The sequence below is a fragment of the Oncorhynchus mykiss genome, chromosome 28 (genome assembly GCF_057628025.1).
Source record: "Oncorhynchus mykiss isolate SJ-2025 chromosome 28, ASM5762802v1, whole genome shotgun sequence".
NCBI lineage: Eukaryota > Metazoa > Chordata > Actinopteri > Salmoniformes > Salmonidae > Oncorhynchus > Oncorhynchus mykiss.
The window spans coordinates 14,652,689-14,707,784 of NC_143049.1; the positions used below are offsets into that span (position 1 = coordinate 14,652,689).

Consider the following 55,096-nt stretch of genomic DNA (forward strand, 5'->3'; position numbering starts at 1 on the left):
AGTTTTTGCATGTCTACTATTTACTTTTCGAAGTATTGTTTTGTTTAGCAGTTTTATTCGGGCAATGCTGCTCTACTCTCAACACACATGGATGCAAAATGTCAAGCAAAGAAACCATGTCCAAGCGCTCTGAAATAAAAATACGTCAGGGCAATCAGCACATTTTCTGGAAAGAGAATGCTTATGCACACAATGCCCTAATTCTCTTTTACTTTGGGCTTTGGGAAAGATGAGCACAGGTTTATTGAGAGCCAGAAAAGAGGGCAGATGGCTCACAAGCGGGATAAACCTGGGAAGTCATGCTGTAAATGTGTTTTTACAGGAAACAATGAAAGGAGCGGACAAAGCGATTGTGGCAAAGTCCTTTGGAAAATGGAAAAGCAGCTCTCAAAGGTCCAGGACCATGGAGAAGCCGGATGAGCCGCCTGAAGAAAGCAAGGAGGAGAACCTTTGCAGCTGCACCTGTGAGTCCCCGCGAAAAGGCAAGGAACCAACAACCTATGGAGGAAAAGTACCTCATTTCCTTATTTCAAATAGTCATATGACTTATTTCTCTCAGCTTCTTTTTCTTGTGGCCATTTGAATTATTACGAGCAGCATTGTTTTCAATTTGACACTCTCTAGCTAGCCTGCTCTATCCAGCCAGTGAACAAACAAGCCACATTGTTGGGCAGGAGAATTCCTTTTGAGGGAAAGTGTGTCTCCAATGATACCGCCTTGCCAGGAAAAAGACAAAGCAAAAAATAGCAAACACAAAAACAGTCACAGGTGCATGGGACTGAGAGAGAACCCAGTGAATGGTCACCGCAGTCCCTAGGAGGTCTTTCAGTGTAAGCCAGTGCGGTGGGTGGACTTCTGACAAGGACATTGGTGAGCAGCCAGGTGGGAGTGTGTAACTGAGAATGCTCCTGTTTATTCTTTTCACATGCTAATGTAGCTCCAATCTGACTTCTCTCTCTATGCGGCAGAAACTTTACTTTGAGTCTACATTCAATTCTCTCCTTTCAATGCCAACAGAAGCATTTTGATACCTTGCATGCATTCAACGTGATCATTTATGATATGCGTTGAACATGAATTAATATACGGTATTAAACTGCTGCAGGTGGTGAAAGAACGACGATCCAGTGTGAGGTGGAGATTAACAGGCCTTTTAGTGGTACTCTCTCAAAGTAAGGTCTGACTTTCCACTCCTATTTGATGTACCCCTATTTACTTCCACACTTACATTAACACGTGTTTGTCTTATCAGCATACGCAGTTTGCATCAAATATCCGGAAAGGCCAGATACACTCCACGTTCTGTACACATGCACCAATATGAGGACAGAGGAAAAACCTCATAACACCAACCTTACAGTAAATAGCTACCTTTAAAATGTATCTTAAGCTATCATCATACGCTGAACAAAAATATGAACTCAACATGCAACAATTTCAAAGATTTAACAGAGTTACAGTTCATAAAAGGAAATCAGTTAATTGAAATAAATTCCTTAGGCCCTAATCTATGGATTTCACATGACTGGGAATACAGATGTGCATCTGTTGGTCAAAGATACAGTACCTTATAAAAGGTAGGGGTGTGGATCAGAAGCCAGTCAGTATCTAGTGTGTCCACGATTTGCCTCATGCAGCGTGACGTCTCCTTCGTAAAAAGTTGATCAGACTGTTGATTGTGGCCTGTGGAATGTTGCCCCACTCCTCTTCAATGGCTGTGCAAAGTTGCTGGATATTGGCGGGAACTGGAACACGCTGTCGTACATGTTGATCCAGAGCATCCCAAACATACTCAATGGGTGACATGTCTGGTGACTATGCAGGTCATGGAAGAACCGGGACATTTTCAGCTTCCAGGAATTGTGTACTGATCCTTGCGGCATGGAGCCGTGCATTATCATGCTGAAACATGAGGTGATGGCGGTGGAAGAATGGCACGACAATGGGCCTCAGGATCTCGTTACGCATGTGCATTCAAATTGTCATCGATAAAATGCAATTGTGTTTGTTTATCATAGCTTATGCCTGCCCATACCATAACCCCACCGCCATCATGGGGCACACGTTGACATCAGCAAACTGCTTGCCCACACGAGGCCATCTGCCTGGTACAGTTGAAACCGGGATTCATCCGGGAAGAGCATACTTCTCCAGCGTACCAGTGGCCATCAAAGGTAAACATTTGCCCACTGATATCGGTTACGATGTCAAGCTGCAGTCAGGTCAAGACCCTGGTGTGCAAACCCCCAGTTTCATCAGCTGTCCGGGTGGCTGGTCACAGACAATCCCGCATGTGAAGAAGCCGGATGTGGAGGTCCTGGGCTGGCGTGGTTAAATGTGGTCTGCTGTTGTGAGCCCGGTTGGATATACTGCCAAATTCTCTAAAACGACATTGAAGGCGTCTAATGGTAGTGAAATGAACATTCAGTTATCTGGCAACAGCTCTGGTGGACATTCCTGCAGTCAGCATGCCAATTGCCCGCTCCCTGAAAACTTGAGACATCTGTGGCATTATGTTGTGTGACATAACTGCACATTTTAGATTGACCTTTTATTGTCCCCAGCACAAGGTGCACCTGTGTAATGGTCATGCTGTTTAATCAACTTCTTGGATCATCTAGGCAAAAAGAAATGCTCACTAACAGAGATGTAAACAAATGTATGCATACAATTTGAGAGAAATAAGCTTTTTGTGCGTATGGAGCATTTCTGGGATCTTTTATTTTCGATTCATGAAACATTGGACCAACACTTTACATGTTTCGTTTATATTTTTGTTTAATGTAGTTCAATCGTTTACGTATCTGTGCATGTCTGTCTTTTCCAAGTTCAGTTCCTGAAAAGGGCAATATGGCTCCACTGTACTACAAAAATATTCATCCCTTCTAGTGTAAACTCCGTAAATAGCATCAAAGGCAGCATTGTCACTTGCACCTCTAGCATCTTTTCTGCATAACCGACCACTACAACAGGCAGTCTCAGGGGACATACAGTTTTCCTATTCCAGCCCCAACCCTGAATTACTGTGTGTTCAGTGTAATTATAAAGGAGGGTTGTTGCCAGGCTATAATGCAGAATGCCAGGTGCACACTAGCAGTGTCTCCCATTCCCACTAACTCACAGAACCGTATCTACACAGCCTACAGGAAGTACCCTAACCTCTAAGGGATTGTGCTGCTACTTCATTCAGCAGTAATCAGTTTAGATTTCGCTCTCTATTCCTTGTTGAAATGTTGAAACCTGAAATCAGCCATATGTCTGCCGATAAACATACATCATAAAGAGGGAAAGGGAGAAAGTGCAACACTTGGTGGTGCTCTATTTTCCTAAGCCTGCTTAGGTTATGTGACTGAGCCACAGTTGCTCTGTGAAATTGTATCCCAATACTGGCACTGCATCCTTGTGAGGGAGTCTTGTAAAATGGGTTTACTTAGCGCCTTTGCTGGCATTTTCCGAAGATAGCAAATGCACAAACACTGCCCATGATCGGATTAACTGTACAACAAAATGATGTAACTCTTTGTCTTTCTTGTGTGGCATAGGTTTTCCTCTGCATGAGTTTAGTGGTCAGCTCAAAATGTAGACAGGGATGTTACAGAGCCAACATGCAGTTCAGCCACAAGACAAGTAGCACTATATAATATACAGTGTATGAAAAGATTATGTCTCTTCTGTAGTTTACCATTGGACATGAATTGATTGTAAAGCGACTGTCTCCAAAACACGCCATTTTAAACGACCGGGTCATAGAGACCTGCTGAGAGTGAGATACCCTTGCCCTTGGGCAACCGTCCATGGAAGCAATCTCCCATAGTAACACACACTCCATCCATCTCAATCAAAGTACACACCTACTGAATAACACTTATTAGTTATTATTAATGCCGTTGCCCTTTTTTGCAAGCCCACACGTCTTGTTGATGTTCTTCTCCAAGGCCTTCCTATGGACGCACGGTAGTTTGTCACCATGTATACACATATTATACTGTATGACACTGAAATAAACCAAAGAATGCAGTATCTTGTACAAAGTACACATGGCCCACACATGTACTGTACACCTAGTACTCTACAGAGACTAGAATACAAAGATGTATCAAGACCTTTCTTTAAACACTCAATTACAAATCAGCTGAAATATCTCCACGTATCCTACTAATTTACATTTTAATTACTACTATTACTTATTTTTCATTTTTTTTGGGGGGGGGGTGTAACCATAGAAAGCTCAATTCCTCCCCTACACTAGAAAGAAGCAAAATGACTGTTTTTCACTGGAGGTTTAGATGCTTGTTTATCACTTTTAAATACCATCATCTTTGCTGAAATCCCCTCTCAAAAGAACCTTTCACTTGCTGGAATAAATTCAAATTAAAATTTAAATCCCTCTTTGCATTTCTTCAGCCTCTTTTAAAATAGCTGCCTCCTTTTAGAAAGCTGTTTATGTAGTGATCTGTTCATAATCCAGTTTGTTTCTCAACAGCGAAAAACACAGAAATCGTATTATCACTATCTTGGAGAGATGATGCGAGAAATCAGGAAGTATAAATGTCTGGATCTGTGGAAGTTTTCAAAGTGCTAAATCTGAAAGAATAAGGCGAAAGCCCTTTGATGAAGTACTCTGAACAGTAGCATTTGACTTGCAAATATTGATAGTACATTGTACTGAGAGAACTCGGAAGGTATCAAATACCCTTTGTGATGTTATTTAGAAAAACTAGACAATGGCTGTCCCTTGAACAAATATACAGAAATCTTTCTCTCATTCACAGCAATCTGAAATATGTGCTAGGTAGATAACTCATCAGAAATGTTCTACCATGTGATATAGTTTTTTTGTACTGAGCGTATGAAGATTTAACCATTGGCACAATGGGGGAACCTTACATGTCAAGTATTCCATCATTCTATAAACAACAACCCTTCCCAATCTCACAAGGCTCACGTCTAATATTTTGTAGAAATCAAAATGTAATCAAGAATTTAATTAATAAAAACTGAAAAGTGCCTTGTGATAATAACTATCCCGTTGAAAATATGTAAAATAACTGGGAAGAGCCTGTTGGAAGATTTAATTTGCTCCAGCTAGATTGGGTTTATTGTTGGAAACAAATTATAATTGTGCCTCTAGAAAGTTAACAAAGATCTAAACAAAAGGAAATCAATGGCCGAGTCCATTAATCACTCAAAGCAAGCTACTTGTGCTGAAGAAACTTACTTGATAATCAATTTCTTTGTTTTGCTCAAAAGGGCATTTGCATTCTGATTCACGTCAGCAAGCTTCCTGTATTGGGCGCAATCAAAACATTGTAAACCACATTAATGGGAGTATTTTTGTATTTTCAAGTGTATCTCTCTCTGTGTAGGCATCATGAAAAGCTGTGGCTGTCTTACAAACTGCTGTAAACGGCTGTTATTAACACGGACCCCTGCACTACTAATAAGGGTCAGTGTTGATTTGTCAACAGCAATTATCAAGGTGAAACATTGTGCCAGAGTCTTGTGTTTAATTAATTAAGACTTATGATTTTGGCATTGATAATACTGACCTTCGGAGCACAAGTACAAGCAATCCAACTATGTCTGCAGAGGTTCTGCTAAAGATCATAGGTTATAAAATGGAGGCGAATTTGTGAGCTATGCATTGCCGGATGCTACTTATTATTACTCATATCAAGACAGTCTACCGCTCATCAGCGTCATCGCTACAGAAGCCATTAGACACACCTGTTGCCATTGTTTGTCATCCTTTCGCCCGGCCATCCCAGGGGAACCACTGCTCCCCTGGCCTTTTGTAGGCGGGTCTGTTTGTCTGCTTATCAGACATGGAGTTAAGATCTGTTGAAGACCCGTTGAGACTCAGACCAAGGCCCAACCTCTTTATACTCAGACCCAGAACAAGACCCAACCTCTTTATACTCAGACCCAGAACAAGGCCCAACCTCTTTATACTCAGACCCAGAACAAGACCCAACCTCTTTATACTCAGACCCAGAACAAGACCCGACCTCTTTATACTCAGACCCAGAACAATACCCAGTGTTTTAAAACTATGGCAAGCTCAAGACCATTTAAAATGTTGAAATGCGATCCAGACCAAGACCATTGTAAAAAGTCAGCAAGAAAAGGCATATTATTCCTCACACATTAGGGAAGCAAGGCGTCCTGGTACTTGTGTGTTTAATCATTCCTTCTTGGCCACATAACTCTGGCAACAGGAGGTATTGGGCGATATATCTTAACCATTAACTTAGATACTACTACTACCATCTTGTCCAGAACCATTAGTCCAGACCCACAGCAGAACATTGGGTGCCGAGTCACAGATCCAGACATTTTGGTCACTGACACCCAGACCAATGTGGTCCTTAGTGGTCTCAATATCAGGACCACGAGATTGAGACTCTAACTCTCACTATCTTAGTCTGATGAGGAATCGGTCCATTTTAGTGTCAGTTAGCCCATAGCCCTTGTTACAGAGCTTCTACAGGCCATGGTACACCAACTTAAAGAAAGACATGAAAAGTACGGGAAAAGTCTGCAATCAGACTTTTTCCACCATCGCAGCAGATCCCTCAGTTGTGCTATGTGGCTTTTGCAGTACTGCAGTAACTTCGACACAATATAACGAGGCTTCGATTAAGCATTGGGTGTGCGTCTTTAAAATATAGCGTGAGGTCGCCCACAGTTGCACACGAGTTCTCCCCAAGGGTGCTGTCGGGTAGTACTAATCGTTTCTTTAACTGCGATGTAGTGACATGTAGTGAAGATAATGATGCCCGTGGAAAATGTCGTTTATTTTCAAAGAAACCTTCCCTGCCTGTTGACATCAACATAAAGATAGTTACACATCCTGGAGCTATGTCAACAACATGCACTTATGTTTTGTTGCTCCATATTTGCATATGCAAATTTTATTTTTTTAATGTAACAGTCTTTTCATGTGACTCTTTCTGTGATGAACAAGGCATCAAGTGGTTGCACAATGGCAGACGGATGAGTTTAAAGGGTTCACACTATAAACCAGGAGGTGGTGATTGACTATTCATCTTATTTGAGGACAATTATGAAGCATTTTATCTTAAATTAACCTCACTTTATTTTAGAATATAATGATGTTAACATATCTGGTTAATGACTGGAGAATATTAATGCCTACTTCGTTGTATTGAGTGAAAACTAGAGCTCTGTTTTGCCATGTAGTTGTCTGTATTTGAAGTGAGATAAAAAAAATGATATGGTTGGTTGACCTCATAAAGGCAATTTATGGTTCTTACCATGAATAAAAGAAGTCATGGAAAACATTATATAATACATGACCAAAAGTATGGGGACACCTGCTCGTCATTCCAAAATCATGGGCATTAATATGGAGTTGGTCCACCCTTTGCTGCTATAACTGCCTTTGGGCAGGTAGCGTTCTTCTGGTATCTGCCAAACCCAGATTCGTCCGTTGGACTGCCAGATGGTGAAGCGTGATTCATCCCTCCAGAGAACGAGTTTCCACTGCTCCAGAGTCCAATGGCAGCGAGCTTTACACCACTCCAGCCGAGGCTTGGCCTTGCGCATGGTGATCTTAGGCTTGTGTGTGGCTGCTCAAGCCATGGAAACCCATTTCATGAAGCTTCTGACGAACAGTTCTTGTAATGACGTTGCTTCCAGAGGCAGTTTGGAACTTGGTAGTGAGTGTTGCGGTACGCGCTTCAGCACACGGCGTCACCGTTCTGTGAGCTTGTGTGGCCTACCACTTCGCGGCTAAGCCGGGCAGAAATTTGCCAAACTGACTTGTTGGAAAGGTGGCATCCTAAGACGGTGTCACATCGAAAGTCACTGAGCTCTCCAGTAAAGGCCATTCTACTGCCAGTGTTTGTCTATGGAGATTGCATGGATGTTTGCTCGATTTTACACACCTGTCAGCAACTGGTGTGGCTGAAATAGCCGAATCCACTCATTTGAAGAGGTGTCCACATACTTTTGTATATATAGTGTATTTGTAGGTTCTACACAACATTATGGGGTATGGTGCAGTATGGTGCTCAAAAACAATAGGGTGCTTTGACATTTCACTTCTTTGCGAACATAATTTGCAGCAGAATGCAAAAAAGCTTTTAGACCCAGACGTGACCAATTGTAATACTTTTCTGAATGCAATCAAACACTTTCTATAAACACGAACAGGACTTTTGAAATGTGAACCCTTGTCTGACATGTAATTTCCTCCAACCCACTCCTCTTTTCATTTCTCCACTAACTCGCCCCCCAGTTTTGTGCATATTTCCTGTTGATGAAATAGTTTTGAAAACACTATAGGCTGGTTAACGGGTCATGTTGTAGGCTTTTGGGATAAACCTTTTTGCAGATTAATCAGGGACAAAGCATATTTTTTGCGTGTTTACGTTATACTTCCACTGAATTTGTGAAAAACCGAACTGCCGGTCTTACTGCACTGTCCTCTGTAATGCTTTTCATTTTGTCAGGATTGTTGTTGACAAGTTGATCCTTTTTAGGGTTTTATGTGGTCGATGTGTTGTTCTCACATTACAACAGTCTTACAGTAGTTCAGGACATGAAGTAATCAGTACTTTCTTGGACAAATGCTTATGATGTTCTTTCACTATGATTGTCTGCATCAGGGCTAAAGAAAGAAAAGAACATGCTTTTATTAGTTGAAATTATTTTTAAACTGATGGCTCTATGCTTTCATATTTTTTTAAACCACCATCTCACAGGAGTGATGCAAAAGAAAGATCAAGAGGAACAAGACTGTACTCTGGCAGTCCCTCTTTTCAGCATGTACCAATGGCTCTTGAAATACAGTTACAAAATTAGACTTTCAAATGAGGTATTAAACAAGTTGATGATCAACTGCCAAACCTTAAGTAATGATATACCCCAGCCATCCTCAAGTCCCCAGCCTTGCATAACCAAAATTCGCAGATGACAAAAAAGCACAGAAAATTCATTATTATTACACATGGTGTTCACACGTCTCTCCCCAGAGACTGGAGCGGCACAACCTAGAGATAAGCGTGTTTGGGTGGCCCCTGTTGTCAGCTGGGGAAGGGGATGCTTGCATCTCTAAGAGGCCCCTTACGGGTATCACTTATTTGAAAGGCTAAGCTACGGCCCCGTACCCCCATACTACCCCCCCCCCCCCCACCGCCCTTCTTCCTGCCCCTCCCCTCCTGCCCCAGGCTCCACCCAGAAGTGTGGCTTCCTTTTGTCATTGTAATCTGGCCCTGTTTGCTAAACGCTTCCACTGTTTACTCTCTGCTACGGGGGCTTGTATTAACAGGAGTCAGCAGGATGCGGGTGACATCACTGGCGCTGGGGCTGGGGGGCTTTTGTAGGAACTGCGTTTGTTCTCTCTCTTTATTCCCCCTTCTCTCTCTCTCTCTATCCATGCCTGTCTAATGCATGAGCTAACTCAGGAGGCTGACATGGCCTACAGGGAGGAATTACACCGAATTACTTAAATATCTGCTATGCAGCAGCTAGCCTTCCTTCCTTAGTCACCAAACATCACTTCCAGGTCCCTGCCTTTTACTGATAGCTAGTCCTCTCCGGTAACAGAAAAGGTCTAGGACAAAAGGGGTATTCATTCATTCAAATAGGAGAAGAAAAAAAAGACAGACAGGTACTAAGATACAGACGGGGGGGGGAAAAAATCAAATTAACAGACAAGGCTTTCATGACATACTTTGGTTGTTGTTGCCGTAGCGATAAAGTCGCAGACATTGAAACTCGTCTGTTGAGCCATTGTTATCATCCCTGGCCATCTGCTGCTGAGGAGTGACATTCCCGCTCATTTGCATGATGAGTGATATATGGGAAGCTTGGGTGAGCATATGCCCCACTCAGTCCTATGACAAAGCAAGTGAAAGTTTTAGAAGCATTAATATAAGGGGTGGAAATTAAAAAGGAGGGGAAAAAAATATGAAGATAAATCAGTGTGTGTGCATGTGTGCGCGTATGTGTGTAGTGTGTAATTGTGTGTAGTGTACCGTGTGTGTGGAGGGCTAACGCATGCATCTGCCTCCTTGTGCGCCTGTTTGTGTGTTTTGCGGATGTGGGAGTAGAATGAGGAGGGGGATGTCTGCTGTTGATGTGCAAATGTGCATCATATTGAAGGGCTGTGAATGGGGAGGTGTGACGTAAAAAGGGACCCGAACGCAGGTGCTTATCTCCAGGCTGTCAAAGGCACAGTATGTCATATTCCTGGGGACTACCTTTCAAAGACACAGCACCAGCTCGGCCATCAAGCGACTGGGGGGAAATCAAACTTTCTGGATCATAGAAGTAGGTTTGTGTCAAATTATTTCCGTTAACAACAATGTAGTGGTTATGCTGGTGTTGGTGGTCAGTTGTTTTTGTCGTTGACATCAATCGTAGACTGTGAGTGCATGTGAAAAGACGAGCGTTTTTTACCCTCTTGATGTTTGACACTGTCATATGACTTCATCAAAAGCGGTTAGGGCTATATACCGTCTATGACTGTTTTACAGTTAATGCACATGCTTAAAGCTATTTGACAGATGACTACTGATGTGTTAAAAATGAGTTTGCTATGACTAGTTTTACGATATGAATTCACAAATATTATAAATTGTGCCCTTCAGGAAAGTATTTTTCTGCCAAACACAGGATGGTTCTGTGTTCTTAGAAAACCTAGTGGAAAACAGCTTTTGCTCAGGTCTCCGACTGTTAGAGAGGAGATTATATGGCTCAAACTGGTTTTTAAGAAGCATGACCTATTTTTTTAATCATCCAGATAACATTAGACGCTGTCTACACGAATGCTGTGTGTTTAATTTAGCTAGAGTATAAGCTACGGTCTTAGAAGAACGCATGTTAGTATTGTGTGTAGAGACAAAGCATTGTCAGGTTGTGCTGGACGGCTTTCGCAGTGACAGCTGTACACACGACTATCGAGCCGTAATGCACTTAAACTTTGACTTAGCTTTCCGGTAACATGGGAGTTTGTTGTTGAAACCGTTTCTTCCTTTATTTATTTTTTGGGGGCTTTCGACTCAGTTTATGTACAGTAGGACTTTATACGACGGAAACCTAAGACAAAAGTTGAATGAATGTTTGTTGGAATCCTGTTGTATTCTGAATGTTGTATTATAGTCGGGGATAAGTGTTCATTGAGACTTTGCGGTGGCATACATGGTCCATACCTTACACTTGAACAAACTCTGGAGAGACACAGTAATCCAAGGTCTCCAGGGAAACTGTTGATTTAGTGGGAAGGATGGATGTTGCAAAGTTGATCATTGACTGGTAACTATCAATAGACTTAGGACTGTGCCTTGGAAGGGCAAAGCTCTGAGAATATTTTAAGGGATCATTTGGAAGACGATTAATGCATTTTTCATAACATACTGTAGGTAGGGATTTTATCAAGACAAGTGGTGGGTTGATAAGTGAGTTGTGTCTTGAGAAACACACAACTAGTGTAGCTCAGGATTTTTTTCCAGGCCTTTGCTTAGTACACATGATTAAATTAACATACAGGCGTAACATGTTGTGCGGGTTAGAAGACTTTAATTGGATTAAAATCCTTAAAGTAGTCGGTAAATTCGCATTAGCTTCTTTTTTAAGATGTAAAAATGTGTATATTTGTTTGTGTAGTTTTCTATTTGCACCTTACGATGTTTTGTTAAGCATAAGTAAGCATGCAGAATAAATAAAACATTCCGGCTTGTCATTTAAACAGCAAGTTTAGAACAGACCTCTCAAATATTACATTTTGTATCCTGTGATTGAAAAACCATACTGAATAAAAACAAACAACAAAATGATCTATTTATCAACTCCCAAATCCCTGAATCCCATTTTGACCTGTGATATTTTAAAAGGGCAACGAGGTATTCTTCAGACCATTACGCCATGTCATACATAATAATTATTTTCAAGTTCGGGATGTCCAACAAAACAAGTTACAGACATGTAATAACTGAGAAAAACCACTGAGACCATGATCATATAGTCACTTTACATGCTCTTGTAATACCACAGCTACAACAACACAAAGATTCCGGATGATATGGTATTATAGTGTAAACAGTCATCTCCCCTCTACACTCTTGCTGTACTTTATGAAGCGCCCTTCCTGCTCCAAGCAAGTCAGTTGCTACATAACAGGGTAATGTTAGATCTGCCTGCACTCCTGTATGACAACAGGAGCTGTCCATGGTACCTAGAGAGTAACGACTTTGTTGTCCAGAGGGGGGAGGTGAAATGACAAACTCTTCTTTGTGAAAAGCTTGCTAAGTTGAGTTCTATGACCAATACATTGGATTGTTCTATGGGATATCAAGTGCCCTCCTGTGACTTGTTAACTTTGTCACTTTGCTCTTGACAAATCTCTCCATAACTCAACAAATAGATTCAAATAGTTATTCAAGACAAGAGCACACTTTACTTTTCAAAAATTAGATTGAAGAGCAAGTCGAATATAGGGAAAGCAACTGTTGAGCATTGTGAAACACAGCAGGCAGAAAATAGTTACAGTAGAAAATAATTGCAGAAAATGTTCAGCGCTCAGTGTCCATCCAACGTGCATTTTGTTACCTGTTTTTCCACCACACTCAAACTTCACTTAGTTAATCCATGAAAATGAATTATGTGGATTTAATTCAGCAAGGTTTCAGAAATGTTCCATCTGCTGTTGAGCAGCTGGGGAAAGGATAAATGTAATTAATGACTTCACTTTTGAACAGAATTCCACAAAAACGGTTTATGTTCGTGTATGATTGGGAATGAATTTGAAATCCCAAATGTACAACAGCAGTATGCATTTGTTATAACAATGCCGAATGAACCTTTTTGCTGCATGTGATTGGTTTTGGGCCAAACTGATATTCACACCAAAATTGTATTTTTCATGCCTTCAGAAAGTAATCACACCCCTCGACTTATTCCACATTTTGTTGTGTTACAGCCTGAATTCAAAATGGATTAAATAGATGATTTTTCACACCCATCTACACACAATACACCATCATGAAAAAGTGAAAACCTGTTTTTAGACATTTTTGCAAATGTATTGAAAATGAAATACAGAAATATCTCATTTCCATAAGTATTCACACGCCTGAGTCAATACATGTTAGAATCACCTTTGGCAGCGATTACAGCTGTGAATCTTTCTGGGTAAGTCTCTAAGTGCTTTGCACACCTGGATTGTACAATATTTGCACATTATTATTTTTAAATTATTCAAGCTCTATCGAGTTGGTTGTTGATCATTGCTAGACAGCCATTTTCAAGTCTTGCCATAGATTTTAAAGCCGATTTAAGTCAAAACTGTTACCAGGCCACACTGCAACATTCAACGTCATCTTAGTTAGCAACTCCAGTGTATATTTGGCCTTTTAGGTTATTGTCCTGCTGAAAGGTGAATTAGTCTCCCAATATCTGTTGGAAAGCAGACTTAACCAGGTTTTCCTCTAGGATTTTGCTATTCCTTTTATTTTATCCCAAAAAAACTCCCTAGTCCTTGCAGATGACAAGCATACTCCTAACATGATGCAGTCACCACCATGCTTGAAAATGTAAAGAGTGGTACTCAGTGAGGCAATGTGTTGGATTTGCTCCAAACATAACGCTTAGTATTCAGGACATAAAGTTCATATCTTTGCCACATTTTTTCCAGTTTTACTTTAGTGCCTAATTGCAAACAGGATGCATGTTTTGGAATATTTTTATTCTGTACAGGTTTCTTTCTTTTCACTCTATCATTCAGGTTAGTATTGTGGAGTAACTGCAATGTTGACGATCCATCCTCAGTTTTCTCCTATCACAGCCATTCAACTCTGTAACTGTTTTAAAGTCACCATTGGCTTCATGGTGAAATCTCTGAGCGGTTTCCCTCCTCTCCGGTTACTGAGTTAGGAAGGGCGCCCTGTATCTTTGTAGTGACTGGGTGTATTGATGCACCATCCAAAGTGTAAATAATAACTTCACCATGCTCAAAGGGATATTCCATGTCTACCAATACTGTAGGTGCCCTTTGCGAGGCACTGGAAAGCCTCCTTGGTCTTTGTGGTTGAATCTGTTTTTGAAATTCACTGCTTGACTGAAGGACCTAACAGATCATTGTATGTGTGGGGTACAGAGATGAGGTAGTCATTCATAAATCATGTTAAACACTATCATGGCACACAGAGCACACAGTCCATACAACTTATTAACTTGTTAAGAACATTTTCCTCCTGAACTTATTTAGGTTTTCCATAAGAAAGGGGTTGAACACTTATTGACTCATGACATTTCAGCTTTCAGATTTTTATTAACTGTTGAAAATTTCTAAAAACATAATTCCATTTTGACATTATGGGGTATTGTGTGTAGGTCAGTGCAGGTCAAATCTCAAATTAATCCCTTTTAAATTCAGGTTGTAACACAACAAAATGTGGAAAAAGTAAATGGGTGTGAATACTTTTTGAAGGCACTGACTGTTTTATTGTCATGTAGGTCTTCTTATAGATCTATATCTATAGGATTTCAGCCAATATGATGTTTAGTAACCCATATTTGTGCTTTGGCTATATCAAATTAATATAAAACCCACAATGGTTTAAGTATATATAATGGATTCTGTATAATGATAAAGTAGTAATCCTCTGAAGATCAATGTACTTAAGGCTATATATGTTTAAAATGCTCTTGTGGATCTGAGAGGGATAGACTATACATTTATTCCTGGCTGTGAAGTAGCAGTTGTTAGATATTTCCTGATGCGGACTATGAGATAAGTATCTAGTGATAAATACGAAATATTGAAATACTATATAAAACTTTGATATCATAAATGTTGTAAAACCTAACTCAGATCACTTGATATATTCATATATGATCTATCTATAAATTAATTCACTGAAAAGTGAACATGTAGTATTATTTTTAAAAGAGAATAGTGAGTGGTTTTGTATGCCTGACATGTTGGAGCTATAAGCAATGTCCCTAATTAAAATTACATGGGATTTGTTTCCGCTCTTTTTTATTCAAAATATATTTTAACATTACCTTGATTGTAATGTTACCTCATTGGCTGCGGTTTTGTTTGTTGGCCTAACTATAAAGGATCTGCTTGTACCCTTGTGGGTTGGGAAGAATTAGGATTTATGAATTTATTTCCTCTGTTGTATTGTTTAAACAGCTTTGGTTTAGTTTTGATCCCTTCCTCTTGCCTTTGAGGCTGTTCCACGGTGTCAGCTGTTGACTGATAGTAAGAGAACTGCCTCACAGTGTGAATGAAAGAAAACTAGCGGTTGGTAAACACTGATAAGGGATAAATAGAAAGCGGTCAGGCAGAGATAGTTCTGTGGGAGCCCAGATTGTGTGCGGTCTGTTAAAATGAGATTCTGAGCCTGTCCTTTTTATTCTTACCCCCTCCCCTCCCCTGTTCTGTGTTTGTCTGGAAAATCTCCAGTGACCCTGCACGGCAGTCCCAGGCACTACTCTCTTTTTGTGTTTTGTTTTGTTTTCTAACAAGGGTCAAGTTGGCCAATAGACACGTCCCTGATGCTTATGGACAGCTGTCATGACTGCAAGTACTTACAATAATTCATTTTTACAAGGAATTATAGGTCTGCTGCTCTAGAAACACAGCATCAGTGAAATCACTCAAAGAAAAGCAAAATGTGTAGAACATTATCAAAAATGTCCAGCCTTTTTGTCTGTTTGACAATGTATTGTCTGAAGGTTTCACTTCATATTTATAAAAAAAAAAAAATGTCAATAATTTGTAAGCTACTTGAGAATTAAAAGTTTTTGGACTCAATTTAAATTTGAATCAAAATGTAATGTTGTAACAGCTTATACAGTCATTATATAAAGTGCAAAAAAAAAAAAAGCACAGATACAAAGATACTGTACATTACATACATGGACACATACATCGATCATGTATATAGATAGCTACATAAATCTATAGATACATACACAGATCTATACATAGATACACATAGATACATAGATACATACAGTGCATACTTAAATATGCTGAACTTCACCAACACACAATTATAATCATATGTGTCTAAATACATGAAACCATGTCATGATATGATCGTTTAAACCAGACATGGTCTACCTCACTCCTAAAACGGAACATCTTCCACACAATGTTTTATTCAATTCTTTTTTTAGGGGCAATCTGTTCATTCTTTTGGTCATTGATTTTTTGGGGGGATTCCATCTTTTATGTGATTAAAAAGACCTTCAGAGGTCTTACCTTGAGGGTCACCATGTGGTGTATTTACACAGAAAATAATTCAGCCCATTGTAGCCTGCCAGCTAATGAGATTGGTTGTTAAGTGAATGACACAAAGGCTACAAAAAAAGCTTAGCTGCTCCGTTGAATATCACAGTGTCCCCGCACACACACACACACACACACACCACGCGGCAGTGTCACACTGGACTAGCCTGGCTACCCACCCACCCCACCCCCGATTTCCTTCAACACCATCACCTCCTTGATGTTACTATGAAAGGCAAAACAAAGGCTAAAAGGGGCATGGTAAGTCAGGCGAACAATTCTGTCCTGTCGGAAATGTTCGTGTCTGTGTGTCTGTGTATCTACGTGTGAGTGAGTGAGTGAGTGAGTATATCTGTGTCTGTTTTGTGAATGCAGAGCTTTCAGTTTCAGAGTAAATAATGCTCTCAACAGATTAGTAGATTCATGAAAGGTTAGCGTAGCTTCTAAGGAGACTTTCACTTCCAGACATATTGGCTAATGTGATAGAGGACGAGACCCGGCTACCACATTAAGTTGAGACCGTTTCCTCTCCTTGCTTGCTAGGAACCCCCTCCATTACATCATGGTGTTTTCTTCGTGACTCCTCTGGTCCAACTCAAGTGTGCTTTCATTCTTTTAGAGCGCTGTCCAAGTACTGAAAATAAAAGTTGTATAGGTTGTTTTAAAGGGGACATGGAAGTGTATTTCAGTGCATTCTTTTTGGCTAGTTCTTAATATTACAAAGTTACTAAATATCTGTCTATGTATTCAGTTCACGTCCATAAAGTTTTTTTTTTCTGACTTAAACTTATTTCTGGCTTAGACTTTGTCCTATGCTCACAGGACAGTAGAAGTAGTATTCTCTACAGTTTTAGGTTGGTTTACATATATGTCAGTATATTATGTATCCTACATCATTTAAGTGTATCAAAATATCATGCGTGGCCGGCAGACTGCAAAGTGGGTTAAAGTCCATCTTTTTTTATTAAACCCTGGAGTTAAGTCAAATTTACATTTGTTAAAGATTATTCATTTTATTGATGCATATAATCATAATCATGGACCATCTGCTGATCTGGCAAGCTTGGTTAAAACTCTAAAACAGCCCTGCTAACCTTTTAAGTACAAAATACTATAGTCAGGGCTTAACTCTTCTATCCCAGAAGTGTGTGTGTGTGTGTGTGTGTGTGTCTGTGTGTGTGTGTGTGTGTGTGTGTGTGTGTGTGTGTGTGTGTGTGTGTGTGTGTGTGTGTGTGTGTGTGTGTGTGTGTGTGTGTGTGTGTGTGTGTGTGTGTGTTTGAGGAGATTGTATAGATGTTGGATAATATTTCATTCTGATCCTCTAGGGCTGCTCCAGACATATCTTTTATATCACGATCACTTCGATAACCATGATATTAAGCATGATAAACTGCAAAAACAGCCTGGCTAACAGAACACATGACCAACTTGTATATGGTTGACTGCACCACACACCGAATGTGTACATTGCCATAGTTACAGGCATTTAACTGGATGAAGGTATTGCAGTAATTCCTGGTTTTGAACAATATTTGTAAAATGGTCAATGGAAACTATTGTGTTAATTTCCCCCGTTAGAATAACTAAATTGCTTTTATAAGAATTAATGCATTTTTTTTCTAGCAAAATAAGAATTTTTACAATAAGGCATCTCTATAAGGCATACAATACTTTTAATGTACTACTCATTCCAAACAAAGCTTATGCAGACTGAGAATTCATATGCCAGAGGTAAATCCGAGTTAACACGGAATTATACTGGCATGAGTTAAAGGACTAGAGTTTGTAATCCAGGTGGCCAGGGGATCACACAGTGGCAAAAATCACTTAAAACTCCCCCAACATCCTGAGCCATGGAGCTCAGTGAGCTGGGAGATTTTTCAGAATTGATGACAGCACAGCTCTATCAGAGAGTAGAGCTGAACACACACAAACTGTGTGTATGTGTGTGCGTCTGTCCACCTGCGCATGTGTATGTGGGTTGTGTCTGTGTTTATTGGGATCATTTACTTTCTAAATGTATATACTCACTTAGTAAGTGTTGGAGCCAGATAACATGAGACCTTGACAGATTGGTATTATCCCCCTTTGACAGGGTGAGGGGTTAGTATTCAGCATCCCAATTCAGCATCCCAATCCAGCATCCCATCTGCATGAACATAAATACATGTTTGGAGCTGAAAGTAAAGGATAATGGCCTCCGTTGACTCCACCTCTTCATTAGTAAAGTGAAGTCTTTTTTGGGCTCCATATCCAGAACATTGTTGGATGTGAGTGGCAGTGCAGGATGAGAAGACATGGATAGAGTTTGCGTTGTTGTTGTGTGTGTGTGTGTCTATTCGCGTATACATATGTGTCTGCGTGTTTGTGTGTTTTGAGTGTATGTGTGTGTGATTGTGTATGTGTGGAGGACAGGACCGGGCAGGACAGAGGAGCAGAGATAGAGTGGAGTTGTTTAATGACAGGAACAGCTGACTCATTTAGAGAGAGCAGTGAAAGGTAATTAACCCTGGGAAAACTACAGCTGCCATGCGAGCTGTTCACTTCAGCGCAATCTGATTAGGAATCAGGCTACAGCACTGCCTGGCTCCTTTCAGACACACAAACGCTGTGTACAGTGTGTGTATTTGTGTATGGTGTGGATGCATGTGTGTATAGGGTGCGTGTGTGTGTCTGTGTGTGTGTGTGTGTGTGTGTGTACTATGTAAACTTTTCCCTTAAACCCTGAGGCCTCTAGACATGGGAGACCTGCCTTTTGTGGCAAGGGGATTAGCTTGAACGGTTACTACGTTTCTCCAAATTGCCGACCACCTGGTAGCATTCAGGCAACCCTCCTGCGTGAAAAGGGTCTCCTTGGGCAGGAACAATGGCCAGGATTACTTTGTAGTGATGACAGACACCCGGGCTGGAACTTCTTTCCCCCAAAACACCTGTCAATGAATTAGTCTGTGTTAGTGTTTTGAAAAATCTATCTTCACTGATGATAAAAATAAAAAAAAAGCAAACTAATATAACATCTGTGTTAATGGATTGTGCCTTGGAAAAGAAACTTAAATGGGTACAATCCTGTAATGTAGGCTACATTTAATTTGGAGTATTATTTATCTTGGTAGTTATAGCTAGCATGGTAGCCAACCATTCCACAAAACAAAGCAATCTGCTGTTTTTGAATTTTCCACATTTCTGTTCTGATTCAGATTGATGTTTGATAATTGAAAATCATCTAAAAAGCCATATTTCATAGAATAATATAACTACAAAGGTGCCCCAAATGTAGTAAAAAAAAAACACCTGAAATTGGCTCTCTGATGGCGAAAAAAGAAGAACCAATCTGGACTTTGTGCCACGATGGCTGTGTGGTCCTGGTCCAGATTAGCTCAATTGAGAAGGGAAGGCTTTGGGATGACTTTGGAAAGTGATTACAAGATTTATAAATCACCTCAGCGCAGGTGTCACCGTCTGATTCTTTTATGGGGTGTCTTGCTAGCTGGCTCCAATAACGAGTTTCCCCTGTAGTTATGCCATCATAACAAATCATTGAAGCAATAGTGGCTGGCCAGCCAGGCTCCTAATTGTCTGTTAAAAATTCTGGGGAGCCTCACTCTCTTTATTGAAGCTTCTCAGTCTTGGGGAAGTGATAAGAAAGAAGCCAATTTTGTATAAAAGTACTAATTTGGCATTAGACACAAACACTTTGCTTAGCGGCCAAGATGGCTGCATGGGAGACTGTTATTTCTGAAATCACAGTTGTCTTCAAGATTTTGTCTCAGTGTCTTTCAGAAGTCTGGAAGCGCCCATCTATGAGGACATTGATGTGTAAAAAGTGAAAGTCCACTGATCAGAAGATGTTCTGTCTCCCTTTTACTTTATTTATGTGAATGGGTTGGTGTTCTACAATTTGGCGATTGTTCATACGGTTTCTCTTCCTCTCTCTCTCTCTCTCTCTCTCGCGCTCTCGCTCTCGCTCTCGCTCTCTCATTGAATGTATATTACATTATCAATACTGAAATAGTGGGGAATTAGGCAAGTCAGGTATGGCTTCTTCCATAAAGATGTAGGATCTGCATGTGATTGCTCTTTTATTGCTGATAATTGTCCTCCACAGCAGAAAATGCTAACTTGTTGTGTATTTGAGTTTTAAAAAGGCTCCTAAAGTTTGCAATTTCTATCTCTGATGTTTCAGAGTTGATTTGCGCTAACGAAAAAAATCTATCAACCCCTACAAATATGTCCATTTATTATAATATACATAATGCTTCACATTTCCTGTTGCTGCAGGATTATTTTCCTGATAGAGCAAACTGGCTGAAATGAATATCCTTCATTTGTACCTTACATGTACCCGGTGTAGCTTCTTTATCCAACTTGCTGTCGCTGTCCACAGTTTTCTCTACTGTTTTGACTTTTTCTACTTTCTACACTCTTCTGTCATCTTGTCATGGTGTTGAATATACAATCTTTCAATGGAAGAGGTATACTGTGAGGATTTTTTGATGGGATGAGTTGGGAGCGTTACAAAGACCACTGCTGTGTATGATACTTCGAACTTCTATAGTCCTGAAGACAATTCTCAGTGAAATTGCAGGTGTTGTCACAGAGCTGTTTCTCACGAGGTCATTTGTTTTTAGATCAATCATATCTTTATTGGTTCTGAATCCTAAGAAAGTCACCAATAATAGTTAAACATCTCGGAACCCGTTTGTTAATATGGAACGAATATGAGATGCCGCATTTTATAGAAACGTTACCCGATTTTTCTCAAGAGTTTATAAAAATGCATCTGTATGAAATCTGAAAGAGAATGTCCCTATCATTCTAAAGGCCGGCTTTGATATGAATAGGAAAATCAGAGACCCCCCCCCCCCCCCCCTTCCTCTCTTTCACCCTCCCCCTCCTAAAACGTCTCTTAGCTATTATTCTAATGTCCAGCTGCTAGCTTTTTAGGCAGAGGGCATCTGATGGCTGCCTGGTCACAGCACTGCAAATAGAAAATCCTTTTTTCAAAAACTTGTTTATCAAAATAGTCTCTGAGCAGGGCTTGATTAACTCACTATGAATTCATTTGCATGTCAATGAAAGGTGGTGAAAGGAGTTCTGTGTTCCTTACCATCATATAACGTTTCAATTTGGCTCTCCGCTGACAAGGTTTATATCACTCTCTGCACACAAGCGACCACCATTATTGTAAAGAGTACCTTTTTTTTTTGTTAAAAAAAAAACACTTTACATATTGCTGATTCAAAGCACAGTGGAGGATAACAAAAACCCATGTTACATGTACAATTATGATCCGTTTGCCATATACACGTAGACGTTCATTACAAGGAAATATTAAAGTAAATTGTGATATCTCTTGCCGTTTGCTCTTTATTATGCAGAAAAAGAAAACACTTAGCATGTAAAATGAATCTGACATTTTTTTTCCCTGGGATAAACTATAATCACAGAAGTTACACCGCACATTTCGCCTTTTTTTCTCCTTCCCATAGATCAGAGTGTAATTGCCAGTAATCAGGTCTGTTTGCTGCTGATAAAACCACTCTGAATGCGATGAACCCTCTTTGTGTGATGACTCAATTATGCCAGAAGTGGCTCATCAAACCTGGCCCATCAGCTGCTTTAATAAATAAGGAGGAAAACTTGCTGCAGGCGCATTATAATTCCATTCATTCCATAATTAAATCCATTCCAGTTTTAACCCTTCGTTCATATAGTCTGCCTCTGGAAGAGGAAACAAAAACAGGAGGTGGGTAGGTGGGGAGGTGGGGGGGGGCGGTGGGGGGAACTGAACAGACAGTGACCTTGTGCAGAGCATCTACCCATCCCCATAATTCAAAATGATACTGCTGAAGAAAGGTTAAGAGAAAAGGCTCAGCGAGGGGGGGAAAAAAGGATAGGTATCGGTTCAGATAGAGCTCTCGTTCGTTATTTATGCATTGTCTCCACACACAGCTTTAGACAGTAATTATGTTAAAAGTGTAATCTAATCATAACAGTTGGTTGGGTGAAGTGTTAGGGAGCTGACATTTCAAACATCTTATTTGGTGTAATCTCATTTGCCTGGCTATCATCTTGCCTCTGCCCCAATCTGAAGAAAATGTAAACAATGTAATTAATTTTCGTGGTCTTTGAAATACTACTTGCACGACAGTAAGGTTGTATTGGTTTTTAAATGATTTGCTGCCAGTGTCATTGACTTAGTTGGACTTTATCACAATAGTGTCTATGTTAATTACACGAGGGTGTCCCAAGTGCAGGGATAAGCTGGGAACAAGGGGACATTTCAATGACTCAAGGTCAATGATGATGATTATTGTACTCATGAATATCCCTATTAGTTGGATCAGTAGCAGTATAGCAGTTGTTGGGATGGGTCAAAAATAGTAACAACACCACTTGTGCAGATGGCGACGTACAGGTGTACCGTTAGTGTCTTAGTAATGAACCTCAATAGTAGTAATCCTAGTCGTAGTAAGTAGTAGTAGTCATTGTAGATAGTAGCATAAGTGGCAACAGGGGTGGTTCCTTCAATATCAACAATATGTGGAAAAACTGCATTGCCTTGTCAATGGCTAACCTTTTGAAGTTGAATTCAAGCAAATAACCTCATATCTGTAATCATATGTATATTCCCCACTTGTAGTATGTACAGCTATGGTGAACAATAATTATGAACAATATAGGCTTGATTGCATTTATGTTATATTATTCACCTCCCTTTGATTAGAGCAGGGGGAAACCACAGTTGGATCCTAAGTAACATATCCAATGGATAAGCGGTCCCCATTCAACCCCTCTCCAAACAGTGGATGAGGCCATGGTTATTCATGACTGCTTGGACTGAGAAGCCCTCTCCTCTCCCAGTCCCAGTCCCAGTCAGTCAGTCCCATTCTCTCCTCTCCTCTGTGGTGGGAAAGGTAGCAGATGGGGTTAGGATGGGGATTGGGCTGGGCCCAAGGACAGCAAGCAAAGCAGCCAGATTAGCACATAGAGAATCACATAGAAACCCTGAGCATCAGGCATTAGGCAACTCAGTATCCCCAGAGAAATCTGCCCCACACATGGGCAAATAGTCCTCCGAGAGCAAGACGTTATTTGTATATTTTTGTTGGGAGGGGCAGGAATATGACTCAGAAGACGACAAACCCATCGGCCTGCCTCAAATAGTAGTGAGTCTCTTTTTTCTTATGCTAATGTCTCCCAGAGTCCCCCCCCTTTTGTTTTCCAGAGGGGAAATGCTCTGAGTGCCTTAATTAAGATGATGTTTTCTGTTTTTCCTTTTCTTTTCTTTTTTCAAAGCTAACAGAAATAAATAATTCTGGTAATAAGATCTGTGAAGTGAAGAGGCTTAATGTACTCATTGTGTTCATCCTTGTTTTCCCTCTTGGATGTTTTGTATTAATTAGACTGCGCTCAATCTCTGTCAAGCAATCAATTTGCATCTTGTTCCTTCATTCCACAATGTGAGGTATTATCGTGTTTCCTGCTCCCCACCATCTCAGACTGACTGCACGTTACTCACCATGTGTCTATCATGACCAGAAACCTTTAGCTAGCAGTGAGGCTTGGAATAGCATGATCATTATCGGTAATTCATTATCCATTATAAACTGAGTGGTTTGAGCCCTGAATGCTGATTGGCTGACATCCGTGGTATATCAGACTGTATACCACGCGCATGAAAAACATTTATATCTTCTGCTCTAATTACTTTTTTAACCAGTTTATAATAGCAATAAGGCACCTCGGGGGGTTGTGGTATATGGCCATTATACCACTACTAAGGGCTGTATCCAGGCACTCTGTGTTGCGTCGTGCGTAAGAACAGCCCTTAGTCATGGGAAATTGGCCATATCCTACACCCCTCATGCCTTATTGCGTAAATATACTATGGTAAGTTGATACTATACAACATTGAAAATATTGCATTTCGGTGAGATAACTCACAACAGTTCTAAAGTTGTATCTTTCCACTCCACTTTTTGTTTTATCCTTTTATTTATTTGCATTAAAGGTATATATATATATATATATATATATATATATATATATATATATATTTATAAACTGGGTGGTTTGAGCCCTGAATGCTCCGCTTTGCGTCGTGCCTAAGAACAGCCCTTAGCCGTGGTATAATGGCCATATACCACACCACCCTCGTGCCTTAATGCTTAAATATATATATATATATTTGTTTTTACAGAGAATGATTTTCTCACTCACATCCTGAAACAAGTCAACAATTGTGCACACATCAACCAAGGTGGACTGCGTGGACCTTGCAGCACGTCATATATATTGCCCAGAAAACTGCAAACAAAGGTAGGCATAACAATATATTTGTATATATACTGAACAAAAATATAATCGCAACATGCAACAATTTCAAAGATGTTACTGAGTTACAGTTCATGTAAGGAAATCAGTCAATTGAAATAAATGAATTCGGTGCTAATCTATGGATTTCACATGACTGGGCAGGGCAGTCTTTGGTGGGCCTGAGAGGGCTTAGCCCAATTAGAATGAGGTTTTCCCCACAAAAGGGTTTTGTTACAGACAGAAATACTCCCCACCCACTCCTAGATGATCCCGCAGGTGATGAAGCTGGATGTGGAGGTCCTGGGCTGGCATGGTTATACATGGTTGATTGGACTTACTGCAAAATTCTCCAAAACGACGTTGGAGGCAGCTTATGGTAGAGAAATGAAGATTCAATTATCTGGCAACAGCTCTGGTGGACATTCCTGCAGTCGGCATGCCAATTGCACTCTCCCTCAAAACATGAGACATCTGTGGCATTGTGTTGTGTGACAAAAGTGGACTTTTACTGTCCCCCAGCACAAGGTGCACCTGTGTAATGATCATGCTTTTTAATCAGCTTCTTGATATGCCACACCTGTCAGGTGGATGGATTATCTTGGCAAAGGAGAAATGCTCACTAACAGGGATGTAAACAAATGTGTTCACAACATTTGAGAGAAATAAGCTTTTTGTGCGTATGGAACATTTCTTGGATCTTTTTTTTATTTCAGCTCATGAAACATGGGCCCAACACTTTACATGTTGCGTTTACATTTTATTCAGTATATATTTTCTAGTAATAGGTTCACGTAACATACATTTGGATATTATAGCATGCTGCTCTTGGATGTCCTGGGGGAAAAAAAAACATTATATTTTACCAATTCACTTTACCTGTGAACGGATATAGTTGTGTATTTCTAAGGCTAATGCAAGTGGTAGCCAGGATGTCTTGGAATGAGCAGCATGTTTAGCAGTGTCATGTCAATGCCCTTTTGACCCCTGTGAAATCACAGACTCAGATATTGTTTTACATATGCAGGGATGTGTAGCCAGCTTCGCTGAATGTGCTGCTTTGTTGTTATACCACAACACTTAACTAATAAGTAATGTATCTTACTTAAGGTTTAAGGTAGGCTGAAGGTTACCATGCCTCCCAGTTTACGAGTCCAAATTGGCTAGCTGAAACCATAACAATGTCCGGACAGCTTTGTTTAAGGATAGCCTCTTTAAAAATACTCATAGTGTCAACAGTGAAGAAACGAGACAGATGTTGTATTGACCAATGACCACCAAAGAGCCATCATAATTTCAAATGTCATACAGTTTTGTGGCATGTCAGAAATATATGACACAAACAAATCACAGCCTGAGAGTGTAGTAAATATTAAATACCAACGAGGCCTTTGAATGGCATGTCTCTATTTGTACTGCCCATGTAAATTCTCTTTGAACGTCATGCGTTCCCACCCTGTCTGCATGAGTTTTCTACTTCTCTCTCATACCCTTAAACATCTACTGGAGCTGCCCCATTAACACACTTCCGATTCCTCCTCTGCAGAATTAGATACAGCTATACAGCTTTGAGTTTAAGGACCAACGGTAGCTGTTGTCAAATGGGTGCCAAAAGCCCATCCTCTATATACCCTCTCAGAACCTTTGTGCTGCTCATGTAGCAGAAGCTATAATGCTTGAACATAAATGGTTCGATCGGTTCCTTCGTCTCCCCTCCGATAATACAGGTCGTTTGCTAGATCCGGGCATTTGAAGGAGTACAGTACATCATTGAACACTCTCACAAACATATTGACTGCATTTGTAAAAGAACGATCTACTGACAAATGATCAGTGAAATAGTGTACGTACTCCTCAGTGTCAGAACCAAGGTCATCAGGTATCTAAATAATATAGGAGCATTAGTGTATTCAATTCTTGTTACCATAACGCTTTTAGTGTTTTCATGAAACATGATATTGTGGCTTGACTTGTAAGAAAGAGGAATCCAAATGTTTCATGTACCAAGCCTTATTAAATGTCCTGGTACAAGATGTTAAATTATGAAACATTGTTGAAAACAAGTAGATTTACATCATGTGAGTGTTGCTTCTCAATAATGCAGAGGTGCATCATTTGTAAATATTTGCCAACCTGTGAAATTAATACAGCAATTACGCTATCTGAATATGAAATGTACTTGTATTACTGTAGACACTGTAGCACATACACAGTATCTGTAAACGCTTACAAAATGAGTGAGTTTGTCTGCCTGCATGTGTGTGTGTCTGTTTGGAAAAAGTGTAATGAACTAATCAGGTACATTAGTTGTTACAGAATGTCATCTATAGTGTTTGGGTAGTTGTTTGTTTCAATAGGGCCCCGAGTAATCAAAAGTAATGAACCTATTATGAGCAGGTCCTCTGAGGGCCCGGCGTGGCATTAAGAGTGTGGCACATAAAAGGTTTATTAAAGGAAATTAAGGTTCATCACTGCCACACCTGCTCCCCTATTATAAATGTATGACAGGTCAGTGCCTTCAATCACAACAGCAAACCAGAGAGAGGAGTCATGTTTCCCATTACCAGGAAAAGTAACAGCGTATCCTGTGACTCACAGATTTCACTGGCCTGTGACCACTATACACCGCCATCAGCCAGGAATAATTACCTTTAATAGGTTTTATTTGGGATCCACACGTATGGTGGCGAGGGAGAGTGGATTGATTTGAACAACTATTTTGGTCTAAACACACTACTGTCTGTCTGTATGCTACCACCTGCACTTTAATGTCATTATTTTGCATTATTACATTTTTCCCACCTCAAAGTTGGTTTGTTTTGTTTTAACTTCACCTTAGCTTGGTATTTTGCTTTTACATGCTACATGTGTTTTCGTGACTCTACACCAATTAAATGCCACAGATAATGTGCACGTAACCACATCAATGTTCTGGGAAACATGGGCTATTGTTGATAGGAACGGTCAAAATCATTTCAAATAAACTTCAACCACTGACGTCAAGGGCTCTCAAACATTAAATGGATCCAGCATCTGCTGATAAAATGTTAACATCATTATTTCAGTCCCAGTTGTCAATATTTACAGAATGTGTATTTTGATAGAAAGTGAGTGTTACATGCATAATGATACATAGTGTGTTCGTTATTTACAGATGGATTCAGAAGGAGAGGATAACACACTTCAAACATGCAACGGTGGCAAAGGTGAGTAGCTTCAACAACTCTTACCATGTTCAGGCAAGCACATCAATAGCAGTAACCGAGCGCTTCAGCTATTCACACACATTCCACTTATAGAGCTGTGGGGGTCTAGGGGGATATCAGTTCAACAATCCAACTTTACAACTGTCAATTTTACGAATGATCTTACCAATTTGAAGAGCACTGCATTGCCATTACATTACTCAGATGGAGAATTACTTCATCAAATTGGAACAGTGGCTCAAATTAGTTAAGGAGTGCATATATATAGTGTGATTGAAAACCTCTAGACAGGCGATGCCATTATGCTAGTTTTCCAAGCCTCTGAAGTCTGGTTGGTGGCACCAGAGCCATTACTACATCTGGAAAATGTATTATGGAGTTGTGCTTCATGGGAATACGGTGGACCGCTGAATGAGATTTGCATCTGTGCTGCATGGCCCTCTGGGAAAATCGATTTGCCTTTTCAGATCATGTTGTCAAAGCTGTCAGGAGGATGATCTACAGTGGATTGGGGGAGTGGATTTTTTATCAATATAAAGGGAATCTTTGCGATAATTTTGTTCATATTAGAAAGCTTTTTTTTTTTAAATCGTAAAACATTTAAATATAGCAACATATTTTTTGACAAGTAACACTAACTCTTTTTTATAGATAATCTGCTAGATTACGCTCCAAATTCATGCTAGGCTAACACCCCACTACCACGAGGGTACAGTAAGTAGTAGGCCACAGTGTTCCTTCCCGACTGGTTATCCAAAAGGTGGAGCTACTAGATCAGTAGCCTTGACCAGGATAATGTTTCCCAAGTAGACAGATGCAGAGCCTGAGTCACTCCACAGAGGAAATGTGAACATGACTATTTACCTGACATACCTCTGCCTCTGCTTCTGTTTCCAGTTCCAGTTGAATGCATCACCCAGGCTCCCGGGTAAGAGTTCATGACCTCTTTTTGAAAATAAACCCTTACAGATATCCTCTAACTCACCCCGGGTTTCTATGTCCTTACAATGCAGAGTGAAATAGGCATCCTTTGTTAGTAGATGTGGTATGCTGGCCATGCTCTTATCTTGATAATAATGGTTATAATTACATTTGTCCCCGTGGCTCTTCACTGTTTCTACGTACATCATTTTTAATGGTATTTTGGGGGTTTGTTCATCATCTCAGCTAAATACCGTTTCTTTAACCTAATGTTGACCTTTTTTCACTATAGCTACAAATGAGACTTGTACTTACTGAGTCCCGCAAAATACAATTGGTGAATAAACTGACAATGTTACATTTTAGGTTCACTTTCAGTTCAAATTTTTCAGATGAACCCCAGTAGCGGCTATGGCACATTGTTGACCCCGTTGCTCTTTTCATTCATCCATCCCCCCACAACAGCACATATGGGTCTATGGCTGCTAGGAAAAGACTCGCCCAGGAAGGGGTGCAGGGCGCCCCCGTCAACAAGAGAAAGTCTCTCCTGATGAGGCCCCGCCACTACAGCCCCAGCCAGGCGTGCTGCGAGGAGGAGAACGAGGACCTGGCACAGTCACAGGACAAAGAAGAGCTGAGGAACATTGACACTCCAGCAGGTAGACAGATGTCCTGTTGTTTTGTCTGTTTTGATGAACAATTGACGCTGAATTTTAAAATCCCATCTGTTGCATTCATATTTCCGTCCCTCTCTATTGCCTTTTAGGGCCCGGCATCAGCCAGACCCCATAGTCATTATGTACTGGAAGTGAAAGACGACACTGCTGGGTCGTGTCTGTCTCACATCCTCAGATTGAAGTTTATCTTTCATGATTTTTTTGGGTGGGGCGTGGCTTTACCCCACTTTTTTTGACGAGGCCAGATCTCGGACTTCTCATTTTCTTTTTGTCCGATGTGTTTTTGTTTTTTTTTTCCTCCAGAAAAGCCATTCAAAAATAGGTTGAAAACACTGAGAATTGAAACATTATGATCGTGTTTGCCGGAGGCCCTTCTGTTTTGAGTCTCATCTTCATTGATTGATTATTGACACAAGCTGATGCTGCATCTTAAAAGAACCAGCTCCCCTTCTGAAGGAGGACATTGGCATTGCCTAAACATGTTCTTATAAAAAAACAATGTCACTGATACAATAGAATAGAATAGATAGGGTGCTCATTTGTCAGGAGATACTAAGACCAAGCTACGTACTCAATGACATAAGGAAATGTTTGTGTTTATTTCATTTAAAAACATTGTCCCCCTCCAAAAGCAAAACATTTCTATTTCCTAATGAATTGAATTTTGAGCATTTTGGCCACAATATCCATGGTTTACACATGCATTCTCACCCACTATAATCTGCACTTATTTGGTATATTTTTAACGATGTAACTAAGCAACAAACGTAATTGTCCCCTTCGAAAGCTTTTGTTAGGCCCTCTAACACAGTCCAAATATACATAATTAGGCATAATGTCTACAGCTCATTATAGTACACATGTGGGTAGTTAAATGGACCAAGAGAGTAGCTCAATGAATTGTGCAGATTCATTGGAAATGGAATTTATTTGTTTCTGGGGTTCATATAACATTACAATTATCGTAACCCTTTTTGCACTAGCTTTGCCATCCCGTTTTTCCCCCCCTCGGATAACTTTCTTTGTTCATATACCTCCCTCCTGGTCTGTTTGCGTTTCAAGCAGAGCTTTTATGTGTCTGTATTCTGTCACCACTACTTTCCTACTGCATTATAACCTTTTAATCAAGAAAAGTGTATATTTAAAAAAAAAAAAATCAAAATAGGGCCCTTGCCAACAGCAAGCCCTATAAAATACAGTGAACATGTATCAAAAGTCAGGCAACACAAACAAATGACTGCACATTGAGTGGTTAACATAGATCTACATACATTTGTCAATATCATTTTTGTCACAGTCTGGTCTGGGGCTATTTTATGTGAAGAGATTGTGACAATTCAAGTGGATAGAGCAAGCAATAAGAATGTAACAGTGGGGATACCGTTCATATCTGCATTTCATAGCGAAAAGAGGGGAAAATGAGCCTCTCATTTGGTCGAGCCGCATTGCGTTCAGCTCCAGCCAAGCTCCAACCCTGCTGCAGAGCGCCGGTAATGGCTATTCTGGAGTACAAACTGTTCACCTGTTCCAATACACAAACCACAGGAGGGATCCAAGTGCAGTCTCTTTTCCACTGCACTTCTCTCACTGTGTGTCATCCATCTGGGCAAAAAGAAGCACTTTTTTTCGTCTGCTCTGCTAATTGTAGCTAAGCAAAACTGACTTTTACTCTTTGGCCAGGCTGCTATTTGTAATGCCTCTGTTTCGAAAGGAAGTGCCTCTAACAACAAAGAGGTTATTAGCCACATTTTGCATTGCAAAATCCAGCTTGATATTTTTGTGGGGTTGCGTCTAAAAAAGGAGTTTCACCAAGTCTATTTCGTTCAAGTTCTTGCTCTGCTGCTGGTATGTTTTGACCTGTCCTGTATTACACTCAATACATTTACCTACATTTGCACAACCTAAAATCATACGCTTCAAAACAAAAGCCAGTTTCTTTTTTTTTGTTTTTTTTGCCAGAGGTCTGTTTCCAGATAACACTTCCTGCATTTAGCAGCTTTTCTTTTTTTGTGGGATTATGTTTTGTACTGTGGCCTGACTATAATGACGAGTTGTATCTGTTTGATCATGTCTATATCCTCCTCAGTGGGATCCACTTACAAGCCTACGTAGCCTATACGCATCCTAAATGATTCCCAAATCTATCATCAACCTATTGGATCCCTCTCATTCCATTCTCTGTGGGCTACTTTTAGTTTGGTCCATGACGTCTAGCCACTTAAGAGGATAGATCAACTCAGTACAGTACAGCCTACTTATGATTTATGAAGTAAAAACCCTTATGGCCTTTTGCCAAAGAGATTTAGCACAGAATGTAAGTTTAAATGATTTGGAGGATCAAAGGAGATTTTATCGAATCAATCCAGATGATAGCTTGCCATTGTTAATCATTGACCATGAGTTAATATTAATATAATCAGGGGTGTTACTAAAATAAAGTGTCATTTAAAATGCATTTTGGGGAACTAAGAGGCCTAGCTTTCCTGTCAGTTCCACTTAAATTGACTAAGCTGGAAACCAGAAAATGAATTGTCAAATATTTTACCATTACTCACAGTCTTGGGATACATTAAATATTTTGATATGTCAATAAAAATGTCCCCTGATAAACAATTGAAACGCTTAGTAAAGAATCGATATAAAAACAAATTACTAGGTCCACTCCACATAATGACATATTGAAAAAATGTAAATTAAAGAAAGGAAAGGAAGAGGAAAACAATGGAATGTTTATGTTATATTTTTTTTACGGACATTTTCGCCACTTTCTTGGTTCTTATGCTTACATAATGAATATGGTTTCTTAAATGAGTTGTATGCGAACGACTACATGTTAATATCAAAAAAAAAATCATAAAGCCCTGCTTAGCTTACACCTAATAACTACTTAAAACTGATGTCCAGTGTCATAAGCGATGTAGGCTAAATCTCTGTCGTAATCTGGTCCGTCTTAATCCATATCAAGTTGTTGTATTCTGATTGGAGATTTTAAAGAAGACGAAGACAATCTTTTTCTTTATCTCTAGGTTTCATGTTCAACTAGCCAAAATAAGTGTCCCGTGTATTATCTCTGACGTACTTGAGGAATTGCAGCATAATCTTGCAGTTGCTGTCCCGTCCATACTATTATTATTTTCATTACATATTTGATTTGTCAATCCTCTTAACAGTCATTTGAACTACAAGACATGCATTTTCAAGATATGGAAACTGTCATGAAATGTGCGTTGAATGTCTCTGCTAAACATTCTAACTAAGCTCAAATGGGGACATACAAATTGTTACTCTCTCTGCCCAGGCAAATGTTCTCGGAAAAGCATGGCCTTAACATGAACAATTGATTCAAAACTGACAGCCTCATTCTTTATTCTCTTTGCTCCTACTTTGTTTCTTAGATGGTTGCCAAGATACGCTTAATGAAGTGCCCAACCAAAATGGCTGCCAGGACTCAATAACAAAACCCCATGATTCCTTTGGATGGTCTGAAGTGGTGACTGATGACTCCCTCCATGAGGAGGTTGCAGCCTCGGAAACTCTGGAAGATGAAGAGGTGGAGGAACGAAACCAAGAAGAAGAGGAAGACCAAAGTCAGGACAGGATTAGTATGACTTGCAGTTCCTCGCCACGTAAAAGCCCGTACGGGGACAGTCGGAAAGCAGAGTGGGAGCCTCTGTCCCTGTCTCATTCTGCTAGGGTGAATGGCTCCAACGGCTTCATCAGCAGCCCCTCCAAAGCCACCGGAGAAGGACACCCATTGGGCAGGAACGGCCACCAACACATGAGAGAGGACAATCCTGACTCGGACCTTAGGGGGTACAACATGGGCAGAGTAGGCCCCTTCCAGGCAGGGGCCCTGCGGCTCTACCCCAGTGAGGAGGACAGTGAGGGGGAGCCAGAGGTGGAGAGGCCTCCCCAGCTGGAGGCCTGGGCGCTGGGCCTGCAAGAGATGGAGAGACCGCTGGGCCTGGAGATGGACCGAGACAGAGGAGACAGAGACAGGGACAGAGGGAGGGTGAACCTAAGCCTCCTGGAGCAGGCCATGGTCCTGCAGTCAGAGCAGAGGCATGTCATCCACAACGCCTACAGAGAGATGGACAGGTTCCTACTGGAGCAGATGACCAATGAGAGGAGGCACCAAAGGCTACTGGATGTAAACTCCAGGGTGAGCTATCATGGATGCAAAGGTATGGATAATAGATTTGAATATGTCTTATTTCTTTGTCACTTCAAGATTTTTGCTATTATCAGGTTTATGTTTTTTTCACAACAGGTTTTATCAACGTGATGTTCTTTAAGCCCTTTCTCTGCTTTTGTTTGGGTACTATTTCGGAAACTTGAGCACAATAGAACCACATACAGTGAATATTGCACTTATTGTAATGAAGAGTAGTGGGCATAAAAGAAGTACGCAGCAGACTTGATTATGCATGTTTATCTAGTACGTATCAGACCTCTTGTGATTTTAATAATGAGGCTCTTCGAAACATAAAAATAATAAAATAACCATATTCTGAGGGGGAAATCGGAGGGAGGAGGAGGGTAAAAATCCTCTTAAGTACTAAAAACATTTTGGCAACAAATGAAGTAATAGACAAAAACAGACTCAAATAAAAAATAAAAAAAATCTTCTGATGGAATTGCTACTACTCAGAAAATTGGATTTTGATAGGAATCAACTGGATATTTAACCATGACCATAACTCTTAAATCCACCCAAAGTACCCCTCATGTTTTCCACTGATTCTTCAAATGACTGAAGCCTAATGTGTAATCCCAGATGTAATCTTTCGATGGATGGGCATTAAGAAATGAATGCCCTGTGTTGAACTGGAAGCCTTAACTAAAATGACAGATTAAAAGAAGCATTTTGCAAAAAAAAAGTGTCTAGCTCTTTGCATGATACTGTCCTGCAATCTGTATGTTTCTATGAAGCTACTGTATATCTATGTATATCTATAGCACTGTAGCTTCGGTATTTAAGTGCGTTTCCACTTAGCAATTCCCAGAATCTCACTTAAAACACATTTTCGAGGAACATTCATGCAAGAGAACCTCTACAAGTTGAATCAAATTAAACTAGGTTCATTAGCTAAGACAATATTTCCAAAATACTTTTTTAATGAACTATTACCTTTGTTCTACTCTTTGTTTGTGTGGTAAGGAAAGGTTATAAAGCATGTCAAGAAGGATACTGCAACATTCTTAAAGGTGTCGTTATGTATGCCTATGTACAGTATGTGTGACATATGTGAATGTCTATGTATAAATCAAAGAGTTCCTGCTGTTTGTCTCCTCCCAGACTCTCCAAGGCCAGACAAGAAGGATATTAGGTGTCCCACCCCTGGGTGTGATGGAACTGGTCATGTCACTGGTTTGTACCCCCACCACCGGAGTCTGTCCGGCTGTCCCCACAAAGTCAGAGTTCCCCCAGAGAGTAAGTCACTCACGTAGACACCTGCTGTATACATCATACATACACAAGCATGCACACATATAGAATAAAATGGAATGAGATGTTGTGATCAATCATGAAATAAGTTCTGATGTTCGAAGGAAATCATGAAGTTATCAAACACAGATGTAGGATCTTAATTTGAGCCAGTTTGCTACAGCAGGACAATAATCCTGGAACAACAGGACATGTGGATTATGATGAAGGCCATTTCTGTAGGGGTTGATGCCTTTTTCGTAAGGGAAAATCAAGTCTGAAATGTGAAAGTGGAAATTACAGATGCATTTTTTAACCTCAAATGCACTGCAAGTTTAACATTTCCCGCAACAAGGTGGTCAAATGAAGACCTGTAGGTGCAGAAACTCTTTGACTGAAGGGCATCTCTACATTTTCCATTTATAGAATCATGCAAATAGAAAAATAATACTTGTTGTCACCTAGGAAGTTGGAGTTTACCTCTAATTTCTGAATATTGAAAAGGCTTTTTTTTATTGGCTGTGATTTAGTCATTTAAATGTAACATAATAAACATTAAACACTGATGTTACAAAAGGAACATAAAAAAGCAATTACATTTTGTTCAATATGAAAGCATGTGCTCTTAGACCAGAGGCAGTGTTTGCAAATCAAAGGAGTTACTAACTCTGTATTCAAAAAAAGAAATAGACAAAAACCTGCAAACTAATTGGAAAATATGTACAGAAAATAAAAGTTTCCAAGGATACCGAGTGGAACTCCAACAATGACAATGTTTTATGAAAAAAATATCTGCGCTTTCTAGTTATAGTCTTATTTCCACTAAGGTATTTATATTATGCAACCAACACACAGTGCACTGACAATGGCAACAGTGCTAGTTGGAGATGCTTGTGTCTTCAAAGGATCTGTGCACTATAACCATGGTTTCTGTCTGATCCCACTACATAAGCAATGTGTTAATTGAATAAAATGGTCAAGAAATGAACAAGCAGAATGTATGCCCATAGTTTTCAACTTGATTATTTTCCTGTCTTTTCAAGTCTGTTAATTCTGTTAACTCTTGGCATTCCTATGACTCCTATGCCTACTCTAAATTATGTCACCACTGATGCAGTATATTCACCACTGATGCAGTATATTCACCACCGATGCAGTATATTCACCAGCGATGCAGTATATTCACCACCGATGCAGTATATTCACCAGCGATGCAGTATATTCACCACTGATGCAGTATATTCACCAGCGATGCAGTATATTCACCACCGATGCAGTATATTCACCACTGATGCAGTATATTCACCACCGATGCAGTATATTCACCACCGATGCAGTATATTCACCACTGATGCAGTATATTCACCACCGATGCAGTATATTCACCACTGATGCAGTGTATTCACCACTGATGCAGTATATTCACCACTGATGCAGTATATTCACCACCGATGCAGTATATTCACCACTGATGCAGTATATTCACCACTGATGCAGTATATTCACCAGCGATGCAGTATATTCACCACTGATGCAGTATATTCACCACTGATGCAGTATATTCACCAGCGATGCAGTATATTCACCACTGATGCAGTATATTCACCACTGATGCAGTATATTCACCACCGATGCAGTATATTCACCACTGATGCAGTATATTCACCAGCGATGCAGTATATTCACCACTGATGCAGTGTATTCACCACTGATGCAGTATATTCACCACTGATGCAGTATATTCACCAGCGATGCAGTATATTCACCACTGATGCAGTATATTCACCACCGATGCAGTATATTCACCACTGATGCAGTGTATTCACCACCGATGCAGTATATTCACCAGCGATGCAGTATATTCACCACTGATGCAGTATATTCACCACTGATGCAGTATATTCACCACTGATGCAGTATATTCACCACTGATGCAGTATATTCACCACTGATGCAGTATATTCACCAGCGATGCAGTATATTCACCACTGATGCAGTATATTCACCACTGATGCAGTATATTCACCACTGATGCAGTATATTCACCACTGATGCAGTATATTCACCACTGATGCAGTATATTCACCACTGATGCAGTATATTCACCACTGATGCAGTATATTCACCACTGATGCAGTATATTCACCAGCGATGCAGTATATTCACCACTGATGCAGTATATTCACCACTGATGCAGTATATTCACCACTGATGCAGTATATTCACCACTGATGTATATTCACCAGCGATGCAGTATATTCACCACTGATGCAGTATATTCACCACTGATGTATAATCACCACTGATGCAGTATATTCACCAGCGATGCAGTATATTCACCACTGATGCAGTATATTCACCAGCGATGCAGTATATTCACCACTGATGCAGTATATTCACCACTGATGCAGTATATTCACCACTGATGCAGTATATTCACCACTGATGTATAATCACCACTGATGTACAGTACAGCTCTCCTTCTACTAACCCTACTGTTTCACCTACTGGCCCTCTCCTCTCCCGTCTGTCCCCAGTCCTGGCCATGCATGAAAACGTCCTCAAGTGTCCTACTCCCGGGTGCACAGGAAGAGGCCATGTAAACAGCAATCGTAGCACCCACCGGAGGTACAGCCTGCAGGACTAACCTATTAAAAAATGACAAACTGTACATAGACAGGTTCAATGTCAGACTAATGGGCTTGATTTCCTTCTATTCATCCTCCTCCCCCAGTCTCTCAGGCTGCCCCATTGCTGCTGCAGTGAAAGTCCCCAAACCTCAAGAGGAGAGCCCCAAATGCAGACAAGCACCAGAACGATTGTCCAGGTAAAAATCACATGGACTGAGAATGTATGTTATAACACACGTTAAAGCTGTAATATTGCAGTATTGTCACTCTTGACTGTTGACGATTATTGAAGCGCATGTGGACATACATTATGGTGACAGTAAACCAATGAGACATTGAAAACTATACTATAAAACATTTATTCTGAGAGCATAGTCCCTTTTGATATAAAACAGTGTTTGTGCTCGTTGACGATCAATATCATATAAGATCAGGAGCTATGTTGGTTAACATTTACAGTATCGTGTCCAGTTTATCCAGTCAGTGTATTGTAAAAGGAATGACAACATATCGCCTAGCAAAGCATCACAGATACGGTTTCTCAGTGTCATTTGTACTTAAAGCAATGGGTTAAGGTCCCATGGGATTCTCCGTATTAGAGATGCAGAGCATAAGAGCTCTTTGTTCCCCTGAAGAGAAATGACAGGCAGACTGCCTACTCATACAAAATGAATTAGTTGGGCAACATGCCTGTGTGTGAACATACAATACAGATCAGATCCCACAATCCAGGAGGAGGACGTTGATATTATTATAGGATTCAAGCGACACCGTGTCCTTATTCCTTCACAACCACCTCGTATCAATATTATTCCATGTTCTATTACTTCCACAATCAACACCACTTCTTGCACATGCATGTTGTGCATAATGTGCACGCACAGTGGCAAGCAAAAAAAGTATGTGAACCCTTTCGAATGATCTGGATTTCTGCATAAATTGGTCATACAATTAGATCGGATCTTCATCTAAGTCACAACAACAGACAAGCACGGTCTGCTTAAACTGATAACACACAAATTATTGCATTTTCATGTCTATATTGAATACATCATTTAAACATTCACAGTGTAGGTTGGGAAAAGTATGTCAACCCCTAGGCAAATGACTTCTCCAAAAGCTCATTGGAGTCAGGAGTCAGCTAACCTGGAGTACAATCATTGAGACGAGTTTGGAGATGTTGGTTAGAGCTGCCCTGTAAAAAAAACACTCAGCAACATTTGAGTTTGCTATTCACAAGAAGCATTGCCTGATGTGAACCATGCCTCAAACAACAGAGATCTCAGAAGACCCAAGTTTAAGAATTGTGGGCTTGCATAAAACTGGAAAGGGTTACAAAAGTATCTCTAAAAGCCTCGATGTTCATCAGTCCACGGTAAGACAAATTGTCTATAAATGAAGAAAGTTCAGCACTGTTGCTACTCTCCCTAGGAGTGGCCATCCTGCAAAGATGACTGCAGAATGCTCAATGAGTTTAAGTAGAATCCTAGAGTGTCAGCTAACATCTCTGTTGATGAGTCTATGACACGTAAAACACTAAACAAGAATGGTGTTCATGGGAGGACACCACGGAAGAAGCCACTGCTGTCCAAAAAAAACATTGCTGCATGTCTGAAGTACGCAAAAGAGCACCTGGATGTTCCACAGCGTTACTGGCAAAATATTCTGTGGACAGATGAAACTAAAGTTGTGTTGTTTGGAAGGAACACACAACACTATGTGTGGAGAAGAAAAAGTCACAGCACAGCACACCAACATCAAAACCTCATCTCAACTGTAAAGTATGGTGGAGGGAGCATCATGGTTTGGAGCTGCTTTGCTGCCTCAGGGCCTGGACAGCTGGCTATCATCGACAAAAATGAATTCCCAAGTTTATCAAGACATTTTGCAGGAGAATGTAAAGCTATCTGTCCGCCAATTGAAGCTCAACAGAAGTTGAGTGATGCAACAGGACAACGACCCAAAAGATAGAAGTAAATCAACAACAGAATGGCTTCAACAGAAGAAAATACTCCTTCTGGTGTGGCCCAGTCAGTCCTGACCTCAACCTGATTTCAAATGCTGTGGTATGACTTCGAGAGCGATTCGCACCAGACATCCCAATAATGTTGTTGAACTGAAACAGTTTTGGAAAGAGGAATGGTCCAAAATTCCTAAAGACCATGCAGGTCTGACCGTGCAGGTCTGATCCGCAACTACAGAAAACGTTTGGTTGAGGTTATTGCTGCCAAAGGAGGGTCAACCAGTTATTAAATCCAAGGGTTCACGTGCTTTTTTCCCACCTGCACTGTGAATGTTTACACGGTGTGTTCAATAAAGACATGAAAATGTATAATTGTTTGCGTGTTATTAGTTTAAGCAGACTGTGATTGTCTATTGTTGTGACTTAGATGAAGATCAGATTGCATTTTATGACCAATTTATGCAGAAGTCCAGGTAATTCCAAAGGGTTCACATACTTTCTCTTGCCACTGTAAGTGTCAATTTCCTGTTCCTTACATGGACTTTATTTGACACATACAGTAGCCACTTTCCTCATCAAATCCAACAACAACACCTCGTCTTCTTGGATTCTTCTCCAACCAGACCTCTCGGCCCCCTCATGAAGAAGTTGGAGTTCAACCAGTACAGCTACAGGTTCGCCCATCACCATCCTGTCACCGCCGCCTTGCAAGCCAACCTCACCAAGGACATGGACAAGTACAGCAAGATCCGCTTTGATTACGCCAGCTTTGATGCACAGGTCTTCGGCAAACAACCTCTGATGGCACCCAACCAGGACCAAAAAATCTCTCCTTCACACTTCTCTGACTGTGAGTTTCGCACATTTTATTTGATTCAGGGGGGGGGGCATGTGTCAAGCCATATTAAACGGATTTAATGTGTCGCTCATCTTCTGCCACAAATGTGCAGCCCATACATGATCAGACAACATCCAAACTATGAGTATGCGACACACTCACAAGGTTCCTGTAAACAAGACAATCATGCTTGTTTAATATTGCTTACATTTACAGTTTAGTCATTTAGCAGACGGTCCTATCCAGAGCAACTTACAGTTAGTGCATTCATCTTAAGGTAGCTAGGTGGGACAACCACGTATCTTAGTCGTAGTAAGTAAAACATTTCACAAAGTAGCTATCGGCAAAGTCCGTGCTAGTATGATTTAAAAATGTTAAAAAACATTGTTTTGAACAGATCTGTCAGATCCTGAGAGAATTGCCATTTTATCAAGAAATACCTGTATTATCAACACAAACTTTATTTATTCAAGCACAGACTGATGCCATTGCAACCACACTGTAACAGCAAATGTATAGCTGGTTGCACGACGCACCATAATATAGTGAGTATAATCAGTTGTTCCTGTATCTCTGTGTAACTTGCTGAATGTGTGTTCTGTTATCTAGCAGCTCTACAGTACACTGGTTTCCTGGGTGCCCCTGGTAACCTCCTTCCCACACCTGACCCCGGACGGCACAGCCCACCCACCCATTACAAACCGGGATGTGAGGGGCTCCAAGACACCGCAGCCACCACCGCCATCCTCAACCTCTCAACCCGCTACCGAAGCAACATGGAGGCCATCTCCATCTCCGGCCGGCCCCTGGCATCCTCCACAAAGGTAATCAAATTAGACCACTTGGAAAGGTATTTAATGGGGTCATTTTAAAGCAACTCTGATTTGTGTATAAAAAGGGAGAAACATCAAAAGGACTGTTTTTGGCAAAGAGATCGTGCCTCTGGTGGCAGGGAAACAAGAGGTTCCCCTCCATAAAGCTTTAATGTACACAAAAGAACATTTATATAATCACATCAAAAGAAAAAAAAATACTATCAGCCTTATTTCTCAATTACAATTAGACTGTAGTTTCTACTTTTATGGAAATAGTCACAATTTCATCAAAGATAACTGAAGAAAGTTGTCATTCATTTTGATGTTTTTTGCCGATGAGATCTTAGTCGCTCAATTTTTACCTCTAAGATGTTTGGTGCAGTATTTCTAAACTAAAAAATGTGCATGAAAATGAGTCGTCTCTCGTCGAATGACAACAAATACTTTACTGAAGAATCCCTACTGTTGACCAATCACTGACGAAGGGGCGTAGGCTTCGGTTACTGACTTCGGCTTGCCTCAAGAAACAATTTTGTGTGCCTGAACAACCAACAGAAACCTTACCGTCACAAAATGACGTCATAATACATGCACAAACTCTTCCTAGCGGTTACAAACACCCTTATTTCTCAATTACAACTAGACTCTGTAGTTTATGTAAAACATGTGGTCATGCATATGCTTTTATTAATGGACAAAAAAAGAAAAAGGGAAAAATGAATAACTGTATGAAAGTGTGTCTTGCATGCTGCAGATGGCAGAATATATTTTGCTTAGTAATATATTATCCAGGATCAACTGTGTCTCTATCAGATGGCCTATAAAACTAGTTCAGTGGATTAAACCAATCAGCTGAAGGACTCATTAGCTGAAATCTTTTATTCACACAAAACCAAAATCTCAGTGATTTATTAAATGTGCACCAGTTTAGTTTAAAACTTGACCCATTTGTGCATATCCTGTATAATCTCTAGAGGGGAAAACAACACAACTGCCCTGTCCACTACGTGGAAAACCATGATACTCTCAACTGAACTGAAACTTGGCCTTCCTATGCATTACGGTTGAGCATAACAACGAATGTCTCAAAACCCAAACAAGGCCCGTCTCTACATTATGTAATTTATGACAGATAATATTGATAGATAAATGATTCAAGGTTTCCAACACCTACACAGTACAGAACCCAGCTTGGTGAGCTGAGAATGTGGTCCTGTACCAGGTGCCAACCCACTGAATGAATAAAACAGTGTTAGCAACTTAATCATTTGTGCTCTTCTGCGTTGGACTTATGTAGCATACAGTACACTGTATAGGGCCATGCAACTCATATGTTTGTTATATCTCTGTAGGTTACCAGTGATGCAAATGCAACAAAAATGCATCACAACTCAATGTGAAAAGTTCATGCTATTGAGATTAGCTTACAGACATGTCACCATCACAGACATAATTAAAATGGACAGCCACACACGCTTGCAATGTCCATGAAAATGATCCCCTTTAATTAATTTGAAAGGCTCTCTTTTGTTACAAAAATAATGGGGGATAGGTTTAATGGGACATATGCGTTGAATAATTGGTTTCATTTATAGGCCGTATTTCGGCATTTAATGGGGGAAAACTTTTAATACTATAAAACCTATAAAGCTGAAGCACACAGCCCAGCATTTCACATAACACAGAATGAGTAACACATCTGTCAGTGAGAAAACGTATGCTGCATTAAGCTTTTTCATTTTTGTTTTAATGGTGATGACCTAAAACCAGCACCCCCCAGCTGCCATCTTAGTTGTATGTCCTAGAAAACAGATAGATTACACAGCTGTCACAAAAAAAAAACTACACACCAAGCAACGATTATTATTTTGTTCAACAGAATTAATGCTGGCTTAACACCACACTTTTACCCCGGTGTTAGATAATCACTCAGCGTCTTATTTTCATGTGAATGTGTATTCGAGGTGCAATTCAAGATATTTCTCGCAGGAATTATTGTTGTCATTTTCAGAGTGGCGCACACTTAAAGCATGGCAGTTGGTGCTAAGGCATGTCATGGAAATATATGAATTTCAATCTTCATAACCCACATATCGTTATTTCCCATTAAACTGGTGTACCTGTATGTTTTTGTTAAAGACAGTTGACTATTTCCAAAAAGTTAATTACCTGCTGACTGTTACAGTCTGACTTGTGAACTTCTTCTCGTTAAGGACATGCCCATAGAAGTGGATGAGAACGGCACTCTGGACCTGAGTATGAAGAAAAGTCGGGAGGTGAATGCCCCACCCAAGGTGCCTTTGGGAGACGTTGCCCTGTCCCCTCCTGAGTCCACTCTCAAGCAGGCCGGCAGTGTGCACATCAGCCCTGCCTTCTACCATTCCCTGTGTGAGAGAGACGCCTGGGACACGCCTCTCAACTTCAGCAAAGCACAACAAATGATGCACGACAGAGAGGTAGGTACAAGCTCTTGTTAAAGAGAGTGTTCCTCACAGCTGGTGTTCCTGGTTGTTGTTGATTTAAAAGGCCATGACATTTGTACTGTTATTAACTCACCGACGACAACATCTGGTGCTGAACACAGAATCTTTGAGAAGTAAATGTTTCACATCACAAGTATATACGTCATAAATACTGTCCGTGTGGATGAAATGTGACTTTAAATGGATGTATGGTTTACTGTAAGTATCCTTAAGCGTAATACCTCAGCCTTACCGCCTAACCCCTAGGCTTGTGTTTTAAGAGTAATAAGTGGGATGTTTTCATTGATAATGTTCAAAACTCAAGACTGAGACAGGAAGTCAAGAGGTTAAGCAGATTTTTAAAGACACTTTATTATTAATACTGCACCCGAAATGGCACCCTATTTCTTCTGTAGTGCGCCACTTTTGACCAGGGTCCATGGCTCTGGTCAAAAGTATTGCACTATATAGTGAAAAGGGTCCATTTCAAACGTACGGTCTATATATATGTCTCTCAGCAGGAGGATTTTGACGACGCTTCTCTGGAGAACCAGAGCTACTCCGGAGACGCAAGCATGTTAAGCCCCAAGACCAAGATGCTCTTAAGAGATGCTAAGAAAGAGCTGATGAGGTATATCATGTTAAACATGGCGGGTCTGCTCATTCTGGGGGTCCAATGAGGGGAGAAATTGACATATTGAGGCTTCTCTGCTCAGTCATCTGTGTATAATGTGCATTTCCCTCTAAAAAGGTCAGCTGACAGATGGTCAGTCTTAATAACAAAAGTGTAATTCCCGACCAGACCTTTTAAATGGGGCAGTATATTATAAGTGGGGTGACTGAATACACACTCAGTGAAATGCACGGGACATGATCTATCCTATTATTAGCTCTTATATTGTTACCTATTATATATTACATATCGTTGTGACTGGTATGTCTGCAGGTTCATGTGGAGAGGAAATGTATCTTGTTAAAAGTGAGTTTTTACATGTCCGTATGTCCTCACTCTTGACTTTGTAGTTAGACTCTGTATGTTCTCTTGAGTTTGGCTCTGGGGATTTGATTCACTTCATGGCTCGACACGATTGAGTAGTTTACAGGAAACAAGTAGATCTTCCAAGTGAGCACCTTTTAATGAACAACTTTCTGCCACTCCAAATAAACACCTTCAGAGACGCTGTTGTGGGGGAATGTGTTCGGGGAGCAAAATAAGTCCTACTAGATTTCCTGCTGCCACTAACACTTCACACTTCCAATTCCACTAATAACAAGTCAATGTCATGTCACCGAGGTTAACACACTGTGTTGAAAGTCCGTGCATTCTAGAGTACGGTCTTAACTAAGTGTTGTGCTCTCTGCAGCTGTCCTACCCCCGGCTGTGACGGTAGTGGCCATGTAACAGGAAATTATGCGTCACATCGAAGGTAATTACACACTCGTTAACACCAGCTAGTTAACACCGCAAGGCCTGGTTCAGAGGAACTATTGTTGATTGTTTCATGTTGATCAGCATTAATATGCTGCTGAAAAGGAAACTATTGTTTTTGCAACCTTATTGTCGCTGTGGAATTTAAGTCGTTTAAAACGGCCTTGTGATTGTACTGAAACGTTGGACAGAAAACAACTGTACAAACTGAAGATGATAATGCAAATGGTTATCATATGGTTTGGGAGAGGATGACCTCTCTGCCACATTGCACTGTACAGTATATCAATCACTGTCAGACTTCAATTGAATTTAACTATGATCAAAGGGTTCATTGTAATAACTCTCTGGTGTGGATCCTCTGTCTGTAGTGTATCTGGGTGTCCCCTGGCTGACAAGACTCTCAAATCACTGATGGCAGCCAACTCTCAGGAACTAAAGTATGCGTTGTCCTGTCAGTCATCATCAACTGTTTCTAACCTGTTTGTATCCACTCCTTCAACTTTGTGCTATTTTATTGGATTACATTATCCATTCTACCTGGTCTCATGCTGTTTTAGTCATACACTACATTGATTACATTGAATCTGGACTTCTATCCACGTTGTGTGATCAGGCTGTATACACTGAGTGTACAAAACATTAAGAACACCTTCCTAATATTGAGTTGCAGCTCCTTTTGCCCTCGGGACAGCCTCAATTCGTTGTGGCATGGACTCTACAAGGTGTCAAAAGTGTTCCACAGGGATGTTGACTTCAATTATTTCTACAGTTGTGTCACGTTGGCTGGATGTCCTTTGGGTGGTGGACCATTCTAGACACACATGGGGAATTGTTTAGTATGAAAAACCCAGCAGCATTGCAATTCTTGACACACTCGAACCGGAGCGCATGGTACCAACTACCATACTCTGTTCAAAGGCACTTAAATATTTTGTCTTGCCCATTCACCCTCTGAATGGCTTAAAAATCCTTCTTTAACCTGCCTCCTCCCCTTCATCTGCACTGATTGAAATGGATTTAACAGGTGACATCAATAAGGGATTATAGCTTTCACCTGTTCAGTCTGTGTCATGTAACGAGCCTGTGTTCCTAATGTTTTGTACACTCAGGGTACATAAAACAATGTACTGTATATCTCCGGACCTCATAAAGGTCCTTTGCCTTCCATTTTTTTTTTAATGCATTTAAATATTATATAATTGTTCCAGAGTTTCACCTGTTTTGTCTGTCTCTCCACCTGCAGGTGCCCAACACTTGGATGTGATGGATCTGGACACGTGACCGGGAATTATGCTTCACACAGAAGGTAGTCTAGACTGGATGACACGAATGACTGAATTGATTAGAAATGGAATAGAAATGTGTTTGAATCTTGTTGCTTATTTTTCTGAATTTATTCATCTTTGACTTTTGGTAAACTGTTTTTACATCCAAGAAGATACGATTCTGACTGATTCTTGAAAAACTGATTTTGTTTTTTAGAATGTTGTTTTCAATGACATGCTTTGTGAGAATCACTGATGGAAGAGTTTGCTTGATTTTAGCCCTAAATTAGTGTTCATTATTGTTAAACCGTATTGTCTCTAAACATTTGTAGTTTGTCAGGATGTCCACGTGCCAGAAAGGGAGGCTTGAAGCTTACACCAAACAAAGATGAAAAAGACGACCAAGAAATGAAGTAAGAGATTATTCTTATGATTGTTGTTTTTCATGACTACATGATTGCTGTCTCAATGAATGAAAATACTTGTATTCGGTGGTTAAGAGGTCATTATACCAGAAAAATGAAAAGGAAATTGTTTACAATGATTAACAACATGTGTATAATACATGTTTCAAACACTGTAATATTTCAAAGTTGTCTTAATAGAATATCTGTCTTATCACTCTCTTGTGAGTGTTTTCCTTATCATGGTGTGTTGTTTATTACAGGTCCCCCATACTACTGTATGGGTACAAAGCTTTGATTCACTGATGAAAAGCAGAATTATTATAGATGCAGTTGTCTCTGGAAAGCTGATATTGGTCTTTAAAACAAACAAAAAAAATGTAATTGATTGCTACTGCTTAAATCCAAAGTCCAAATGTATGAGACCTTGTTTACTTCTACATCTGGACAGACACAGATTTCCCATTCTTTTTAAATTACTAATGCAGGGCCAAGAGCTTAGGAATTAGACTGGAATAAATCGCATACACATTAAGAGAGGGCGGTGGAGCGACAGGTAGCCTAGCGGTAAGAGCTTTGGGCCAATCACCGAAAGGTTGCTAGTTCGAATCTACCTACATGTAGTGCATCTGTAATGTTACTAGATTATTGTAAATTGTCGGCCATATGGCATGATTCTATTGTCCTGGTGCCTTACATCTGTGGTGTGTGGATGGGTGGACATAATGGGGTTGTTTTGTCCTCTAAGTGCTAGCAGTACTCTGAACAACGAAGTGCAACAACAAGCTTTGTTACAGTAGTACTCTGTTTGCACGCTAGCTCTGTGTTCCATTTGTACCATCTCAGCCTGCCTTTCACCTTTACCAATAAGGGAAGAGTTCAGCAACCCTCAAAATTACATTCTTTCACATGACGGGATACATGACAATTATGTGTAATTCATGTCACTCCATTACTGACCTGGAGAAAAGAGAGCTGGGAAAAAATGTAATTACCCTTATAACTCTTAATAATATTCAGCCAGACTTGTGCTTATGTTTTTCGATTACAAACACCAATAACCTACCTAGTACTGTATATGTAGGCTATATCAATCTGAATGTGTTTATTATTCCAAAGTTTTTCTGGATCAGCAACTTGGCTGATACGATTATTTGAGCCTGTTGTCAGTTTTGTTGACTACATTTTTAATCAGCATTTGACTGGATTAATCAATGTAATGGTTTGACAACTCTTCCGGTCTAGTTAGTGAGGGATATTTATGAACTGTGCAAATTATTTGTTTGAGTATGTATGTATGTATGTATGTATGTATTATGTGTGGTTTAACAGGTTAAGTAAAGTCGTCGCAACTCAGTTGACAGCATTTTGATCTACTTACATTTCCATTGTACCTAAACTCTACACAGCGATAGATTTACATATCTCAGATCATACTGTATTTACTACATCTGTCATATCAAATGGCCTGAACTGCCAAACTATTCTGAGGGAAAAACAGCTTACTGATGACAATAATCTTTCTCCTCTGCCTCATCGGAATGAGAATAGCGGCACAGCGGCACTCTGTACATTGTCAACAGTCTGTGTGACAACATGAATCTCTCCACTAGCAGTATAAGGGGAGGACATCAGATAGTAACAGACTCCTGGGTGTATTCTGAACGCTGTAGATATATAATTAATAGACCTGACACAGTTCCATATTCTATCTGACAGATAATCATATCTGTTCTATGCGATGCATTTCTAGCAGAATGTTTTGTAACGTAAAATCCTCCTGAACAGACCCCTTGTTTGTCTCCCTACTAGGTGTCCAGTGATAGGTTGTGATGGGCAGGGCCACACATCGGGGAAGTACACATCTCACCGCAGTGCAGGGAGCTGCCCCCTCACTGCAAAGAGGCAGAACGAGTCATCCATCAATGGCCTCCCCTTCCCCTGGAATAAGGCCTGCAAACAGGAACTGCCCCACTGTCCCCTGCCCGGCTGCAATGGCCTTGGACACGCCAATAACGTGTTTGTCACCCATAGAAGGTGAGGTTGCATTGCGTCAATTTTGTCCCGTACGATTCCAGTGAAATGTTTATAATTTCTATTGATACTACTATCCTTGACCACTGACCCTTAATTAAAGGTGCACTCCTTGAACAACTAAATAGCTTTGAGATTGACATTTGTGAGTTGGTAATATTTTTGTAATTTGAATTGTATTTATATATAGTTTGTCGGGATGCCCACTTAATGCTCAAAGTATCAAGAAGAAGATGTCAGGAGAGGAGATGGTGACTATTAAACTGAAAGCCAGCAGTGGTAAGTCTCGGTGGTGTACTGTACATACAGTATATGCTTTGGCAGGATAATATATTTTATGGAAATGTACATCTTAGTACCATCAAAGTATGTGTAGACCCCCTCCTAGTTGATTCACTGAAGCACAGTAGCAGGTTAAGTTTGAACTTCATAAGAGTATTCTCCATTTTCAAACAGGAGTCGACAACGACGATGACATGCAACACTTGGATCATGAAATCAAGGAACTGAATGAATCCAACCTGAAAATAGAAGCTGACATGATGCAACTGCAGACCCAGGTAAATATCCACATCTGTGATGATATGATGGTTTTCAAAGGACTCAGGCTTAATTCAGGTTGACAAGTTTTCCTCTTCCCTGAAAGCAGATTTCGTCGATGGAATGTAACCTGAAGACAATTGAGGAGGAGAACAAGATGATTGAACAGCACAACGACAGCCTTCTGAAGGAGTTAGCTCGCCTCAGCCAAGCTCTCATCAACAGTCTCACAGACATCCAACTGCCTCAAATGGTACAGTAGGCCTCATCCGAACCTCCCCACTTGCACTTGTAGCATTTTTTAACCATATTTCTATTTATAGTGCAGCATTTTCCAAACTCGGTCCTTGGGAGGGTTGCACGTTTTGGTTTTTGCCCGAACACTACACAGTTTTGAAATAGCTGTGTAGTGCTGGGGGAAAACCCAAAACGTGCACCCCTTGGGGTCCAGAGGACCGAGTTTGGTAAACCCTGCAATAGTGGAATTAAATTCCTATTCTCACTATATGCTTCAGTTTTTGAACTAATATTAGAACATGTTTGTGTTCCAGGGGCCCATAAGTGAGCATAATTTCGAAGCCTATGTGAACACATTAACAGATATGTACAACAACTCGGAGCACGACTACTCTCCCGAGTGTAAGGCTCTCTTGGATAATATCAAACAGGCTATAAAGGGAATCCACGTTTAAGCTGTCAAGCCACCAAGAGGAGGTATCTTTGAGTTGGGATAATGGTATTGGATGACTGTGTTTTTCCTGGAGAGTGCAGTGCTGGCTTAGTTGCATGTATAAGACAAAGCTTTGGGAAATGTGTCAACATTTCACAGTTGAATACATTGCACTGAGACAATTACCAGCTGAAAATAATTTTTCATGTTTTTTAAAGCTTCTGTATTCACATGTTATTTCTGGTGAGATTTCTACCCCCCTTGCACTTAATTATTTTGTATGGTTTGCTTGATTTAACTCTGTATTTGTTATGTTTTTGTCATTCGTTATGTTATTGCTATTTATCATCTTTATTCATCAATGTATTTAAACATTTTTTAAATTGTATTTCTATGATTGTAAAATGCTAAATATTTGAAATCCTTTGACTAATTGTATATTACATTGATGCACATTCCAGTTTTAATCATAGCTCTCTTTTGCCGTCTAGTGGTGGTTTATTTATGTCAGATCAGATTCTAATAAAACAATTTGGATCTCCCACGAAGGTAGAGAACTCTCCTAGAATAATCCAGAATCAACATTTTTTTTAAATTGTTGCTTTCGATTTCTATTTAATGTTCAACCCTGAATGTATGGTAAGACTAAATGAAGACTCAAAAATGCAATGCTACTGTACTGTACACTCATAATTCAACAATATGTTCAAAGTTGACTGCAATTGGGGAGTTGCGTTTGGCTCTTAGCAAAATGCAACATTGTTTTATTTCATTCAATTAACTGAATGTCAAATTCAACGTTGAGTGTGTTGCTAGAATAGAGCAACTGACAGCACTAAGACAATTGATAAATCCACTTTGACAAGATATTGTCTTTCTTTTTCTTAAATAATATAGATATTAAACTGCCTTCTGTGCACACACTGTGTGTGCATATATGTGCCTACATGTAAATGAATACATAAAATATACAGTTCTCTGTTTTGTGGTAGGACAGTATTATGTGGATGGTGTGTAATTTATTATACAGTACACTTATTTTCAAAGGAGAAAATGTTCTTAATGACTGTTTATATGCCATTTCAAATATTTAAGCATCGTCTCAGTAGCTGTAATCTCAAAGTCAGGTCTTGAAGTTTCACAGGTTAAGAAGTGTTAGTGCTTTTTTAAACGTTGGACTTATTTTCAGCATGGGACAAAATGGCGTGGATGGTATTAGAAAAAATGAACCACCACCATACAAACATTTACTCTGAGTTCAACTATTATGACACCTTTTAAAATGTATGCTCATTATTACTTAATGATGGTCGGTGGCATTTCGGTTTCAGTAGTCACACCAATTTCAAAATATCCCCCAAAAGGCACTTGGTGGCATAAATATCACTGCCGGTTCTTTAGGGCCAGCATGTATTTTCATCCTGTCAATCAATTTTGCAAACTGTCAATCATTTTGATTTTCAGTTCATCACTATTACTTGAAGCAAAAGGGGACAAACAAACAATGGTATTGCTAGTTCTTAACTGTTTGTTTTCAATTGTTTATGTTTTATTTATTCTTAAATTGAGTTGTGAATCAGTTGCACTTTCACTTTTTTCCTGTTGTATTTCTGTTGAGTTCTATTGCCCTGGGGTTCCAGAGAAAGATGACGCTTTCTATGTTTGTGAGCATTGCTCTTAATGTCGCAGTACAACGTTATTATTTTGAAGTTTGCATGGGTTGACAGTCCTATCAAGTTACAATAAATGGAGTTTGACTAGGCCTACTACACATGTCCTGAGGAAGAATTCGAAAAAGTGCATATCTGCAAAACATAGCCAAATTAAGGACCCTTGTTGAGAAAAATACTTTATTTTATTCAAATACTCAACACATTGTAAAGACTTGTAATCTTGAAAAATGTAATCATTTAACATTTTAACTTAATAATTGTGTTAATTTATTTATAATTCGTCATATTTAATGCATATACCACACATTGTTTGCTCAGGAAGTTTTGTGAAGAATATTTATTTTTCCCTGTTAGTATTTGATGTTTTGTAATGTGAACTGGATTTTTGTGGAATGATATTAGTATGATGAAACTGTAATGTATTTTCTTTCCTTTTTCATTCAAATGTTATGCTTTTTCAGTTCAAGTAGTTTGTAAATCGAAAGTATTACTTTTGCTATTTCATAAGCAGATATGCGCTGTGTTGTACAGTTTGTGTATGGTAGAAATAAAACTTTTTAAATGGTTGTGTGTGATTCTCAGACCTAATATAGTACAGTATATTGGTGTTGCCATATTGGTGCATTGGATCACTTTCCTCCCCATACTGTCACTGTAGCTTCATGAAGTCAATACCTGAGGATGACAAGTCTGTGCCACCTGGTGGTGAGTAGCAATAAGACAAGGCATCTCAGATGAGAAAGTAGGCAAATACAGGTATATAGGCCTATTCTTTGTTCATTGCTGACAATTTGGTTGCTGATAGGTATATTAATTGAAACCCATTCATTCAATTCACAATCCTCATAGAATTGTACAAGTGTATCAGTATGTTCATTCAGAATGAAGCCAGAGACCAGAAAGCCAGAAATAAAGTGAGTGAGCAGGCCTTGCCAAGCAGCCGGGGGACTACAACAGTGATAGATTTCAAAGAGACAGTACAAGAGCAGAATGCACCACAAATCAACCCATTTGAACTTGTCACCTCAAGATGAGGTTGCTTACTAGCTAAAACTACATGACATCCAGATATAGTTAGCAGATTAGCAGTTTTCATCTCAGCACACCTCATCAAAACTAAGTATAGGCCAGCTACACTCCACTCCATACGTATTCAGACAGTAAAACCTAAAAGGATATTTGTCTCTATACTCCAGAATTTTGATTGATTTGAGATTTTAAAAAAATCATATTAGGCAAAGTACATAATGTCAGCTTTTATTTCAGCGTTTGGAAATGAAAGCACTTTACAGTGCCTTCGGAAAGTATTCAGATCTCTTAACTTTTTAAAATGTTTGTTACATTAGAGCCTTATTCTAAAATGTATTAAATGAAAAAAAAATCCTCAGCAATCTACACACGATACCCCATAATGACAAAGCGAAAACAGGTTTTTAGAAATGTTTGCAAATGTATTCAAAATAAAAAACAGAAATACCTTATTTACATAAGTATTCAGACCTTTTGCTTTGAGACTCGAAATTGAGCTCAGGTGCATCAGGTTTCCATCATCCTTGAGATTATCATTATTATCACATCGGTATTATTATGTTATGCCAACCATATCAGGAATTGTGTTTATATCCACAACTCAGAATATTAGTTATTATGACAATTGTTTTGCTGCTTTTAAACTAAAATATAGAGTTTTAGTTCTAGTTCAAACTGCCTCAACTGTGTCTGTGGCTAAAATCATAATTTTATGTTTTAGACATTGCACTGTATATTTTCTTTACACTTACCACTGGCTTTACACATATCCTTTTGATGTTGAGATAGATGTAGGTTTATCCCGGACGAGCCCACAGCTACACCTCATTTCAGCTGACGTGCGATTTCCAGCTCAACCACTTTAGTATGAAAGAAGCCTGAGTTTTGGTGTTTCCCCAGTTTTGTTTTGCTCCATATTCTTTTTGCTTCTCTATCATACGTTTGTGTGGATTTTTCTTTTAGTTTGTCTTTTTGGAGGCAAACCTAATGGGCAATGTTCCCTCTAATTTCTTTTGTCACTGGGAGAATTTCAGGTCTGTTGAGCGAAAACTTGAAAATTGTGAAAGTTCTGTGCAACTTCCAGCGCTTGCCTACTGTGAGCACTGAGGCTGTATCCGCTTTAAGTTATAGTTTTACCAGTGGCCAAGTATGTTACTGTGGCTATTTGATCCTAATGTACAATGCATTTGGAAATTATTCAGACACCTTGACTTTTTCCACATTTTCTACACACAATACCCCATAATGACAAATCAACAACAGGTTTTTAGAAATGTCTGCTAATTTATAACAACAAAAACGCAGGAAATATTACCTTTACATAAGTATTCATGGCTGAGGCTCAATCAAGGCTCATTCAAGCTAGCCGGCTTGACTACTTTCTTATGTCATTTTTGTTGGCACCAAAAGTTAGAGGAGTGTTGATAGGGGGTAGGATGTGGTCGGACCATCAAATAATTGGTGTACACATTACTCTTACAGAATTTCAGTGAGGGCGAGGATATTGGAAATGTAATCAAAGCGTACTGGATGACAACTTGTTTTTAACCAATAATTTATAACGGATATTTTCCTACATAAAACATAGGTACAGCAGATCCTCTACTTGTATGGGACACTTTTAAATGCGCCCTTAGAGGCCATGCAATGCAATACTCATCTTTAAAACAAAAACTATTTAGGTCAATAGAGTTCATTTTAACAAAGGAAATAGAGGAACTAACAGTACAGATAGATATCAATAAAAACTAACATAGAGGCACAGAATAAGTTAGAGGAAAAACAAAAAGAAGAGGAATTTATTATAAAAGTGTAATAAATTATAAAAAATAAAGTGAACTGGAAGGAGTATGGGGCAAAATGCACTAAATTATCTTTTAATCTTCAACATAGAAATGCTACCATTTTTTTTTTTTACAGAAACTTGTTACAAATAACAGAGTCATCCAAAACAATATTTTGAAAGAGGAAACAAAATACTTTAAGCACATTTTGTATTTCAGTCTCATCCATCTCCACTAACAAGTGAATTGTAAGGCTTTTTCTATTAATGGTGTAAAATTAACAGCTGTACAGAAATACTCATGGGAAGGCCTAATTACAGAGGAGGAACTTCTAGATGCAATTAAGGCCTTCAAGTCCAGGAAAACTCCAGCGCTGTATGGCATACCAGTTGAGGTATATCAAATATTTTTGATGTACTCAAAGGTCCATTATTAACATATTTTAACCCCTCCTAGAAATATGGTAGACTATCAGATACTCGGCAAGAATATCTGATTTCACTATTACTGAAACAGGACCCAGGTGGTAAATATAAAGTTCCAGTCCACCTGAAAAACTGGATACCCCTTACACTTCAGTTTTGTGAGCCATTATTCTAGCAAAATACATAGCGTATAGAGTTTAAAAAAGGTATTGTCAGATATTTTTCATCTTAATCAAAAAAAGAACAATACATTGGAGATAATATAAGACATGTACTGGAAGCAATAGAACACTATGAAAAATCTGGGAAACCAG

The 55,096-nt window shown here is 39.7% G+C and overlaps 1 protein-coding gene across 14 annotated transcripts; it reads left to right on the forward strand.

Annotated features, from left to right (window-relative positions):
• The first annotated feature begins 10,042 nt into the window (after positions 1-10,042).
• On the forward strand, positions 10,043-52,110 carry LOC110508593 (suppression of tumorigenicity 18 protein). Of its 14 annotated transcripts, XM_090225459.1 has the most exons (24): positions 10,043-10,299; positions 23,386-23,439; positions 23,570-23,591; positions 24,474-24,592; positions 27,741-27,792; positions 28,690-28,720; positions 29,179-29,372; positions 32,786-33,574; positions 34,690-34,824; positions 37,356-37,446; positions 37,553-37,645; positions 40,035-40,261; positions 40,859-41,073; positions 43,278-43,520; positions 44,045-44,157; positions 44,891-44,953; positions 45,327-45,395; positions 46,202-46,264; positions 46,556-46,636; positions 48,440-48,664; positions 48,852-48,940; positions 49,118-49,221; positions 49,311-49,454; positions 49,753-52,110. In XM_090225459.1, the coding sequence occupies exons 5-24, from the start codon at positions 27,741-27,743 to the stop codon at positions 49,891-49,893; spliced, it is 3,162 nt and encodes a 1,053-aa protein (XP_090081585.1). In that variant the 5' UTR covers positions 10,043-10,299; positions 23,386-23,439; positions 23,570-23,591; positions 24,474-24,592; the 3' UTR covers positions 49,894-52,110. The 14 variants fall into 14 exon arrangements, 13 of the variants coding, with proteins under 13 accessions (XP_090081585.1, XP_021444897.3, XP_036822132.2 ...); XR_016492841.1 differs by lacking the exons at positions 23,386-23,439; positions 23,570-23,591 and having other exon boundaries at positions 10,048-10,299; positions 39,972-40,261; positions 46,564-46,636; XM_021589222.3 differs by lacking the exons at positions 23,386-23,439; positions 23,570-23,591 and having other exon boundaries at positions 10,048-10,299; positions 39,972-40,261; positions 49,308-49,454.
• The last annotated feature ends 2,986 nt before the right edge of the window (positions 52,111-55,096 follow it).

Excerpts from the sequence above, each read along its gene's own strand:
- LOC110508593 (XM_021589222.3), top strand. The coding sequence starts at position 10,140 with ATGGGGAGGTGTGACGTAAAAAGGGACCCGAACGCAGGTGCTTATCTC. Across the intron at positions 46,637-48,439 it reads AAAGACGACCAAGAAATGAA|GTGTCCAGTGATAGGTTGTG; the intron begins GTAAGAGATTAT and ends TCTCCCTACTAG. Across the intron at positions 48,941-49,117 it reads TAAACTGAAAGCCAGCAGTG|GAGTCGACAACGACGATGAC; the intron begins GTAAGTCTCGGT and ends ATTTTCAAACAG.